General features: G+C 54.0%; 4 protein-coding genes across 4 annotated transcripts; 3 read left to right on the top strand and 1 right to left on the bottom strand.

Annotated features, from left to right (window-relative positions):
* Positions 1-13,362: 13,362 nt before the first annotated feature.
* On the top strand, positions 13,363-22,257 carry LOC129196897 (olfactory receptor 14A16-like). Its single transcript, XM_054804865.1, has 2 exons — positions 13,363-13,435; positions 21,296-22,257. Exons 1-2 carry the CDS (start codon positions 13,363-13,365, stop codon positions 22,255-22,257), a joined length of 1,035 nt encoding a protein of 344 aa, XP_054660840.1.
* A 26,335-nt stretch (positions 22,258-48,592) lies between these two features.
* On the top strand, positions 48,593-49,078 carry LOC129197021 (olfactory receptor 14A16-like; the record flags this gene model as incomplete). Its single annotated transcript, XM_054804989.1, has 1 exon — positions 48,593-49,078. A coding segment is annotated over one exon (486 nt), but the record flags the coding sequence as incomplete, so codon positions are not given.
* A 7,285-nt stretch (positions 49,079-56,363) lies between these two features.
* LOC129197017 (olfactory receptor 14J1-like) lies at positions 56,364-57,293 on the bottom strand. Its single transcript, XM_054804984.1, has one exon. The coding sequence runs from the start codon at positions 57,276-57,278 to the stop codon at positions 56,364-56,366; it is 915 nt and encodes a 304-aa protein (XP_054660959.1). The 5' UTR covers positions 57,279-57,293.
* Positions 57,294-68,299: 11,006 nt separating this feature from the next.
* On the top strand, positions 68,300-68,896 carry LOC129196896 (olfactory receptor 14A16-like; the record flags this gene model as incomplete). The annotated part of the gene is made up of 2 exons (XM_054804864.1): positions 68,300-68,761; positions 68,876-68,896. Coding segments are annotated over 2 exons (483 nt in total), but the record flags the coding sequence as incomplete, so codon positions are not given.
* Between the last annotated feature and the right edge of the window lie 646 nt (positions 68,897-69,542).

The raw sequence follows: 69,542 nt of genomic DNA, 5'->3' as shown, positions 1-69,542 counted from the left end.
GCTCATCCTAATGCAGCCCCGTATGCAAGTGGCCTTCTTCACCGTGAGCAGAAACCCCTGGCTCGGATGGTGTCCCTCGCGGTTGCCAGGCCCTTCTCCTCAGAGTCCCTCCTCAGCACAGCAGGTCCCAGCTGGCCCTGATGTACACGTTGGTTCTTCTCCCTGAGGCCAGACTGGCCAATTCTCCTTGTCAACGTCACAAGGTTTCTTTTGGCCAAATCCCCGAGTTTCTCCAGGTCCCTCTGGACTGAAGCTCCATTTGGTCAGCGGTTACTGTTTGTGTGCGGGTGGCTCACCCTGATGGTGGTGGAGTCTCACAAGAGAACAGCATGAGGAGTTGCAGATCTCTACAGACCCAGGTAGGAATTGCCATGAAGAGAGTCTGCAAAACACCAAAGGAGGGTACGAAGCAAGCCAAACCAGGGTCAGCGGAGAAAGGAGAAATGAGGGTTGGGATCTTTCTACGCAAGGTACAAACTGACTCAATTTAACATCTCTTTCAAGTATTTCTGCAACTCATCATGTAAAATGCCATACACTAGCCCACAACCTCCAATGTTTTCCCACAATGCGAGAGGACCCATCATTGAACAGGGCAGATGGCCTCTCATTTTCTGCTAGTTTATTACACTGTGGAGTCTCTTCAGCCCGTGTCACCTTCTCCTCTGGAGAAATTCCAAAATCTTATCCTTCTGGCCAGTCTGTGGTCACTTCCAGAATTCCTGGGTGATTGGGGTTTCCTATTCGAGCCCACTGTGGGATCAGTGCAACCCACTCACTCCACGTAGCTTCGGTTGTATGATGTGTAGGAGCCCTCTCTTTGAACATCCAGCCCAGCACTGGCAGTTGGTGTGCCAGGAGGATCTGTGCTTCAGTACCAACCACTTCTTCATCTTGAACCCTTCATAGGCTGCCAGTATCTCCTTTTCAGTTGGAGTGTAGCAGGCCTTTGATCCTCTGTATCCCCGACTCCAAAACCCCAGGAGTCGACCTCGAGTCTCCCCTGGAACTTTCTGCCAGAGACTCCAGGTAGGGCCATTCTCCCCGGCTGCGGTGTACAGCACATTTCTGACATCTGGTCCTGCCTGGACTGGCCCAATGGCTACTGCATGGACAATTTCCTGTTTGATTTGTTCAAAGGCTTGCCGTTGCTCAGGGCCCCATTTGAGATCGTTCTTCTTCCTGTTCACCTGACAGAGAGGGCTTACAATGAGAATCTAATTTGGAACGTGCGTTCACCAGAAACCCACAATGCCTAAGAAAACTTGTGTTTCCTTTTTGTTGGTCGGTGGAGACATGGCTGCTATTTTGTTGATCACATCCATTGGAATCTGATGATGCCCATCTCTCCATTTTATTCCTAAAACCTGGATCTCCTCTGTAGGTCCTTTGACCTCACTTCATTTTATGGCAAAACCAGTTTTCAGCAAGAGTTGGAATGTTTCCTTCCCTTTCTCGGAAACTTCTTCTGCTGAGTTGCCCCATACCATGATGTCATCAATGTCTTGCAGGTGCTCCAGGACTTAAGCATGTTCCAGTGCAGCCTGGATCAGTCCATGGCAAATGGTGGGGCTGTGTTTCTACCCCCATGGTGGTCTGTTCCAGGTGCCCTCCAAGTGAAAGCAAACTGTGCCCTGCACCCTGCCGCCAAAGGGATCAAGAAAAATGCATTAGCTGTATCAGTTGTGGTGAACCACTTGGCTGCCTTTGACTCCAGTTCATATTGAAGTTCCAGCATGTCTGGCACAGCAGCACTCATCAGCGGTGTGACTTCATTCAGGCCATGATAGTCTACTGTCAGCCTCCACTCTCCATTGGATTTCCGCACTGGCCATATGGGACTGTTAAAGGGTGAGCGGGTTCTGCTGATCACTCCCTGACTCTCCAGCTGACGAAACAGCTTATTGATGGGAATCGGGGAGTCTCGGTTGTTGTGGTATTGCCACCGGTGCACCATTGTGGTAGTGACTGGCACCTTTTGTTGTTCGACCCTGAGCAACCCCACAACAGAAGGGTGCTCCGAGAGACCGGGCAAAGTTGACAGCTGTTCAATTTCCTCTTTCTCCAAGGCAGCTATGCCAAAAGCCCATCTCTACCCTTTTGGGTCCTTGAAATTGCCTCTCCTGACATAGCCTATGCCAAGGATGCATGGAGCCTCTGGGCCGGTCACAATGCAGTGCTTTTCCCAGTCATTCCCAGTAAGACTCACTTCAGCCTCCAGTACAGTCAACTGTTTGGATCCCTGGGTTCTGCCCCTTCATGGCTCAATCACATCAGTGTACACTGTGCACTGGTGTCCACTAGAGCCTTCTACTCTTGTGGGTCTGACATGCCAGGCCATTGGATCCACACAGTCCAATAAACCCGGCTGTCCCTCTCTTCCACCTGGCTGGAGGCACGGCCCCTCTAATCCTGCTCATTGTATTTGCTACTCACTTCTTGCAAAAAAGGACTTAGAGGTCCCTTCAAGAGGATCGTACGAATGGGCAAGCCTTCCACTCAGTCTGGGAGACTGCCCGCTGGAAACTGGAGCAGCATTTTTCCTTTTATCCCCTTTTATGAGCCTTGCAGCTCATGTCCTTGTGCCTGTACGATCGAGCGAGGTTTTTCCATCCCACTTCCTCATGTCCCCTCTGTGGTCACACAGGTAAAAGCACAGGGTGCCTCATGGTGTGTTCCCTCTATATCCTCTCTCTGGAGCAGAGGAACGCTTACTCCTAGTAGCTGAGATACTGGTCTGTACAGGTGGGGAGTAGGACATATCCTCTCTGAATTGCTGGAACTCCCGGGACAGTTTCTCCACAGCCAAGACGAGGGAGGAAGAGAGACTTTCTTCGTATTGCCAGAGTTGGCCAGCCACTTCATCCACTGCTGGTGCCTCTTCACTTTTCCAGTCCATTACTGCCAATGAGTTGGCATACAATGATGGTGAACTCCGTACAAACTTCTGCCACATTTGTCATGTACTTTGGATTTCATCAGGATCTGTGGGTAACTGTGCAATGACTGGGTCCTAATAAACTATCTCCCGCACAGCTAATTCCCTCAAGTACTGGATACATCTCTCCATGGTGGTCCACTTGCCTGGGTGACATATAACATCTTCACCGAAGGGATACCTTTCCCTCATGCTTGAAAGAAGTCACCTCCAGAGGCTGAGGGCTTGTGTCTTTTTCCTAATCACCTTCTTGATGTCCCCTTCCCTAGACAGGGATGCCAGCTGCTTGGCCTCCCTGCCCTCTAATTCCAGGCTCCTGGCCCCATTATCCCAGCATCAGAGCAGCCAGGTAATGATGGGCTCACCTGGATGGCGGCTGAAATCTTTTCACATATCTCACAGCTCTCTCAGGGACAGGGATCGGGTGATTACCTCTGGTTCTGCCTCTTCCCCTGCTCTCGTGTGGGTCCTGGTTCATCGTTGTGGGATGCCAGACTTGTCCAGGCTTGGTGCCGAATACAGGGTCATTATGAGCCACCAGAAAGGGCTCAGGGGGGTCCGAATTTGGTGAAAGCATGGATTGAACAACTTGCTTATCTTGCACTGATAAGCGCTGGACCTGAACAGGGGCAGGAGATGAGCAATTTGTTCATCTTAACAGATGCGGCGCCTGATGGTCTACTCCTCAACCAATGGAGTGACCCCTGGGGTGAGGGGGAGCCTTCACAGCCTGATGTTACTTCAGTAAAGCTAAACAGACCACCGCTGCTCTGTACTGAACGCCTTTGTTCTCCGCTACTCCCCCCACAGCCCCGATCAACTGCGCAACAAGCCTTGTCAAGGGCCTGTCGGCACACAATACTTGATTTAGTCCCATCTCACCAAAAGTATAAATCTGGCATTTAGAATCCTCTTTTCTGAGGACGAGAACTCCAACTATTTGGACAGGTCGACGGGCCTGGACCTCTCTCCTCCCCAAGCAGGGACGCCTCTTTGGTAAGACTTGCGCCACTGATTATGTTGGATGTTACCCTGGGAAAGCTATCATTAACAAAAGCGCTGAACCATTAACTTGAGCTCAAAATTGTTGCAGTAAGTGCATTTATCAATGGCAATTCTGAACTTTTTACACCTGTCGCCTCAATAAATTACCTATTTTGCTTTTCAACTTTGCGAAACTGTTTCAGTGAAAGTCCTTGGTGGGGCTCTGACAGGCAAACGTTGACTCTGATAAATGGCTACACACATAATCCTTTAGACATAAACCATTGACCAAGTCTGAAACTAAGACTGGACCTAGCTGCACCTAGGCTCCTCTCTGAGAAGGAGTTTAGAAAGCAAGGGGGTCCTTTCTGAACCTCGTGACTCAACAGAAGGGCCTCCCCCAGCCCCACATCAGACTCATACCCTTTTATGTGTCAGTAACCCATGGGATGTCACATCTACTATGCTTTGCAGAGGAGATGCTCCTGGGCAGAGCTGTCTTTCTGCAGTGGTGTCTGACACAAGCCAGGATGTTCTTGGCCTTCTTGGCCACCTGGGCACACTGCTGGCTCATATTCAGCCAGATGTCAACCAACATCGCCAAGTCCTTTTCTGTTGAGCAGCTTTCCAGCCCCTCTTCCCCAAGCCTGTAGTGTTGCCGGGGGTTGTTGTGACCCAAGTGCAGGACCCAGCACTGAGCCTTGTTGAACCTCATACAGTTGGCCTCAGCCCATTGATCCAGATCCCTCTGTAGAGCCTTCCTGCCCTCAAGCAGATCAACACTACTGCACAGCTTGGTGTCATCTGCAGACGTACTGAAGGCACAATCAATCCCCTCGTCCAGATCATTCATAAAGATATTAGAGAGCTGGCCCCAGTACTGAGCCCTGGGGAACACCACTTGTGACAGGCCACAACCTAGAATTAACTCCATTCACCACAACTCTTTGGGCCTGGCCACCCAGCCGGTTTTTTACCCAGCGAAGCACATGTCCATCCAAGCCATGAGCAGCCAGTTTCTCCAGGACAATGCTCTGGGATATGGTGTCAAAGGCTTTACTAAAGTCAAGGGAGACAACATCCACAGTCTTGCCCTCATCCACTAAGTGGGTCACCTTGTCATACAAGGAGATGAGGTTACTCAAGAAGGACCTGCCTTTCATGAACACATGATGACTAAGCCTGATTGCTTATCTGGTCAATATACTGGTCTGGACATGCCCTGCGCCTGAACTCAACCTCTGATGTGTCTGATGAGTGTGTGGGGGGGGTGTGCACGTGCACATGTGCTGGTATTTGCGGGGCGGAGGGGATGGCGTGGCATGGAGCTGCAGCAGTCGTCACCTCTGTCAGGCTGCTGGATTTGGCTCCTAGAGGGATCCATGTTGTCTGTGTGTCTACACAGCTATACATTTTCCTCTAATATCACCATGTGTCAAACAGCCCCACCCTCATTTCTCCTTTCTCCGCTGACCCTGGTTTGGCTGGCTTTGTCCCAGTTCTCGGCTCCCTCTTTTGCTGGAGCTGGGAGGAGCTGGAGAGTGGCCAGAGGAGATGTGGCCAGGTGGAGTTTGGGGCCTTAAGCAGATGGGCTGTGTGGAGGGGCTGAGAGACCTGGGCTGCTTTGGCCCCTTTGCCCAGTGGTGGGGAGGCTCAGGGCAGTCTAGGAGTAGCCTGAGACTGCTTGAAAGGTGGTTTCAGAGATGGTGGAGCTTTTCTCAAAACTGGGAAACATCATGATGAGAAAGAAAAGATCTTGGGAGGTTGAGATGGGACACGAGGAGAAAGAAATGTCCCTGCAAGTGCAGTTCTGTGGTACAAGAGGCCACCCAGCAAGAGTCTGGATCAGCCAGAGCTTTGCCTTTCAATGAAGAGTCTGTGAGGATGGAGAGATATCAGTAAGGGTAGGAAGACGCTCCTGGAAAAGCAGGCTGGGTGTCCAGAGCCTGCAGGGAAAGAGGTGCAGGTGTGGGACACCGTAGGACATCCTGTGGTGGAGACATCTGGGGGCAGTGGCAAGGCTGAAAGCCCCCAACACAGCCAAGGTCTTGGTCTGCTGGGCTGTGGCTGGTCTCTCTGCAGGGGATGCCTGTGAGGAGACATCTTCTCATTAGAGCACCAGGACTTCATCGCCCCCTTGTCACAACCTGTGAGCCTGAGAAAGAGTGTGTGGTAGTCCTGCTCTAGGCATTGCACATCCCCACATCACAGTGGCCCAGGAAGAGCCCTGAGCCCTGTGTGTGAGGGACAGGATCTCCCCTCCCAGGGGCTGGGGGCCCTTGGGCTTGGCCCTTTGGCTTGATGAAACACACCCAGGATTACTCAGCATCAGAGCCACCTTGCCATTGCCTTTGCCTACCTGTCATCACTGCCTCCACTTGCCTGCTCTAACCAGCCCCAGAGTTGCTTTGTCAGGGATGGCCCTCAGGGGGACCCATTAATGCTCCAAGAAACTGTGGAGTTTGCATCGGACTGTGACTTCTGGAGAGGTTTCATCAGCTTCCTCTCAGGGCCTGAGCTTCATGGACTCATCCCCAAACCCACCAGAGGGGTCATTAACATGCCACCTTGGGCTGGTCCTCTGCTGCTGGTCTCCTGGGACAAAGGGAGCTCATGGCACTGCAGAGAGACATCTCTGGCCAGGAGCAGCTCCTCTGCAGAGCACAGCAGGGCTGAGGGCTCTGCCTGCAGGCACCGAGGGGAGAACAGCGAGGCAGAGAGAGCTTAAAGGCAGTTGGAAATGGGAGGCTTGCTGAGAGCTCAGGGAAGGAGAAATCTTCAGAGCCCTTGACACGGTAAGTCTCTGGCTGCAGGGCAATGCCGATGCGGTTCCTGGAGGCATCTCCTCAAGCTGGCAGAGCCCACAGCTGCTGGGATCTGCCAGGTGGACTCCCTGTGCAGAGGCAAGTTTGAGTGGCTGGGAATGCAGGTGTGCAGGCAGGGGTGCCCAGTTGTGTCCTTCAGAGCAGGGTCCCTGCAGCCCAGGGGCTGTGTGCCGGGGCAGGGACTCTGCCGCCTGCCAGGGTCACGTTTTTCAGGGCACCTGATAAAGTCACTTCACCCTTTCCTCTGCCTACAGAAAGTATCAACATCACCTTTGTGGTGTCTTCAGGGTTGATCTGCTCTTCTTCTTAAGACCTGCCAACAGAGAGGTGCCCCTGGGCAGTGCCCTGGTGCCAGGAGGGGTCTGCAGGGCAGAGCTGAGCACACAGCCGGTGGCATGGGCTCTGTGAGCAGGGACAGGGAGGAGAGGTGTGGGCAGAGCACCAGCTCCTGGCAGGGACAGCTCCAGGCAGCAGAGACATGGGCAGGGAGTGGGAGGAAACTGCAGCCAAGCCCTGGGCTAGGCTGCCTTCAGGCTGCTCTCTTGTGGTCCCTCACTCTAGATGTCTGCTGGGCGTTGTCTGCTGAGCAATGAGCTGACTCTGCCTTTAGGACATCCCATCTTCAGGACATCTGACTGTCTGCTTTGCCTGTGCTGCTGGGCTTGGGAGCTGCCCCAGAAGAGCACGGCTGTGCTGTAGGATCCCAGGGAGTGCTGAGCTTTCCCTTGGAGGTCAGTTCTCTCCTCTCAGAGGCCTTTGCTTCTCTCTGAGAGGGGCTGTGTCCTTCCCTCTCTATCACAACTCCTCCTCTGGGCTGGGAAATAGTTTTCAGATCTGCCCTTTGAAACATGACTCCCGTGCTCTCATTGGAGTCTTTTTTGGGGGATTATTTAAAAGTAATTTCTGTTTGTCGTCATCTTCAAGGCAGCACAAGCAAAAGTGCAGGGCAGGTGGGTAACAGTCTAATGGACACTGCAGCTCTCCTGACTCTGCACTAAGCTACAAAGAGCTGAGCCCTTTTGCCTGTCCTGTTTCTTCCCATTTTCCATTATGAAATGAGCATTTCTAACCCTCAGAAGAATACTCCCCAGATGTGATTGTGGAAAATAAAAACACAGAAAACACTTATATTAGCATGCTAAGCCTCTCTTCTGTACCCTGCTCTCTTCTGAGTCGTGAGATCAGAGATTGAATTTTTCCGTTAAATGTGGAATGCATCTGACATGGATTTAAAACATTGGAGCTGTCACAAAACAGCTCCATGTACTCACTGCAGCTGAGCACAGCTGACTCCTCAGCTCCTCACAACACACTCAGCCAGCACAAACCAGAGAAAGGAAATGCATTTCAATTGGGCGGTGTTTCTGTGAAAAATGGAATGGATTTGCTCAGAGGAGTCTGTCCTAACTTTTCCCTGTCCTTTTGTTATTAGAACTGGCCCCCATGCCAAGAAACAGCAAATGCCCAACAGCAGCTCCATCACTGAGTTCCTCCTCCTGGCATTCGCAGACACATGGGAGCTGCAGCTCTTGCACTTCTGGCTCTTCCTGGGCATCTACCTGGCTGCTCTCCTGGGCAATGGCCTCATCATCACTGCCATAGCCTGCGACCACCACCTCCACACCCCCATGTACTTCTTCCTCCTCAACCTCTCCCTCCTCGACCTGGGCTCCATCTCCACCACTGTGCCCAAAGCCATGGCCAATTCCCTCTGGGACACCAGGGCCATCTCCTACACAGGATGTGCTGCTCAGGTCTTTTTTTTTTACTTTCTGATTTCAGCAGAGTATTGTCTCCTCACAGTCATGGCCTACGACCGCTACGTTGCCATCTGCCAACCCCTGCACTACGGGACCCTCCTGGGCAGCAGAGCTTGTGTCCACATGGCAGCAGCTGCCTGGGGCAGTGGGTTTCTCAATGCTGTGCTGCACACGGCCAATACATTTTCTATACCACTCTGCCAAGGCAATGCCCTGGACCAGTTCTTCTGTGAAGTTCCTCAGATCCTCAAGCTCTCCTGCTCAGATGCCTACCTCAGGGAGTTTGGGCTTATTGTGGTTAGTTCTTTTTTAGTTTTTGGTTGTTTTATTTTCATTGTGCTGTCCTATGTGCAGCTCTTCAGGGCCGTGCTGAGGATCCCCTCTGAGCAGGGACGGCACAAAGCCTTTTCCATGTGCCTCCCTCACCTGGCTGTGGTCTCCCTCCTTGTCAGCACTGTCATATTTTCTCACCTAAAGCTCCCCTACATCTCTTACCCATCCCTGGACCTGGTGGTGGCAGTTCTGTACTCGGTGGTGCCTCCAGCAGTGAACCCCCTCATCTACAGCATGAGGAACCAGGAAATCATAGATGCCCTGGGGAAACTATTTGAATACAATCTACTTCAGAGTTATAAGGCACCCATTATCCAACTAGGGCTCCCTCTGTGTTTCATGAAGAGCCAGGACTAACTTGTCTTTATATGTGTCTGTATTTTTGCTTTGTGTCTGATTTTTTTGTGAGCTTTCGGGGGTTTTGGTGATATTCCTATCCTTGACCCACACACCTCACTGTACATATCCATCCGGGCTGCCTGTTTAGATAAACTCCATGGAGAAAGCAGTGGGAAGTTAATTCTCTCAGCTCCCATCTGTGCACATCTCCTCTGGAGCTGGGGGAGCAGCCCCAGCATGCAGGAGGGTTCAGGAGCCAAATGCCCCGCTGCCCCATGGAGTAGCAGCCTGGGTTGCCCTTGGGGCTGCCCCTCGCTGCCTCAGCGGGCACTCCCTCTCTGCTGCCTTCACGTCGGGGCTGCTGCTGCCCTGGAGCCATGGCCAAGGCCAGCAGCAGGACACGGCCTGGACAGGGTTGCTCTCTCCTCCCTTCCACACTGTCCTGCTGTGTCCTGGCATTGCTGTTACCCCCAAGGTCTCGTGTATCTTATCAGCTTATCTGCCTGGTGCTGTCCCACCTGCAGTGGGGCTGATGGCAGATGTCAGTCTGGTGAAGAATGCAGAGCTGCCAGGAGAAGTGAGGGGATCTCCAGGAATAGTGTGTAAGTCGGAGGTGGCAGAGAGTGGCACCTCATAAAATGAGTGACAATCCAAGGAGGAGTGTCCCAGAGGAGAAGGCAAACCTGAGGAGACCATGTGCTAACGAGGGCTCTGCAATGCCAGGAGAGGCTGTGAGGAGCCAGAAGGCAAAGGGACATAAGTCTAGACAGTGGTTCATCACACCATCATGGAAACCCTGTGGGCTGGACCTAGTGCAGCCCTCCCCTGCCCTTTGTGCCACTGGAGACACACCATGGTCCTGCCAAGCACTGTCCTTGTCTTCTGAGCCATCAGGGAAGATGGAAAGGGGCTCAGCAGCTGTGATCCCCTCTGGCTGGCTCTGCTTCCCACCCTGACCAGCATGGCCAGTGCAGGGTCACCCCATGGCCCCGGGGCACCACAGCCCCCTCGCTCTGCAGAGCAGCCCCACCAGCTTGGGGCCCTGCAGGGAGCATGGGGAGGGAACCAGGAACGGCCGGCCAGGCCAGCACAGACACGCTCACCTGCGGAAAGGCTCTCTGGAGAGCAGGGATGACTCTGGAGGAGATCAAAGGAGCATTTCTGTGCCTATAAGGAGGAATCAATGAGAAAGAGAAACCTCTTTCTGCAGGCACCCACTCGCAGCAGGCTGCTCTGTCCCCTGGCCGGGACTCTTGGTGGCATGGAGAGAGCGAGAAGGTGCCCCAGGGCATTCATCACCCCCCAGCCTCTCCCATCAGCCATTTCCAGCCCTGGTCACTCCCCCAGTTCTTGGTGGTTGGGCTCTGTGGCCATCTCCTTCCTGCTGTTGGTCTTGGTGCCTGTGTTGGGGAAACAGCCAGCCCTGCCCCAGCCTCCTGCCTTGCCCAGACCTTGGCAGAGCCCCGAGCAGGGCTGCCTGGGAACCTGTGCATGGGACATAGCTGGGGCTTGGCTGGGGCTGGGCACTGCTTGGCTGCAGAAGAAGGAGGGCTGCTGAGGATGGACACTGAGGTCTGGCATGGGCACTTGTGGTGGAGGACGTGTCCCCGCCCCAAACACACCCTGTCCTGTGCAGTGTCTGATGATGGGGGCCCTGGGGGCATGTGTGGGGCAGTGGGGCTGCACAGGGGCAGGGATGGGTCACGGATGGGAGCCACAACACAACGATGAGGAGGTGGAAGCTGGGACAGACCATGAAGGAGGAATTTAGAAAGATGACCTGAGCATGCGGGCATGTGTTTAGGAAAGCCAGAGCTGAGCTGGAGCTGATGGGGGCTGCAGGCACCATCAAGAGCAAAATGAAGAGCTTCAGCCACCATGTTTGCAGTAAAAGGCTGAACAAGGAAAGTGCTGCTGAATGGTGAGGGGGGTCGTAACAGCAGACACAGGCGGGGCTGAGTGACTCAACGCCTTCCTTGCCTTAGACTGTGCTCAAAAGTTCTGCCAGGCCTCTGCTCAGCGAAAGGGCTGAAGGAGGAGGAGAGCAGGTATTGAGAGGAACCTCATGAAACCCCCCAAGGACAAGTGCCAGGTTCTGCCCCTGCAGGGGACTCACGCTGGCAATGGCACAGGCTGGGGGCTGCCTGGCTGGGGAGCAGCTCTGTGGGAAAGGTCTTGGTGGGCAGGCAGCTGGACAGGAGGCAGCCGTGTGCCCTGGCAGCAAGGGAGGACAGCAGTGCCCTGCGCTGTGTGACCAGCAGCATGGCCAGGAGATGGAGGGTAGGGACTTCCCCTCTCTATGTGGAAAGTTTCTAGTCCACATCGAGAATGCCGTGTCCACTTTTGGGAACCCCAAGAATGGAAAGGTGTTGCCCAGCTGGAGTGGGTTTAGTGAAGGGCCTTGAGATGGTCAGGGGGCTGGATCAGTGTCTCTGTGAGGAAAGGCTGATGAAGCTGGGCTCCTTCAGCCTGGAGAAGGGATGGCTGAGAGACACCTCAAAGCAAGGGGGATCTCACCTTTTTCACCATGAGGCTAGCCAAGCATTGGAACAAGCATTGATCACCGTGAGAGATTGTAAAGTCCTTTGTCCTTGCAGGTTTTCATGACCCAGGTGGACCAAGGCCTGTGGAACCAGGTCTGACCATTTACCTGACCTGTCTTGGATTAGAGAGTTTTTCTATAGACTTCTCAGCATCTACTCTGAAGCTCAATGATCTTATCATCCTTAAATCTCTTGTCCAATATCTTATCAGCAGATGAGAGAACAGATGTTTATGGTGGTTTTTGTGACCAATAAAGTCGAGTACAATGAACATCTCCTCCAGCCTGGTAACTGCAAGGGTAGGCTGGGAGGCACTGCCTGGGATAGCTCTGCATTACACCTAACATTAATTGCATCCCCCTTTAACCACCTCAATGGCCATGGTCTGGACCCTGAAGGTCCTACATGGAGGTTTTGTGAATCAGGGAAGCTGAATGCCACCCATGACTATTAGATGCATTCCTGGTGTTTGTGAACAGCAAGGAGTTTCTCTTTCTGGTGCATTCCCAGGTGACATGGACTCCACCTGGGATTTGTCTCCCCTTCTTTTAGACAACCACTGTCTGGGTGTCTTTCCACCCTTGCTTGTGCAGGCTCCTCTTACAGCTGACAGCGGGTCTTGACCCTCCTGCAGCCTCCTTTATCCTCGCAGCACTTGTCAATCACTTGGCTCCTTCATTGTCTTGGCCTCCAGGAACCCGACCAGCCCCCACACAGCCTGGGCATCAGCTCACTCCTGGCATCTTCTTTCCAGGTGAACCCTGTCCACATTGAATTCCCAGGTCTGGTTCTGAGCCTGCTTTGGCCCGAGGCAACCTCCTGAAAGTCTGGGTAAAACCCAGCAAGGTTCAACTCCCTCTGCAGCACTCCAGTGCTGTCCCAGAAGGCTCTGCACAGTTCTACACACCCACCCACCCACCCACCCATCTTCAGACTGTACCTTAGTGCACACACTGCCAAGCCTTTTGCAGCATGCTATGAGAAACCTTCTGGCTGGTGATAATGTATCACACGCCACTTCTGGGAAGGTTGAGCTGCCCAAGCAAGCCTGCAGATGATCCCCATGGTGTCCAGGCCACAAGGGCAGCATGTGGGACTCACGGGAGGCCAAGGCAAGGAGCCACATGCTGCTTGGTGTCAGGTCTGCTCCGGAGGGGCTGGTGCTGAGCAGGGTGTCCCTGGCCCTGCCTGCGCTCCGGCCTGCTGCAGCCAGTCAAGTGGCTGTAACAGAGGTGCCCTCACAGTCAGCACCCAGACGTGTCCCGTTCACCGGCCTCACCCCTCCCTTTCTCTGGACACCAACAGCTGATGGCTGACCAGGGCCGCACTCTGGTCCTCACAGACAAGGCAGAACGGGATGAGGATGTCAAGGCTGAGGGCAGGCATTGCTGCCACGATCAAGCAAGAGCAGAAAGACACACAGCGCAGTGACAGCCTTGGAGGGAAGGAGAGCAGGTCTCAGCTTGTTCAAGACCTGCTTGGCAGGATCCTGGAGAGCCAAGATCCATGCAGCCCTCCATGAAGATGAAGAGGAAGTGTCTGGCTGACGAGTTCCAAGAGCAAGGAGGCAGTGCAGAGAGGGTGGCAGGGGAAACAGGCTGGCCATGAGGCAGATGGAGACATGACCTGTGTGTGCCAAGATGGAGCCAGAAAAGCCAACCTCAGCGGGGCTGGAACTAGTGCGGGATAAGGAGGGCAACGACAAGGGCTGTTGTACGTTCACTGGCAGCACAAGGAGTCAGCTGAGGAAAATGTGGTCTCAGGGCTCAGTGGAGCAGGGCATGTAGTGACAACGACATGGGAGAGGCTGTGGGGTTCATTGCTTCCTTCACCGTGCCTTTTTCCAGTGAAATCTCATCCCAGGTCCCCCTTGTCCCCCAGTGGATCCCTCAGGCCAGTTCCGACACACACAAGTCCATGGAAAAAGATGGGATACACCCACGGGTGCTGGGGAAGCTGGACAGGGTCCTTGCAAGATATTGCTTGTCTGTCCTCGACATTTCAAGGGCCATCCGGGAAGGTGGCTGATGACTGCAGAGAGGCAGACATTGCACCCATCCTCCAGAAGGGCCAGAAGGAGGATTTGAAGAACTACAGCCCAGTCAGCCTCACCTCATTCCCTGGGAAGGTGATGGAGTAAATCCTCCTGGAAGCCAGGTCCAAGCCTGTGATGGACAAGGTTGGAAGAGCCACCAAGGGCAAATGAAATCCCACCTGACCAGCCTGGTTGTGTTCTCCACTAAGAAGAACGGCTGTGTGCCCCAGGAGAATTTGTGGACCCTCACTCTAGCAGGGCTTTTAATGCAGTCCCCCATGTCTCCAGATGGCCAGACCACTGAGATCTGGAGTGGGTAAATGGATCCCAGGCAGGTGGAACCTTGATTGGACCATGCAGCCACTGAGCAGCCAGTTACTAGGGGCCTCCATCAGTGACCAACCCCTGGGGCAACACTCACTGATGTCTTTATGAATTCTTATTTTTAATGCTGCAGGCCTTATGATGAAGGAAATTTCAGAAGATTTTGACAAAAAAAAGAAAAAGGCACATTGAAGAAGTAAAGAAAAAGATCTAAAGTGAAGAAATATGTTAATACACTTTTCAGCTTCTGAAATTCTTTGTGTTCTTGTCCTCCTGGTTTTGGTTCCTTTTGATTTAATATTCCGATCTTTGGGGGGGATTTGGTGACCTTTTCATTTTTTAGAAGGAAAAGCCATTTCCAAAGCTGATCTGGGGTGCAGCTACAGGGACACAGATGTCTTCAGTTACAGGGACCCTCTGCCCAGGCTCTGTCAGCAGCTCCTGAGGGGCTCTGGTCTCCTGCAGCTCCTGTGTGACAGCGGCCAGTCCCAGGCAAACACTTCAGAGACACCGGGGCCTCTGCCAGGGGCACTCGATGTCCACGGTCAGACAACCGAGCTCAGCCTGGAAAGGGAAGGAACTGCTTGGAACTGTTAAAAAACACCTGAGTGCCTTTGCATTAACCGACTGAATACTTTTAATCAAATGGTGATGTTTTCCCCCCATGCAAAAATGGGAATTTCCAGGCGGTGTATCAATTGCAGGAGAAGAAATATTGCTCTTCCCCTGTACTTGCATTGCCAGCACCATGAAGATTATCCCGCGTGTTTCATCTCCCCAATCTTTCCAGCTGTCCTGATAAAATGTCCAGCTCTAAAGGCATATTTTCCACAGACTATCTGGCTCTCTGCCCTTCCCATTGCTCTCCACTTTTCCCCTCTCCTTACTCCTTGCTCAGCCAGATCCCTCCCCACCACCCAGGTGTTGCTTTGAGCTTCAGGGAGTTAGAAGCCTGTCCTGTCTTTCAGCAGTCTAATTATCTCTTCAGCCAACTCCTTCACTGGGGTTATAGCTATCCTGTCTGACCTCTCTCTCTCTCAAACATTTCTGGTGAGGCTGTTCCCTGTGGATGGTGAACCTCATTGGAGGCAGCTTGGACTTGGCATGAAGTTGAGGAGCATGGGTTACTGTTTATGAAACTTCACCCTGCTTTCCTTCTGTGTGTTTGCCATGCAGAGCAACGCAGGTGTGCCTGTGTGCAGCCAGGTCCCTAAGGAAAGCAGGTGGGAGTTGGTGCAAAGGAGCTGTAACCTCCAGCTGCAGACTTGGGTGAGAAGTGTGATGTGAGGAGAAGTGATGCAAGTCCCAGGTGGCCCATGAGAGAGATGGCAGGGCTGGGGAAGTGATGAGGAAGGTTGTCCATGCAGTGCCTGTCCTCAATGAGGAGCTCTTCCTACCCATCCTGACTTCATTAGGAGACCCCCTTGCCCAATATGGACTGGAGAATGCTACTATAACTTCTTCTGTAAATTAAAAACAAAACAAAACAAACAAAAACCAAAAAACCCCCAAAAATCAAAAAAATCCCCAAAAATGCAACAAAAAACCCTAACCAAACCCAAACTATTAAAAATCAAAAATACTCCTTTTTTTAGGGCTCACTGAAATCTCTGAAATCTTCGACTTCACATACACCCTGGAGACCTCTCCAATTAGTTGTGTAAGTCTTGAAGACTTGCAGAAAATGACAGGAGGAGACATGGCTTGGTGCATTTTAATGAGCTCCCTGGTGTATTTGATGCTGAGACCAGGAACTAAGACACTGAGAGAAGCCTGAAGAATCCACTGAAGAAGTCACTGTCAGAAGCAATGCCTACAGTTTCAGGGAGTGTTAATGGGTCCCACTGGGATCCATCACTGACAAAGCCACCCTGGGGGCTGGTTAGAGCAGAAGACTAGAGGCAGTGATGACAGGTAGGCAAAGGCAATGTTAAGGTGGCTCTGAGGCTGAGTAACCCTCGATGTGTCACATCTGCTGCGCTCTGCAGAGGAGCTGCTCCTGGCCAGAGATGTCCCTCTGCAGCGCTGCCCACTTGCCATGAGCTCCCTTTGTCCCAAGAGCCTGGAGCAGCTCAGCAGCAGAGGACCAACCCAAGGCGGCATTTTAATGACCCCTCTAGTGGGTTTGGGGATGAGTCCATGAACCTCAGGCATGGAGCAGCAGCTGAAGAGACCTGTCAAGAAGTCAAACTCAGACACAATCTCCAAAGTTTCTGAGAGTGTTAATGGGTGCACCTGAGAACCATTACCAACAAAGCCTCCCCAGGGGCTCGTTAGAGCAGAGAACTGGAAGCAGGAATGGCAGGAAGGCCAAGACAATGTAAAGGTGGCTCTGATGCTGAGGATATCTGGAATCTTTGCATCCAGCCAAACGGACAAGCCCTGACCCCCAGCCCCTGGCAAAGGGAGATCCTGTCCCTCACACATGTCACAGGGCTCTTCCTGGGGCAGTGGGATGTGGGGATGTGCAATGCCTGGAGCAAGGCTGTGGAATGACATCTGCCAGGCTCCTGGGTGGGGACGAGGAGGCCATGATGCCTGAGTGCCGTAAGGGTAAGGTGTTTCCTCACTGGCATCAGTGGCAGAGACAACAGCCATGGCCAAGGAGGCAAAGACCTCAGATCTGTTGGAGGGTTTCAGCTTTGCACGGCCCTAGATTGTCTCCACCACAGGCTGTCCTACAGTGTCCCACACCTGTCCCTAGTTCCTGGCATGCTGCAGACATCCACTCTGCTTCTCCACCCTGCTCTGACCTGAGCAACTCATTCCCCTGACTGCTCTCTCTCCATCCCTGCGAGGTATGCCTTGAAACACAAAGCCATGGACTGAGCCAGGCTCCCTTGGGGGGTCTGATTATACCACAGCGCTGCCCTCGGAGGGACATTTCTTTCTCCTTGTGTCCACTTTAAGCATCCCAACCCTCCATTTCTGGTGTGATTTCTTTCCCATGCTGTCTCCCACTATGAAGAAAAGCTCCTCCAGCTCTGGAACCACACTTCAACCACTCTGTGGCTACTCCTGTACTTCCCGGAGCCTCTCCACCACTGGGCCAAAGGGCTGAAGAAGCCCATGTCCCTCAGCTTCCACACGCAGGGCATGTGCCCTGAACCTCACCTTGGCAGACCTCTTCTGGGCACTCTCCAGTGCCTCCCCGCTCCTCCAAAATGGGGAGCCACACCCTGGGACACACCTGTGTGTGGGGGGGCCACTGCAGGACCCAGGATTTTCTCAGGATCACAGCTCAGCCAGTCAGGTCACAGCTAGCCCTGGTCTATAGGGCTGTTCTTCTTCCTGATGCAGGACTGCCCACTTCTCCTTCTCCTCCTCAAACCCAGGCCAAGCCCCAGAGTTTCACAAGGTCCCCCTGGACTGACACTCCTTTGAGGCAGCGCTTACTTTTTGTGTGCAAGTGGCTCACCCTGATGGTGGTGTCTCCCACAAGGTAACAGCAGGAGGAGTTCCAGGATGCTGTAGATAACAGAAAGAGGTTCTAGTTCAATGGAATTAATGAACCAGGAAGGAACCACCATCAGATGACAGCCATCTCCAAAATACCAAATGAGGGTAAAAAGGAAGCTAATGCAGGGCCAGTGAAGAAAGGGTGACTGAGGATTGGGCTGTTTGTGTGCTAGGATATGTTAGTGTGAAATGGGCACCTATACAGGCACATTGTATGTGTATGCTCACAGAGCCAGACCCTCACAGTGGTCTCATGTTGCCACTAGGGCCTGAAACATTCAAAGTTCAGTGTTTCATTGTGGATGACAGTTTCTTCAGACAGAACAGGCTCTCCTTACAGCCTGCAACAGCCGTGCCTTGCAACAGGGTGACAAATGAGAGTGACACATGCAGGAAGGGATGGCATGAGGGCGATGATATTCCAACATCCCCGAGGTCCCTTGCCAACCCAATAAAATCCAGTAGGATTGGAAGAACCCTAAACCTCTCAGGCATGCATTTGTAAGGTTGACCTTACCAGTATGAGAGGCTGAGAGAGGTGGGGTTGTCCAATGGTGAGAAGAGAGGGCTTTGGGAAGATCTAAAAATGACCCATATACCACTACCAAGAGGTCATCAGCAAGACAGATCCAGGCTTTTCCCTCTTGTGTGTGAGGAAAAACTGTTTAGCCATGAAGAGAGTGAAGCACTGGAGCAGACTGGCCAGTGATGTTGTGCTGTGTCAGTCCCTGGAAGAGTTCAAAGCCAACATGAAGAACCCCCTGAGCAACCTGGTGTGACCTGATAGCTGCCCTTGCTGTGTGATGCACATTGGCCTCGAGACCTCCTAGGGTCCCTTCCCAGCACAAATGACTGTCCATTTCCTTCCACCACAGGTCTTCCCTTCTCCATGGTAAGGAAAGCACTCAGGTTCCCCATGACCATGAGGAAAGTCAGACTAAGTTTGGTCAGGTCATCTGTGTCATTCCTGTCCCAAACCACTCACTGCTGCTCAGATGCAGAGCTGCATGGCAGGTACCCCCAAAACAGCCTTGATCTAGTGTTCTGCTTCACCGTCTATTTCCTTTCTCCCTCTTCTCTTCCCTTTGATCCTTCTTGTACCCTCTCACACTAACAGCCCACCTCTGTTCACGCTTTCCTCACTGGCCCGGGCTTTGCTGGCTTTGAAGCTGTTTCTGAGATGGTCACCATGGATAATCCTACATTGGAAGGAAATTGCATTAAAGTAGCACCACCTTCTACTATTTGTATTACCCTGCAACTCCCCGTGCTGTTACCTTGTGAGGGACACCACCATCACGGTGACCATCTGCACACAAATATTGAGCTTCAGTCTGGGGGACCTTGAGAAACTCTGGGATTTAGAGAACAGAAACCTCTTGAAATGTTACAAGGAGAAGTGGCCAGTCCTGCACTGGGGGGAAAAATAAGCCTGGACCCGTGTGTCCCTCTGTGGGGCTTCCTGTTGTAGTCAAGTGGGGAGGAATGGAGAGAGTCCCGAGGAGGATGGCCAATATAGGACGTGGGGCCTCAAGCACATGCCCTGTCTGGGGAGGCTGAAGGACCTGAGCTTCTTCAGGCTGCTGAAGCGGAGGCTCAGAGCACCACAGTCACAACCTGCAGCTACTTGAAGGATGCTGTCAAAGATGCTGGAGCTTTTCTTCATAGTGGGAAAAAAAGGAGGAAAAAGGAAGAGCACCACAAAGTGTGGCTTGGGAGGCTGAGACAAGAAATGAGGAGAAGGAAATGTGCCTCCAAGGGCAGTGCTGACATAGAATAGGGTGCCCAGAGGGAGTCTGGACCAGCCCATGGCTTTCTCTTTCAAGGAACAGCCAGGGAGGATGGAGCGATATCAGTAAGGCTAGTGAGATATTGGGGTGAAATGGAAAAAAGGATTGGGTGTCTTCAAAGAAAGAGGTGCAGGTGTGGGACACTGTAGGGCAGGCTGTATTGGACACTGCTGAGGGCTGTGGCAAGGCTGAAAGACCCCAACCACAGATGACCTCTGCATCACCATGGCTATGGCTATTGTCTCTGCAGTCAGGGCCTACCAGAAGGTGCCTTCAATTGATTCAGGAAGAACTCATGACCTCCTTGCTCCACCATAGTCCTGCTCCAGGCATTGCACATGCCCACATCCCACTGCCCCAGGAAGAGCCCTGAGCAACATGTGAGGGACAGGATCTCCCTTCCCAGGGGCTGGGGGTCAGGGCTTGTCCATCTGGCTTCATTTAACACTTCCAGATATCCTCAGCATCAGAGCCACCTTGACATTGGTTTTGTCTACTTGTCATTATTGCTTCCAGTTTCCTGCTCTAATGAGCCCCTGGGGAGGCTTTGTTGGTAATGTCCCTCAGGGGGACCCATTAACCCTCTGAGAAACTTTGGAGTTTACATCTGAGTTTGACTTCTTGGGAGGTTTCATCAGCTTCCTCTCAGGGTCTGAGCTTCATGGACTCATCCCCAAACCCACCAGAGGGGTCATTAACATGCCACCTTGGGCTGGTCCTCTGCTGCTGAGCTGCTCCAGGCTCCTGGGATGGAGGGAGCTCATGGCAAGTGGGCTGTGCTGCAGAGAGACATCTCTGGCCAGGAGCAGCTCCTCTGCAGAGCACAGCAGGGCTGAGGGCGCTGGGAGAGGAGTGAGGCAGAGAGTGGGAGGATGCTGAGAGCTCAGGGAAGGAGAAATCTTCAGAGCCCGCTACACAGTAAGTCTCTGGGTGCAGGCAAGTGCCACTGCGGTTCCTGAAGGGTACTCCTCAAGCTGTCACAGGTCACAGCCTATAGGACCTTTCTCCGGCGTAGAAGGTAAGGGCATCCTCCAGCGCAGGGTTCCCTGCAGCACGGTCAGAGGGACAGAGCATGACGGCTGCCTTGTCCCGGGGTTGGCTGCAGGGTGTGAGGGTGGGTGTGCAGCCAGGGGTGCCCAGTTGTGTCCTTCAGAGCAGGGTCCCTGCAGCCCAGGGGCTGTGTGCCGGGGCAGGGACTCTGCCGCCTGCCAGGGTCAGCACTCAGCCTGCCCGGGGAGCTCCCCAGGGCACTGCAGGGAGAAGCTGTGGGTGGAAGGAGCGACCCCCTGGAAGGGCAGGGCAGGGTCCTTCTGATGTTGAGAGGGTGCTGTGTGGGTCAGGGCTGCTCACAGCTCCAGATCACTCCCAGCACATGTCCCAGGGGACTTCTCAAGAAGCACATCAAGGCAGGGGCTACCTGGAAGGAAAGGTGATTTCTGAAGTCTGTGCTTTTCCCGTTTCTTGTGGTGGTGGTGGTGCAGAAATATGGTCATGGAGCTCTCAGGGTAGCACCACAGTGCGAGACACTGACAGCATTACAGCCATTGGTCAACACCTCTTCAAGGAACCTGATAAAGTCCCTTCACTCACCTCAGCCTCCTCCTCAGGTGGGAAAGGGGTAACGGGAGCAAAATCAACAAAAGAAACCCCCACAGTTCTGTTCTGCACTCAGGTGAATTGGGAGTGACAATGGTCAAATCTCTCTTATATCACGGGTAGATTTAACCTGTGATCACTCCTGTTTCCTCTCTGCCTGTTGCTGCACAGCAGGACTGACTCCTCTGGAGCCCATAGAAGAGGCCCCTGCTCTGCATTGCACCCTCAGCCAGCACAAACCAAGGATCATGCTGGGATCTGCGTGAAGACAGACAGAGGACACGTGTGGTGGCTTACTGTGACGAATGGAATAGGTTCTTCTCAGAGGTGTCCGTCCTAACTCTTCACTTCCTTTTCACGTTTGGACAGGCCCTCATGTGCAGAGGGAACAAATGTTTGACAACAGCTCCATGAATGAGTTCCTCCTCCTGGCATTTGCAGACACACGGGAGCTGCAGCTCTTGCACTTCTGGCTCTTCCTGGGCATCTACCTGGCTGCTCTCCTGGCCAATGGCCTCATCATCACTGCCATAGCCTGCGACCACCACCTCCACACTCCCATGTACTTCTTCCTCCTCAACCTCTCCCTCCTCGACCTGGGCACCATCTCCACCACTCTCCCTAAAGCCATGGCCAATTCCCTCTGGGACACCAGGGCCATCTCCTACACAGGATGTGCTGCTCAGGTCTTTCTCTTTGTCTTCCTGCTTGGAGCTGAGTACGCCCTTCTCACTGTCATGGCCTATGACCGCTATGTTGCCATCTGCCAACCCCTGCACTACGGGACCCTCCTGGGCAGCAGAGCTTGTGTCCACATGGCAGCAGCTGCCTGGGGCAGTGGGTTTCTCACTGCTGTGCTGCACACGGCCAATACATTTTCTATACCACTCTGCCAGGGCAATGCCCTGGACCAGTTCTTCTGTGAAATCCCTCAGATCCTCAAGCTCTCCTGCTCAGACTCAGACTGCCTCAGGGAGGCTGGGCTTATTGTACTTAGTGTCTGTTTATACATTGTCTATTTTATTTTCATTGTGCTGTCCTATGTGCAGATCTTCAGGGCCGTGCTGAGGATCCCCTCTGAGCAGGGACAGCACAAAGCCTTTTCCATGTGCCTCCCTCACCTCGCTGTGGTCTCACTGTTCATCAGCACCTCATTGTTTGCATACCTGAAGCCCAGCTCTATCTCCTCCCCATCCCTGGACCTGGTGGTGGCAGTTCTGTACTCGGTGGTGCCTCCAGCAGTGAACCCCCTCATCTACAGCATGAGGAACCAGGAGCTCAGGGATGCCCTGAGGCCACTAATCCAATGGACCTTGCCCCACCAACAGTAATTTGTCTCCCCTTCTCTGCAGAGTGCCCAGAGTATATTTTAGGCCAGTACTCTGTTTTTTTTATTTTTCTCTGATAATCATTGTTAGAGGTAATTGCTTGGGTTCATAGCACTTTTGAGGCTCAGTCCTGTTGTGTCTGATCCTTGAAGAACCATGTGTGACCTTTTGCCTTCCTAATAGCATCTCTGCAATAAAAGGGGATCTCCTGAGGGAGGTGTCTGCAGCCTGGGCTCTCCTTGATACAGTTGTGGTGAAGAACAAGCCAGAGGAATTGGATTTTCCAAGTCTCTTCTGCCTGGTTTTCTCCTTCTCTTTGGGGAAATAATCTCATGGTATCATTGTTAGACACCAAGCACTTAGTTGAAGGCTCTCGTCTTGGTGTCCAGGGGCATTGGAAATGGTGCACAAGCTCCCAGTCCCCTTCCTCAGGCTGTCACAGGTATGATGGGGCTGATGGCAGAGGTCAGTCCATGTGGAAAGGAATCTGGTGTGGTCAGGAGAGGATGGGGACACTGCAGGTACTCCGGGGTGGGAAGTGAATGGAGATTCAGAAGGTGAAAGACCCTGAGATGAAGTCCCCCCAGGGCAGAGCACTCACTCCAGGTACCCCCACAGAAAGAATCTGCAGTGCTGTGGGAGTCCGTGAAGATGCAGCAGGCACAGGGCAGGAGAGTGGAGAGATGCAGGAGGTGCCTGAGGAGCCGCAGGGCCAGGACTCTGCTGGTGTCCTGGGGAGCAGGGCTGGCGGGGAGGCAGAGTGGGGCAAAGGCGGTCAGGGCTGGGGATCCCCTGCAGCGTCAATGCAGGAGAGGCCGAGAGGGAGCGGCCTGCGCTGGCACTTGGGGCCAGCTGCAGGCCTGGGGCCGATGGGGAGGCTGAGACCCCCCTCTGCCTCCCAGCAGCTGCTGTGCCCTTCCGAGGGGCTGGGGCTGTGGGCTGAGTGCCCAGAGCTCTGCAGCAGCCCAGACTGCCAGCCCAGACTGGGCTGCTCTGCTGGGCTGCGCTGGGGAGAGGGCAGGGAAGGTGGGGGAGAGCCGGGGAGGGGATGGGCTGGACTGGAAAGTGCCCAGGACAGGAACAGCCTGACATTATCGGAGCTCTGTGACCCTCCAGGGGGAGGACCCGCTCCAGTGGGCCTGTGGAGCAGAGCCTGATCTCCTCGAGAAGGAAGCAAGTCATCACAGGTGCAGGAGAGAGGAGCTGCTCTGTGCCATGTTCCCTGGACACGCTGGGGAAGCTGCCCCAGGGCAATTGGGAGAAACCGCCCCACGCATCGTCCATTTCCCTCGCTGGCCATACACCCAGCCCTGGGGAGGGACCTTTGTTGTGGGGCCAGCTCTGTCCTCCTGCTGGGCTCAGTGCCTGTCCTGGGGCACGGCCAGCCCGGTGCCGTCTCTCTTCTGTCCCACACCCTGCAGATCCCACCGCACGGCTGACTGCTGACACCTGCATGGGACACGACCGAGGTTGTGTAGGGGCAGATACTGGTGGGGGGCTGCCAAATGGAGGGCTGCTGCGGGTGGAGGCATGGAGGGCTGCCACGGGGACTGTGCTGCTGGAGACGTTTCCCCACCCCAAGAACGCACCCTGCTCTATCTAGTGCCTGCACTGCAGGGCTGGGGGGCCATGTTGGGCAGCAGGGCTTGGCCAGCCCAGCTGAGGAGGTCTCCTCTTCTTGCCCCACGCTCTTCAGCCCGCTGTCAGCCTATAGGCATTGCCACAGTGCCTCTGTGCTGGCTGCTGGGTGTCTCCATGTGCCCTGCTCTGAGCCCATGCCGGGACCTGCTGTGGGTGTCTCTGCTGGAGCTGGTCACCATGGCCTGCCTGCACAGTCCCAGGAGATCCTGGACAGGCTGCCCTTGGCGATGGGCTGTGATGGTCCTCAGCCCACAGCACGTTCTGAGCAGCAGCCCAGGAATGCTTCCCTGGGGATGAGTGCCTCACGCTGTGCTGGCTGCACATGTGAGCCTCGGGGGATGTCCTCACACTATGGTTCTTCTGGGTACAAAAGGGGAACCATCGTCTCCCAAAGTGATTTCAGCTGGGTGGGAGCTGCCAGTGTTGCAGAAAGGCTGGCACAAAGAAAGACTATTTGAAAAAGGACAATCATTTCACTGGGCTCTAGTCCCAACCCCTCCTCAAACAGCTCCTGATAGATCAGGTGCTCAGGGCCTTGTCTCAACAAATTTGGAATATCTCCACTGGCTGAGATCCCACCATCTCCCCCGGGCCCTGGCTCCAGTGTTTGGCTCTGAGGGCTTTCTCAAAACAGGGCAGCTCTCTCAGCCTCTCCTTGGACATAACGTGCTCCAGGCCCCGACCACCCTTCTGGCCACTGCTGGAAAAATCTCCACTCAGTCAGGGTCGGTCTGGCTGCTGCTGTGGACCAGAGGCTGGATCATGAGCTGTCCTGGTTTCAGCTGAGACAGAGTTAATTGTCTTCCCAGTAGCCAGTCTGGGGCTGTGTTTGGGATTTGTGCTGGAAACAGTGTTGATAATATGCAGATGTTTTTGTTACACAGAGATGTTTTTGTTGTTGCTGAGCAGGGCTTACACAGTGTCAAGGCCTTTCCTGCTCCCCACACCACCCCTCCAGTGGGATGGCTGGGGGTGCACAAGACGTTGGGAGGGGACACAGCCAGGACAGCTGACCCCAACTGACCAAAGGGACATTCCATACCATATGACATCATGCTCAGCTTATAAAGGGCTTGGGGAAGAGGAAGGACAGGGGGGTGATGGCATTTGGAGTGATGGCGTTTGTCTTCCCAAGTCACCGTTACGCGTGATGGAGCCCTGCTTTCCTGGAGATGGCTGAACACCTGCCTGCCCATGGGAAGTGGGGAATGAATTCCTTGCTTTGCTTTCCTTGTGCACACAGCTTTTGCTTTACTTATTGAACTGTCTTTATCTCAGCTCACGGGTTTTCTCACTTTGACTCTGCCGACTCTCTCCCCCATCCCGCTGTGGGGGAGTGAGGAAGCGGCTGTGTGGTGCTCAGTTGCTGGTTGGGGTAAAACCATGACACAAGCTGACCTCATGAGTTGGAGAAATGCATTCACAGGGAACACTCCTACACTGCCCTGATGGCTGAAGGCAACTCCCTGAACTGGAATTGTGTAAACTTACCCGTTGTCTCTCAGCGCATGCCAGAGAAATGGCTTGCAGCTTTGTAAAGCTAAGAATAAGTGACAAAATCCAGAACAAATCCACCTCAGTTAACTTCTTGTATAAAATTAGGATCTGTCAGAACAGAAATATGTTGGAGCTGTGCACTGTGGTGGACAAATCGTAGCAAGACTTGGCAAAACATTAAACTGCAACAGACTTCTCATTTCAACAGAAGGCTGATGGATGAATAGGTAGCATGCCATGTGTGCTCCTTTCTCTCTTAACAGCCCTTCTTGGTATATGCCTGGCAGTCTGCTACACTTGAGAGAGAAATAAGATTTTCATTCATTTCTCTTAAATTCCAAAAGGGGGACAGATTCTTTTGGACATAATCACTCTTTCAGTAAAACTCTCCAAGTGCCATTTTCCTCACCTTTGAAGTTGGGAGATCCAATTTTCAGTAATACATGCAGGCAACTGAAAAATATCTAGTGTTGACTAAAAGAATTGGATATTAGCAATATCTGATAGATCCAACGGACATTGTCCTTGATGTCACTCATTATCGCCTCTGTCAGGAGAATGGGGCAGCGAAAGGCAGATGGTGGCCTTCTGTGCACTGGAAAGATCTCGAATGCTAGCAAGCTCTAAAAGCCATTCTTGTTTTGTGCAAACTTTCTCAAGCGCAGGTTGTACAATGCAATAGGGAAAAGATGTAGGAAGTTGCTGTTTTGATTTAGATGTAATGCAAAGCTATTAAACATAGGCTTTCCTTCTGTATTTGTTACGGAAATGATATCATAAGAAGGGAAATACTAATTATGAATATTTTTACTTGTGACGGGGAAGTTGACAATGCCTATGAACAAGGCAAGGCAAATTAGGTCAAGGCTAGTTACACTTGGAAGTAAACAGCCGTGCTGTGGAACGGCTAGGAGAGGCTATGTGACAATGTGGGTTCTTGGCATTGTCTTTAAGAAAGCAGAAAATGCAGGAAGCGTTAACATTGATTTCACGTACGCTATACGGTCATTCACAGACAGAGGTAAGCCTGTATTTTCCTCTAGGCTTGTAGGGTTTCATTTTTTTTATTCTCATGGAAGTAGCTTCGCACAGTGAGTTGTGCTTCCCTCTGGTATTAGCTCTCAGCTCTTTCTATAGAGAGCAACAGAGAGAAGATGAGCTTTAAAAACAGACTATTTTGACACTTTGTCAAAGGAAGTCCATCTGGAACCAAAAGTGTGTGTGTACTACAGTCATACACCATATACCCTATGTGAAGTAACAGTTCTGCAGCTCATAGTAAACACACTCACGAAGGAGCTGTGTTTCATGAAGTGGACAGTCCGATGTGAAGCCAGGAGATGTCCATGTACTGCCTGTAGATACGCTTGTCCAAAACGGTTGTCAGTTGCAGCACTTTGCAAGCGGGAATTAACTGGATCAGGCTCTAAATGAAGTTGGTGTTGCCTGTTGACAGTATTTTTCCAAAATTACAGTTTGTGTATGATGTCATCCCAGAACTTTGACCGTCTGGGAGTTGTCATGTTGTAATTACACGCAGCCTTGCATGTAAACCTTCATCTTCCGTTACTACTTTCGGTAGATGTAGAAATAAAGTAATATTGCAAGTGTTGTCAGACGATGCTAGAATAAAGGGGTGTGGGGGTGAGGAGGCGTTTGAAAGCCCCCATAGGTCTTTTCCATCACCTCTTCACTTCTTCCCAAGCTGGCTGCTCTTGTGCCTTTCAGACGGGCACGTGTGCTGTCAGGCTCATGCCCAGCTATCGCCGTGAAGAACTAAGGAAATCGGGTAACTCTTCTAAAGGGACAAGTGTGTTTGCAGAAAGAGTTCTGAACGGTGGACTCCTTTAAACGTTGGTTTGCACTGAGGAAGAGTTTATCCATGGTACCTGCCTGAGCTGTGCTCACAAAACATGAGTAAATGCAGGAAGACCCGACCTTTTTAGCTTGTGCTTTGGCATATGAGAAAAGCCCAGGAAAATGCATCACAACTCTTGCCCGACTTTCAGGCCAGGTGGGGTGACTTCCTCCGACTTGCACTGATATCTGTACTGATGCTTGTCCTGTACAGGACATCCCGTGGCGCTGTGATTCAAAATTATGACAAAAAAAAGAGCTACAACACTAAATTTCGTATTAGTTTACAGGCAGGCTAATAACCTAAGCATACTAAAGGAAGGCATGAAGATTGAGGCAGCTCATGTGAAAAGAAACCATCTGCACCATTTTTTGCCTGCAGAAACCTGACAGAAAAGAAAGAAGGTATAATAATAATGTGGCTCGTCTGGCAGTATTTTTTTTGCTTTTCTAATTACTTGAAGGCATCATTATTTTTTTTAGCTGTTGCATCAGCAAACCATGCCAGACGTTAGTCAAAATGCTAGTGGGCTTCAGTGCAAAAAGACTACTTCCAATGGAAGCTGTCTGAACAGTTCCAGAGACACGGACTCCAGAACTCCACCTATTTCTTCTTTGTTCCAAAAGATCCCCAAACTGGACACTCCTACAGCAGAGATAGAAAGCTTAGCACCATAACCTTGGAACTGTGAAGCAGCTGCTTCTAACTGACTCACAAGGTGAGTGAGGTCGAGGATCTCTTGTTGGAATCTCTGTGGATCAGAAGCATGTGGAGGGCTCTCATGGCTTCAGGAACAAAAGGAACCCTGGATGGGGTGCTGGCACATCTTGTCTAGACGGAGCTTTTGCCAAGAAAGGTTGCACCAGAGAATCCCTGAGGTCCCTTCCAACCTGGTATTCAATGATTCTGTGATTCTGTCAATCCCCATCTTTATTCCTCCTGCTCCCCCTTCCCCCGCACATCGCTCACGGGTTCACACAGCCCTATCGATTCCCAGGCCAGGGTCCCCCTGGGTCACACTCTTGCAGAGTCCAGGCTGACATTCCTGGAAGTGGTGCCTGTGCTTTCTCCATGGCCCACCAATTACTGTGAGCAGCGAGGCTGGGTTCTTCTCCTTGGCTCCATGTTTGCTCTGTCACGCCTGTGCCTTGGTAAATTTTGGGTTCTGCCTTCCCCTTTTTCTTTTTTTCTCCCAAAAAAAAGGAAACCCTTTTTTGGTTTCCCAGCTGACAGCTCCTGCCCCAACCCCACAGCCCAGGGACAGGCCACAGGATGATGCTGCCCATCAGCCCCGCTTGCAATCTGCTGCCCTGGAGACTCTCAGGTCCTCCCAGCCCCCTGGGAAATATTCCCCTGCAGTCGACCCTGCTGAAGACATGAAATCATAGAGAATCATTGAGGTTGGAAAAGACCCTTTCAGATCATCACATGCAGGGAAAAATGTGACAAAAAATGCAGGGTGAGGGAACAATTCCTAATGTAAAAGTTGGTAATTCAGTGCCTGCCTGGAGAGACAAAACCACAGCCGAGAGATAATGAACACAAAGTCCCACAAAGCTGGGCCACACATGGTGAGGCACGGGGAGAGGTCCATCCAGTGTCTGGAGCCCATGACCTGCCTTCCTGGTCTGTGATGGGGGGTGCCCCCCACAAGGGTGTGGGGCTGGGGGTCCAAGAAGGCACATGGGCCCAGCGTGGGGCTCTGAAATCTCCTGTGAAGCCAGGAGGGCTGAGTCCATGGGGCAGGGAACCACCACCCCTCCCAGAGCGGGGAGCTCCAGGCTGCCTCTCCGTGCTCCTCTCCTGCCCTGACACCCCGTTGTGTGATGTGGGGGATGGTGCTCACTGGAGCCCTGGTAAGAACCTGTTTCCCGCTGTGCCTCCAAAGCACCACGTGCCCCAAGGGCTGTCACCGTCTGCCCCTTGCCTCTCCCAGCCTCCTGGGGGGACACTCCTGTTTTCCCTAATCTGCCCTGATCGGGGGCCACGTGGTGGGTGGGAAGGGGATCTCCTTTACAGAGACACCCCAGGCATCCGGGCTCCCTCAGCCGCTCTGCTCATGGCAGTGGTGCAGCCAGAGAGGACCCGGGGCACTGGCAGCGGAGAGGGGACATGGACAGGGACACACACCCCCCCCAGAGCATAGCTTTGCTGAAGGGGTTTATTGATCATTAGAGGGAAATGGCCCAGGGCTCCCAGGGGGTAGGGGGGGGTCATCCAGGGATGATCATCTCCTCCTGCCTCTGGAGGGGGACAGGACAGGGCTGTCACCACCAGTTCCAGTCCTGAAAGGCAGAGCCCAGAATGTGCCTGTAACAGACTCCCACCGTGACACCTGCCTTGTTGGTCTCCCCCCCGATTCTTACCCAGACACACTCAACCCTATCACCACCATTGTCAAGCTCTACATAGTCAAAGCACTCCCTAACATACAGGGCTACCCCACTGTCTCCCCACAAATCAGTGGTTTAGACCCCAAAACCTCCCTAGATCACTGGTTTAGACCCCAAAAGCTCCCTTAGTGGCTGTTTTTCAGCCCAGAACTTTCTGAGGTGGATGTTTCTCACACTAAAAGCTCCCCAAGTGGGTGTGTCTGAGTGAAAAATCTCCCTAAATGGGTGTTTCAGAGCCCAAAATCACTCTAAATGGGTGTGTCCGAGACCAAAGGCTCCCTAAATGGTTATTTCTGATCACAACATAAACCTTGCTAAATTACTGATTTTGAGCCCAAAAGCTCCCTAAATTTATGCTTCTGAGCAACCAAGCGCCCTATGTTAGTGTTTCTGAGACCCAGAGCTCCCCATATAAGTGGTTTTGACTGCCAGATCTCCTTAAATGGATGTTTCTGAGCTGCAACACAACCCAAATCAAAGGTTTGGATCTTGAAAGCTACCAAAACACTGTTTCAGAGCCCCAAAGCTCCCTAAATAAGTGTTTTCGAGGCCCAAAAGCTCCCTAAGTGAGTGTTGCTCAGCCCAAGAGCTCCCTAAATCCCTGCTTCTGAGACCCAAAGCTGCCAAAATATCTGTTTTTAGAGTCCAAAGCTCCCTTAATTCCTGGCTTTCAGCCCCACAGATCCCTCAATTGCTGCTGTGACTCCCAAAAGTTCCTCATATTGGTTTTTCGGAGCCCAAGAGCTCCTCACTTTGTTTTTTTCTGAGCTCAAAATCGCCTTACCTGTGTCTTTCTGAGTGCAAAACCTCCCCAAATGGGTGTGTCTGAGCCCAAAAGCTCCCAAAATGGGTGTGTCTGAGCCCCCGAAAGTCCCTGAATTCTTGGATTTCAGCCCCAAAGCTCCCTAAGTGGGTATTCCTCAGCCCAAAGCTACCTAAACTGTGGGTTTGGATCCCAAAAGCTGCCAAACTGAGTGTTTCTGACCCCAAAGCTCCCTGAATGGGTTTTCTGAAGCCCAAAACCTCACGAAATTGCTGTTTCTGAGCCCAGGAGTTACCTAAATCAGTGCTTCAGACTGCAAAATGGCTTCAAGTGGCAGTTTCTCAGCCCCACAGCTCCCTAAGTGGCTGTTTCTCAGCCCAAAAGCTCCCTAAGTGGCTGTTTTTCAGCCCAAAAGTTCCCTAAGTGGCTGGCTGTTCCTGACCCAAAAAAAAGTCTCTACATGGGTGTTTCTGAGCGCTAAAGTTCAATGAATGGCTTCTTTGAACCCCAAAACCTCCCTAAATTGCTGTTTCTGAGCCAAAAAAAAAAACCCTAAATGGGTGTTTCTCAGAAAAAAAAGCTCCCTAAAGAAGTCGGTTTAGTCCTAATCTCGCCGAATTGCTGTTTCTGAGCCCACAGCTCCCTAAATTATGCTTTTGAAGCCCAAAAGCTCACTAAATTGCTCTTTCTGAGCCCCAAAGCTCTCTAAATCGGTGTTTTGGGTCCCGAAAGCTCCCAAACTGTATTTTCCAGACACAAAAAGCTTCCTAAATCAGTGGTTTAGAAACCAAAAGCTCCCAAAGTGGCTGTTTCTCAGCCCAAAAGCTCCATAAAGCAGTTGTTTAGACCCCAGAAGCTCCCTAAATCAGTGGTTTAGACCCCAAAAGCTCCCATTAGTGGCTATTTCTCAGCCCAGAAGTTCCCTAAGTGGCTGTTTCTCAGACTAAAATGGGGGGGTGTGAGCTCAAAAGCTCCCTAAATTTCCATTTCTGACCCAAAAAATCTCTACATGGGTGTTTCTGATCCCACGGCTCCATGAATGGGTCCTCTGAAGCCCAAAGGCTAACTAAATTCTCATTTCTGAGCCCATTTGCTACCTAAAACACTGTTTCTGACTGCAAAATCACTTGAAGTGGCAGATTCTTGGCCCCAAAGCTCCTTATGTGGCAGTTTCTCAGCCCCAAACTGCCTAAGTGGCTGTTTCTCAGCCCAAAAGCTCCACAAATCAGTTGTTCAGACCCCAAAAGCTCCCTCTATCAGTGGGTTAGACCCCACAAGCTCCCTAAGTGGCTGTTTTTCAGCCCAAAACGTTCCTACGTTTCTGTTTCTCAGCCTAACGGCTCCCTGCGTGGCGCTGTCTGGGCCCAAATCTCCCTAAATAGGTGTGTGTGAACCCAAAATCTCCCTACAAGGCTGTGTCTGATCCCACAGCTCCATGAATGTCTTCTTTGAATCCCTAAACCTCCCTAATTTGCTGTTTGTGAGCCCAAAAAATCCCTACATGGGTGTTTGTGAGCCACAAGGCTCCGGGGCAGCCCGGGCCTCTCCTCACGGAGCTGCCCTGCGCCTGCTGCCCCCCGTGCTGCCACAGACCCCGGGGCTGGGTCCCGCTGATGGAGGGGGGTGATTTTGGGCAGGAAGAGCTGCCTGTCATGATCCCGTAGCTTTCTGGGGGTTTAGTTCGGGCACCTTCAGAGCAAGAAAGTCCAATGCCAGAAGCTTCCGTCCAGGCCCTTTCCAGAGGAGTCAGGCTGCCCTGGGAAGGGCCCTGTCGGGGCACAGGCCTCGTCCTGCTGCGCTCACCCAACCCAGCCCGCCGGCCATGGCATCTCGCCCCCTGACCGCAGCTACGCCTCAGCCAGCAAGGACGCTGTGCCGGTGCAGACACGGCCTTCAGGAAGGGCCATTTCACCTGGAGCTGTTCTCTCAGCTCTGCCCTCCCTCGGTCCGCTCCTGGGGGCTGGGCCCGCTCAGGGAGGGAGGGGAGGCAGAGGACATGACAGGAGGGGAGGGGACAGGAGGGAGCTGCCCTGGATTTGCTCTGCCTTGGCAAGTCTTTCCCAAAATGCGGGTCTGCCTGCGCTCCAGCCACAGCCCTGGGCAGCACGAGCTGCGTGACGGGAGCCGCTGGCGTCGGCCGGGCCGGCACCTGGCAGGAGACAGGGCTCTGCCCCCGGTCACACCGCCCGTGCTGAGCCCAGCACCCAGGGCCTTCCTCAGGCCTCGCCTTCCCCCGGGGGGTGAGGAGGAGAGACTGTTTCCTCTCTGCTGTACTGTATTTCCAGCACACATCTGCTGACTTGAAGTCCGCCACGAGAAGAAGGGCTAGCGAGCGTGAGACTTCTCCCAGCAGCTTATAGAATATGTCAGCCAACTCTTCATCGTGCTTGGGTGGTCTATAACAGACTCCCACTGTGATACCTGCCTTGGTGGCCTCCCCCCAATTCTTACCCTAAATCATGGTTTTGAAGACCAAAAGCTTACTAAATCACTGTTTTAGATCCTGAAAGCTCCCAAACTGTGTTTTCCAGACCCCAAAAGCTTCCTTAATCAGAGGTTTAGAAACCAAAAGCTCCCTAAGTGGCTGTTTATCAGCCCAGAAGATTCCTAAGTGGATGTTTCTAAGCCCAAAATCACCCTAAATGGGTGTGTCTGAGACCAAAAGCTCCCTAAATGGTTAAGTCTCTTCACAAAAAATTGCTAAATTTCTGGGTTTGACCTCAAAAGCTCCCTAAATTTATGCTTCTGAGCAACAAGGCCCCTAAGTAAGTGTGTCTTACTTAGGTGATCTATATCAGACTCCCACCGTGACACCTACCTTGGTGGCCTCCCCCCCGATTCTTACCCAGACACACTCAACCCTATCACCACCATCGTCAAGCTCTACATAGTCAAAGCACTCCCTAACATACAGGGCTACCCCACTGTCTCCTCATACATCAGTGGTTTAGACCCCAAAACCTCCCTAGATCACTGGTTTAGACCCCAAAAGCTCCCTTAGGGGCTGTTTTTCAGCCCAGAAGTTTCTGAAGTGGATGTTTCTCACACTAAAAGCTCCCCAAGTGGGTGTGTCTGAGTGAAAAAGCTCCCTAAATGGGTGTTTCAGAGCCCAAAATCACCCTAAATGGGTGTGTCTGAGACCAAAGGCTCCCTAAATGGTTATTTCTGATTACAAAAAAATTGCTAGAAGCTCCTTAAATTTATGCTTCTGAGCAACAAAGTGCCTGATGTTGTGTTTCGGAGCCCCAGAGCTCCCTAAAAAGAAAATCGGGATGCCAGCACCTCCCAAACTGAGTGTTTCTGACCCCAAAGCTCTCTGAATGGGTTTCCTGAAGCCCAAAAGCTCACCAAATTGCTGTTTCTGAGCCCAGGAGCTGCCTAAATCAGTGCTTCAGAATGCAAAATGGCTTCAAGTGGCAGTTTCTCGGCCCCACAGCTCCCTAAGTGGCTCTTTCTCAGCCCAAAAGCTCCCTGGGCTCCAAAAATCTCCCAAAATAGCTGCATGTGAGCCCAAAATCTCCCTAAATGGTTATGTCTGATCACAAAAAACATGCTGAATTACTGGCTTTAAGCCCCAAAGCTCCCTAAGTGGGTATTGCTGAGCCCAAAGTTACCTAAACTGCGCTATTGAATCCCCCTGCTTCTACAGTACTTTTGGGGGAACATTTGTGCTCCCGTATCCACGATAAAGTCGAGTGACTCTGCTTTCAGGGCCTTAAGGGAGATTAAAAGGTTGCTATTCTTTAAGGAGAGCCGGTCTTGGTTTAGGGACCCTGCTGGCTCCTGTATGGTCCCTGCCACACCTTTCCCTGCTCCTGATGTTGTCCATCCATTTTTCTCAGTTCCTGTCTCAGGGGACTGTAAGGACACTGTTCCTGCGGCTTAAGCAGCCCCTCCTTTCCCGCTCTTTCCTTGCTTTTCTGCTGGACTATCGCTGCTAATTGAGCATAGGGTACCCCATCGATTTGGTGTTGGGGCACCCCCAATTTTAAGGCTTATTGAAACAGTTCTTTATGAGACACTTGCCCAGAGCCCCGACGTGTTTTCATTTGTTGGGTGCTTCCCTGCAAAAATCCTCCAACTTTGAGTAAGGTAACAGCACATGTTAACAGGTCTGCCCGTGAACTTACTCAAGGAGGACCTCAAAAAGGCAGCATTACAGTTTTTAGCGCTGAGGGAGTTTCTCGCAAAAGTTGATTTACACCCTTATCGCTCGGAGCTGTCAACCACAGCTCAGGGAATCTCCCTGTCTGGGGAAGACGCTGACAGCCCAGCAGCCAATTTTTCTGAACGGATGCTTGCCGTGCCTCCCCACCCCACTCTTCCCACACCTTGTTTTGTCTCCTTGTGGCCACCAGCTGGTTCCCAAGGCTGGGCCTGGCCAGAGGAGGGAGCAGAGGTGGGGTCTCTCACGGGGTGGAACTCTGCTCTCCTGGAAGCCAGGGCTGTGCTCTTGGCTTTTTGCCCTGCTCCCTCCCCTCCGCATCCTCAACTCTACCACCTCAGGGTCACTGCAGCCAAGGCTGCCGCTGCCTTTCAAATCCCCAGCCACTTCTTCCTTGTTCACCAGTGCCAGGCCCAGCAGAGCACCTCCCCTCCTTCTTTCCTCCACCACCCCTGCCAGGAAATGTGCACTAGAAATCTCCTGGATCGCTCCATCCCTGCTGGATTTGTCCTTCCAGCAGGCACCAGAGTGGTTCAGGTCCCCCACGAGGACCAGAGCTGTGAACAGGAGGCTTCTCTCACTGGTTCTTTCTGTGCTGGTTTCCCGGGGAGAGCGCAAGCACCACCTGCATCGTCCTGCCTGTGTGTTGGGATGTGCATGTGTTTGCGCTGTGGGGTGTGCATGGACTTTATTCCCTCCTGCCCCTGCGAGCAGTTCTGGGATCACACGTGGGGTGTGTGTGTGCAATCCCTTTAGATGGATCCATCACCAGGCACAGACCAGCCAGTCCAGATGGGAACAGCTCCAGACCTCTTTATTTTGTCTTTAGAGGTGGATCTTGGCAGCTGAGAAGCCTCCAAGCCCCTTCAATAACAGCCACCGCTCCCGGCACCTTCCCCTCTGCTGCGGTACCAGCATCTAGTGCTAGGGAGGAAAAAAGAAAAGCAAATGATTGTATGGACAGAGAGAAGGCAGAGAAATCCTGCAGGCGTAGCTCAGGCCACCCATGATGGCATCTGCTTGCGATGAAGCTTCAAGGTGTCACTTCAGTGGGAGAGGCCCCTGGTGCCCAAGCCCAGGAGAAGGTCCCAGGTGCAGCTGGTCAGCCTGGGGCTGAGTCAGGTGGAGCTGAGACCTTGGATGTCCCATACAGGTGTCCGCCCTCGGGGCAAGGTGTCTTGGGGCAGGACTCTGCAAGGGAAGGACGTGCTCTCTGTTTGGAAAGGGGAGAGCCAGCCATCAGAGGGATCCCTCTGTCTTCAGACAGGACTTTTACATCCCACATGGAAAGCCAGTTCTGGGTGCCCAGGCAGTGCCCCTTGGGTGTCAGGGAGGTCCAGCCCAAACCCACCCTCCAAAACCCGCTTCTGCCACACGAGGGCTGTCAGAGAAATGCCCTCTTTCCCCCCAGGGCTGCCCTCCGTGGAGAGATGGGCCCTGCAGCCGGAGGAAGCACCGTGCCTTTTTGGAGATAGTTACCAGGGGAGCTGCCTCTGCCGCTCTTGACGCCGCCTGTTGTTCTCAGCGACGTGCCTGAAAATGTTCCTCCGCGCTTGGTGCGGCTCCAGCCTGTTGAGGACCTGGACCGCTCGTGGGGAAAGGTGGCTGCAACAACAGGGAAACATCGTCCCTCAGCATCTGTCCTACGCAAGCCCTGGATGCAGGGACGAGGGACCTGGACATCTCTGCGGGGTCATGGCTGCTCAACTGCCCCAGGCTGTGTCCAGAGCCAGCGCACACTTACTCAGGCTGGAGTCTCTTCAGCTGGGCTGCTGCTGCCATCTCCTCTGCTGGGAGAGGGTTTTCCGCCTTCCTCCACCTCTCGTTGACCTCCTTTCTCCTGGGCTGGGCCGGAGGGTGGGGAATCCAAGGGCCTCCAGTGCCGAGTGCCTGCCAAGGAGGAGATGCTCTCAGCAAACCAGACGGCAGACAGAGGTGCCGTTCCCCAGAGGACCTCTGGAAAGGAGCCTGCAGCAGGACCTGGGAGCCGGCAGACTCAGCACCACGTGCCCGTCACCACGGCTGATGGCTGCTTTTGCCCCTCGGATCCTGCTGCCCATCTCTCCCCCACGGGGATGAGCAGGCAAACCCCTGCCCTGCAGCTGGGTGTCAGTCCTGCTCCAACCCCCTGGAGACCCCCGACACAGAGGGTCGCTGCTGCTCTCAGCGGTGTCAATCACTGCCCGTACCTGGGGTGGCTGGCGATCCTCCCCTGCAGCCCAGGCTTCCCACGCCGCCCATTCTGCCTTCGCTTGCTGTCGTCGCTCTTGCCACCGCGTCTTCACTTGCTCCCACTCTGCAGACAGCTGCCAGACCTCCTGGAGGGGATGGAAACGCAGCAGCAGGCAGGATTAGTCTCAGCTCCTGCAGCAGCTTCCTTCGGCTCTGACCCGTGGTGGTGCCCCTTGCCTCAGCCGGTCGGTTGGCAGCGCTTTGCCCCTACCAGGTCAGGGGCCGTGGAGTCACGCCAACGCATGGCGAGCACGGCTGAGTGACCAAAGACCTCCACTGCCAAGCGCCTAGGAAGGACTTGGACATTTTCCATAGCCCCTGGCCAGAATAAAGTGTTTCATGGCAACCTTAGTCTGGAGAAGAGGAGGCTGAGGGGAGACCTGATCGCTCTCTACAACTACCTCAAAGGAGGTTGTAGTGAGGTGGGTGTTGGTCTCCTCTCCCAAGTAACTAGCGATAGCACGAGAGGAAATGGCTTCAAGGTGTGTCAGGGCAGGTTTAGATTGGACATTAGGAAAAATTTCTTCACCCAAAGAGTGGTCAGGCATTGGAACAGGCTGCCCAGAGAGGTGGTGGAGTCCCCATCCCTGGACGTGTTCAAAAAACGTGTAGACGTGGCACTTTGGGACATGGTTTAGTGGGCATGGTGGTGTTGGGTTGACGGTTGGACTTGATGATCTTAGAGGTCTTTTCCAACCTTAATGATTCTATGAGTCTATGAACCACTGGGGCAATAACAGGCGAGAAGGGTGTGTAGCACCTTCCTTTTTGTGAAGAAGATCTGAAGGGGGTGACAGGCAGGTTACAACGAACACATGCCAAGGGATCCTTTCAGATCGGCTCTCTGCACAAAGAGGCTTTAGCTGAGTCTCAGTGGCACGGTAGTTACAGCAAGGCACAGCACGTACCTGCAGCGCTCTCTTGCAGCCTTCGGAGGACGGGATTGCAGCGGTGGGCCTGGCTGGAGGAAATGGCTCCTGCCTGCCTCCTTCGTCTTGGGGGAGCTGCCTGGACATGGCGGGAGCACGCTGCAAAGAGACACCAGGAGGAGTCGGCACGAGCACGGGGCAATTTGGTCTCCCACTTTCATCGGGTATCAAAGCTCCCCAGGCTGGCAGAAGAAGCGGGGGAGGTGGGGCCGTTTCCCATGGCAAGGGGGAGCCTTTCCTGAGCCCCATCAGACGGATGGGAGAGGACTGCACCTCAGGTCTGTTGTAAGGGCAAGCAAAGTGATGTGGGGAGCACTCAACGTCCACCACCTTCCCCACTACGGGGCCTGCGATGGGGCAAAGAAGCTCATACAAAGCATGGGGCCTGTGCCAGGGACCTTCCCGAGTCCCTACAGCCAGGGTCCAAACGGGATGTCTCTCCTACATGGGTGCAAGGACCCCTTTCATCTCTTCCCACAAGGGTCTCACCTGGCAGAAGTCTTCTTCTCCATGTCTGGCTGCCTGGTGCCTGGCCCCTGGCTTGGCAGTACGGGCAGGGAGAGCTTCACGCGCCTCTGCAGCAGCTTGTCAGGACACCCCTGGGAAGCTGGGAAAGAAGGAAGCTCTTCAGAGCAGCCCCGTGGGGAGTGCGTTTTAACGGGGCTGCGGTCACCCAGTGTGGGGCAGGGCCCACCTGGACAGCGGGACCTGTTCCCGTACCTCTGCTGATCCTGTGCTTTCCTGCAGCCTTCTTGTGCCAGGTGGAGAACGCCTTGGCCACCGATCTGCTGATCACAAGGAACTCAAACCTGGAAAGCAAATGGGGACACAGGCTTGAAGAAGGGTGACCCCTGCCCTCTGCAGCTCCCCAGCACTAATCCTCCTGACTGTCGTGCGAGGCACGGCATCCCTTTTCCTTGGTGGCCGTGCACAGGTTTTCTTGGCAATCTGCCCCCAACACCAGAAAATGTAGCTTAAGGTCCTCTCCGTGTGCAGCTGGTTCTCTCTGATGGGAAGGACGGCAGGCTGGGAGTGAGAAACACGATCACGATGCCCGGTCGGTCCAGGAGAACGCACGCGTAGCCCCAGATCAGCGTTATTTAACCAGAAACCAGTCGCTTCAGGACTTTGGTTGGTCGAGGGCTGCAGAGGAAAGGCACTCACCTCGGGAACGCTTGGGCAGGTGCAGCCTGCATCCCCCGAGCGGTGGTTGCTCCACCGGAGACCTCTGCACCCGGCATCCACAGCCTCTGCAAAGTGACATGGAGCTGTCAGAAGGTTTCCAAGGCAGTTCTCTTTTGGCTCCCAAAGGAAGCAGACCTGTCTCCCGCTCCAAAAGAAAGCCACTTCTCCAAACCAGTCTTCCAAATCCTCCTCCATGAGCGTTAGCCCTTGCTCTGCTCTGGAGAAGCTGCACGGCAAACGCTGAGACTGCGCAATAACAGTGCCGGGCTTTTTGCAGGGCAAGGACCCAGAAACTCAGAAGAAACTTTCTTTGCTAATGGAGAAGTCAGCGGGGGCGAGCGTGGGGAGAGGTGATTGACTGGCCTGCCACGTCCAGGCTGGCCGAGGGCGATTGGCTTGCTCGCCCTTCAATAAGCTCCCAAAGAACGGAAGCAGCCCTCAAAACCTGAGCAACTTACCGTGCAAAGCAGCGCAATCCGGCTGGCCTTCCTCTCCAGCCCTGTGACACAGTCGTAATAAAACCGCATGCACAGGACGTCGTCTTTGCAGGACAGAATGCCAATGTCCTTGAAGGCGAAGGCGAGGCGCCGCCCCTTCTGCAGTTGGAACGAGTACAAGCGTACGGTCTCTCGCACGCACTCCGCCACCACGTGCTGCGGGAAGCAGGTGGCTCGCGACAGCCACTTGTAGTTCAGCGGCTGGATCTTGACATTGCCTGCGAGGAGGAGGAACATCGTCACTGCCACAGCAGGCCAAATTTCCGTGTAAGATTCGTAACGACATGCCAGGGAAACGGTCGTTTATAAAACAGCTCTCGGGGAGTGGTTTGTTTTGGGGGAGCTCAAGCTGTTCCCCGACCTTTGGAGGCCATTCCCGACATCTCCCAGCCCTTGCCAAAGAGCAGAGAGCGCACATCCTCCCCCAGACGTGGAGGGGGAAAGTGGAGGGTGGCCACTGCCTTCTCACCAGGGATAACCACTGTAGGGAACACCAGCTCCTCCAGATGCAACGCATCGATGTCCGGCTGGAAGACTGGTCTTCGAACCTCATATGCCTCCTCTTTGCCCTGGAGTTGCTCTCGGAGCACAGCGAAGGTCCCAAGTCCTGTGAGCAGGACACCCTGCCCAGGAAAAAAGACCAAAGGCTGATGAGTGAGTACTGCAGAGATGAGTAAAGTGAAAACTTTGCAACAGGCCCATGTTCTCCATTTGTTTTCTTCCCCTCCTTAAAATACTTGCTCACATCCCTTGGCCAGAGAAAATCTCAGACATTTCCAGCCCAGGGAATACACCTGGGACTGATTCCCAGCCGTTACCCTTGGTATGGACCCAGCATAATCCCCCGTCTCTCTGCTTGGTCTCTCCACTCTGACCACAGGGAAGAGTGAAGCCCCATCGTGCACTGAATACTTCCTCAGACTAGGTCCAGACTTGATTTTTCTCCTGGTTGACCAAGCAGCAGCTGTGGGTACACGAGGCTGTCTCGGTGTGCGGCCACGATGCTCAGGGAGGGATCGCTCCCCAGCGCCCAGGCTGTCCAGGACAAAGAGAGACCAAGAGGCCAACCCACCTTGTCCAGCTTCATCTGTGTCAGGATGTACGCGGACACAGCGTCCCAGATAGCCACAACCTCTGGAAAGCAAGGGAAAGAGGGGTCAGGCTCCAGGCCAGCCAGCTCACAGTCTCTCGGCAAGGGGGCTGTGCCCCCATTTCACACTGCCCGCCTTACTCTGCTCCCGGGGCAGGGCTGGAGCAGAAATGGGGACGTGGGAAGGGCTCCGGATCAGGGCTGTGGCCACCTAACCCCCAGAAAGGGATGGCACCCCAGAGCCCAGGATGTGATCTGCCAGCCTGGCAGCACAAGAGGCTCCAGAGGGAAGGAACAGAGGTTCTCCCAGAGGAGACTAGTTCAAAGTCAAGGGCTGATTTACAGCAGAGGCATTTCCAGCTGCCTCACGAGAGCCCTGTGAGAGCTGAAGGACACCCCAGCCCCTGGGATGCAGGACCCCTTTTCATCCCAGAGCCAGAACCCCAAGAGGTACCAGCTCCCAGGAAAAGCTGGCCCTGGGTGGCCCCCCTCGCCAGGGGACCAAGCCATGCCCATGAGAGCCTGGGGGCTGCGGGCAGCCGGGAGTTCTGGTTGCTACATTGTCCCCCGAGCCCTGTGGGACCCTCGGGCAGGGTTCTTGTGGCAGCCCCCAGCCCTGTCCAGCCACCCCCCGCAGCTTTTGACAGCGGACAGCCCCAGCGCAACCCTTGGGGAAGGAGCTCCCAAACCCCTTACCCTTGGTGGAGAGCCGCAGGAGCGTGGGGAACGAGCTGCTCAGCTCCAAGCTGATGGCCACGGTGCAGCAGCCCTCCATCGCGCTGGCTGCTTGCCCTCAGCTCAGGGAAAGGGATGCTCTTCGCAGCTCCTCTCCCAAAACTCCTCTCTGACGTGCCTCCGCTCTGCCTGTCAGCGAGGGTCCCCCAGCACAGCCCCGCTGCCTCCTGACCCTGCTCCTGGCTGTGGAGCAGCTCCGAAGGGCAGCAGTGGAGAGCCCCTGAGCAGTGCCCAGCAGCTCCCAGGCCTCGCCGGGAAATGCCAGCACCCACGTGGCGCTGGGGAGACCTCCCTGTGATGTGGGGCATCCCCCTGTGACATCAGCCCGCATCATTTGAAGGTGCATTATGACATCAGGCAGGAGACAGCACAGCTGGGGAGAGAGGAGAGAGATTTCGCCTCTTGTCCTGGGAAACATTCAACCCTTTCTCCCCAGTCCTGTTCCAAAATCCCCATCTGCCCCCTGCACCAACATGTCTCTGCTGCTGGGAGCCCATCCGGGCAGGTGGGGGTTGGGGGCTGGCTGCAGTCGGGCAGTGACAAGAGATGGGATCAAAGGCCTGTGGGATGCAACAGCCCCTCCAGTGTGCCCAAACTCTCCTCTCTGCTGCGTGCCACTGGCGTGCCAGGAGGAGGATGGGCTTTATTGCACGGGTTGTGGCAGGGATGGAGTTAATTTTCTCCATAGCAGCCCATACGGTGCCGTGTGTTGGATCTGTGACCAAAACAGTCCTGATAACACACCGATGTTTTAGCTGTCACTAAGCAGTGCTTACACAGCGTCAAGGCCTTCTCTGTTTCTCACCCTGCCCTGCCAGCGAGTAGGCTGGGGGTGGGCAAGGAGTTGGGAGGGGACACAGCTGGGACATCTGACCCCATCTGACCAAAGCGATATTCCAGACCACATGACGTCATGCTCAGCAAAAAAGCTGTGGGGAAGAAGGAGGAAAGGGGGGATGTTTGGAAGATGGCTTCTGTCTTCCCAAGCAACTGTTACTCCTGATGAAGCCCTGTTTTCCTGCCCAGGGCTAAACCCCTGCCTGCTGCTAGGAAGTGGTGAAGGAATTCCTGATTTGGCTTTGCATGTGTGCACAGCTTTTGCTTTACCTGTGAAACTGCCTTCATCTCACCCCACGAGTTCACTCACTTTTACCCTTTGGATTCTTCTTCCCCATCCTGCTGGGAGGGAGGGAGGGAGGGAGCAGCTGTGTGGGGCTGAGCTGCCTACTGGGTTACACCACACCACCAGGACATGTTCTTGGGACAACCTCCCCCACCCATCTGCCAGCTCTCACCCCACAAGTCACTCCCAGACAAAGCTCCTCACCTGGGGCTGAGCTGGATGACTGGGGTCCAGCTGTGACCAGAGAGAGGACAAGGCTTCTCCTGGGTCCTCTGCAGCCTTTGTGATCCCCACAGATCAAGGTAGCACGCAGAGGATGGGGAGCCCCGTTGGGGAGCCCCCTCCCCAGGAAGTGATGGAGGAGAGGCTGGTGGCTGCGGTGATAGTGGTGGTCGATGCCCTTGGGAGCCAGCGTGGTGCTGTCCAACGGAGCTCCTGGCGATGGGGGCTGTCAGTGGAGCCCCCGGCAAGTGTAGGGAGGTTTTGGGCTCAGAGTTTGGGAGCTTTGGGGATCCAACACACTGATTTAGGGAGCCTTTGGGGCTCAGACACAGCATGGTGCTGTCCAACGGAGCTCCCGGCCATGGGGGCTGTCAGTGGAGCCCCCGGCGAGGCGGCTGTGGCCGTGGTGGGTGTGTGTGGAGCCCCCAGGCAGGTGTCCCTGAAGGTGGGGGGCACTGGTGGAGTCCCCCGGCAACGGGGCCGGGCAGGCGGTGGTGCAGACAGGGAGCCACACGCCTGCGGGTGCACACACACACACACACACACACAAACACACGTGTGGCCCATTTTCCCGCCCCTTTTCTCCTCACTGAGCCCCTCCCCCTCACAGCTTCCCCCTCCCTCCTCCCCTCACAGACCCCTCCCCCCACTCCTCTGCCTCACACACACCCTCCCCCTCCCGCTGACACCCCCGCTCCCCTCCCCCTCCCGGGAACACCCCCGATCCCCCCGACCCCCCCAACACCCCCCCACACCCCCCCACCCCCTCCCCATACCGGACGGAGCTGCCCACCGGGTCTGGGCTGCAGCGACGCCTTCCCCGCCGGTCCGACCACGCATGCGCGACAGCGGGTGGGGCTCCCGCGCTCTGCGGGGGGCGGAGTCACGGCAGGGGAGGGGGAGAGGGGGCGGGGCTGGGGTGGCACTGGGAGCACTGGGGGAGCCAAGGAGCCATACTGGGAGCACTGGGGTGTCACTGGGAGCACTGGGGGAGCCAGGGAGCCATACTGGGAGCACTGGGGTGGCACTGGGAGCACTGGGGGAGCCAGGGAGCCATACTGGGAGCACTGGGGTGGCACTGGGAGCACTGGGGGAGCCAGGGAGTCATACTGGGAGCACTGGGGTGGCACTGGAGGGAGCTATGGGGGAGCCAGAGAGCCATACTGGGAGCACTGGGGTGGCACTGGGAGCACTGGGGGAGCCAGGGAGCCATACTGGGAGCACTGGGGTGGCACTGGAGGGAGCTATGGGGAAGCACTTGGAGCACTGGGGCAGCACTGGGAGCATCAAGGGGCACTGCTGAAGCACCGGGGGGCACTGGGAGCACTGCGCACCACATCACATCTCCCAGTTGCCCCCCCCAGCTCCCCTTCTGGGGGAGCCATGGGGACCTTCATTCATCCGCCGCTCCTTGACAGAGTGAAGGCTCTGCTCCCATTCCTGCAAGAACCCAGGGTCGTTAGGAGCCACCCCTCGTTGCCCAAGCAGCCCGAGGGGATTCATGGGGTCTTAGTGCAAAGAAAAGCAACGAGGGCTCTGGAGAAGTGGGGGGCATGGTGAGAACTTGCCACCAAAGGGACAAGAACAGAACTGCCCAGGGAGAAACCTACAGGTGATTTTCTCCAAGGGAAGAAACCCATCTGGTTTCCAAGGGGGATCTGAATCGGCATGTAAAAAGCACCCAGGAAGCCAGCTGTCTGCAGGAGCAGAGCAGGAGACCACAGCAGGACGAGGTCCCAGCTCAAAAAAGAGGGGACCGATCTCTTTTCTTCCACGTGGGAACACCCTGAGCTCAGCGGATGTGTCTGGAAATGGACGCGACCACCAGCAAAGCGGTGCTTTGGGTACGTGATACCTGTGAGCAGCAGCTGGGCACACGCGTACCTGGAAGAAGGGCTGAGCCAGGGCTTTGAAGGAGGTTTCCCAATCTTCTCGGTCCTTTTCCTCCTGCAGGATGCTCAAGACTACGCTCTTGTCTGTAGAAGACACAAAGGAATACGTGAGCTTTTCTCTGTAGACCCTGAGGTCTGCCCAGAGCTCTGCTGGGTTCCTTGACAGCGAGGAGTACGATGACATAGAAAGAAGAGGAACCAAGAGCAGAAAGGATGACACAGATGCCTACTTGGAGCAAACTATCTCCCAATCTGCTCATGGCCTCAAGCTGGTCTGGCCTGAGCGCTTTGGATGAGCTCACCGCCCTCATGGTCCTCCTTGTCTTCTCATTGGTTTCCTGGCATGGAGACTGTCCCGGGAAGGAGGAACCAATGACACCGGTCCCGGTTAAAACCTAACAACCGCAGACCTGTTGGTGACTTCCCAGAGCTTCCCAGCATCACTCTACCTGCAGGGTTGTTCCATCTCAGGTGCTGTAGAAACAGAGGAACAGGCAACATGGCATCTTGTGTGTTCCTGCTGAGTGCTTCTGCCAGGCACACCACGTCTTTCCGAAGGTGGCCCCAGAAGAACTCTTCCATATCCTCCTATTCCTCTTTCATCAGGTCTAGAATTGCCTGGAACACAGGGCAGGTTCTTCCCTTAGGCTCTCAAGAAGATCTCCTCCCAAACTAGGCTGAATGCCCCTTACAGCATGGTAGACCTCTTTGTCAGTGTAGATCCCCAGCAGGAGGGATGAATGGAGAAAGTCTCTCACAAGACCAACGCAGGCAGGCAATGGGCACCTCTCCAGCTCATTTCTCCATGAGAGAGGGCTCTCCAGGATGGACCCTTTCTCTCTTTTATCCTCGGTGTCACATTCAGAAAGAGCAATTACCCACCACGTCTTTTCCTATGTCCCACGATGGGGCCACAGGACACATAGACCTTTGCCTTGGCCAGCCATGGTATTTTCCCCATGCCCGTGGCTCTGCGGGAGGGTTGAGTGGACGGGTGAAGCCCTCTGGGGTTGTGGAGCCAGGAGGATTGACTTTCATTTCTTTCTGCATGAGGCCTGTCTCAGGTTTGTGGTCAGTTCCCTCAACGGCAGCACCACACTTGCATGTCTTCACTTCCATGGGAAGTCCATGCTGCATTTGGACACAAGAGGGTGGAGTGAGAGAGAAGACTGGAAGCCCAGCTGGGTGCTGATGGCATCTAGCAAAAGCTGGGGGCACCCAGCAGGTTTCCATGGCCTCCACCTGGCTTTCTACATGGGGTCATTTCAACAGCTAACAACAGGCAGGAGGAGATGTGTGCCTATGAGCAAACATCTCCAGGACAACCAGGTTCTTCCTACAGTCAACGGGACATGCCTAGGCATTGATTTGGGGATGAGAGTGACCAAGACCTGGAAGCACCCGCTTCACGGCACTGCTCCCAAGGGGAGACACAAATCCCAGCTCCATTTAACCTAGTGCCTTGCTGGGAGAAGAGCCCAGCTGGCTTGGAGAAGAGCCCAGCTGGCTTCTGAGCTTTGCAGCTGCTCTTGCAGGTAAAGGACCGCTTGACACGGAGGTGACATTGGAGTCCACATTAGGAGGGAAGCAGGGCAGTAGAAGGAGCATCTACAGTGACCACCCAGTAGAAACCGCCAGGCCAAGAGGCCAAGATGTGTTTCAAGGTGGTGCAAAGGGGATGAGCACCTCTGGGAGCCAGAAGAAGACCTGAGAAGCTCATCCCAAGCCTGACTTTTTCCTATGGAGGTGACAGGGTTGCAATGAGAAGCACAAGAAGACAGAGCTGCAGAGACCACCAGCCCAAAGGCTGGTTTGCATCTGACTGTGACTTCTGGAGAGGTTTCATCAGCTTCCTCTCAGGGTCGGAGCTTCATGGACTCATCCCCAAACCCACCAGAGGGGTCATTAACATGCCGCCTTGGGCTGGTCCTCTGCTGCTGCTCTCCTGGGATGGAGGGAGCTCATGGCAAGTGGGCTGTGCTGCAGCGAGACATCTCTGGCCAGGAGCAGCTCCTCTGCCAATCGCAGCAGGGCTGAGGGCTCTGCCTGCAGGCACCGAGGGGAGAACAGCGAGGCAGAGAGAGCTTAAAGGCAGTTGGAAATGGGAGGCTTGCTGAGAGCTCAGGGAAGGAGAAATCTTCAGAGCCCTTGACACGGTAAGTCTCTGGGTGCAGGGCAATGCTGATGCGGTTCCTGGAGGCATCTCCTCAAGCTGGCAGAGCCCACAGCTGCTGGGATCTGCCAGGTGGACTCCCTGTGCAGAGGCAAGTTTGAGTGGCTGGGAATGCAGGTGTGCAGGCAGGGGTGCCCAGTTGTGTCCTTCTTCAGAGCAGGGTCCCTGCAGCCCAGGGGCTGTGTGCCGGGGCAGGGACTCTGCCGCCTGCCAGGGTCAGCCCTCAGCCTGCCCGGGGAGCTGCCCAGGGCACTGCAGGGAGAAGCTGTGGGTGGAAGGAGCGACCCCCTGGAAGGGCAGGGCAGGGTCCTTCTGCTCTTGAGAGGGTGCGTTGTTTGCGAGGGCTGATTACAGCTTGAGATTGCCCCTGGGACATTTGCCATGGCACTTCTCAAGGAGCATGGAGATCCCCTTGGGCAGTGCCCTGCTGCCAGGAGGTGTCTGCAGGGCAGAGCTGAGCACACAGAGGGTGGGATGGGCTCTGTGAGCAGGGACAGGGAGGAGAGGTGTGGGCAGAGCACCAGCTCCTGGCAGGGACAGCTCCAGGCAGCAGAGACATGGGCAGGGAGTGGGAGGAAACTGCAGCCAAGCCCTGGGCTAGGCTGCCTTCAGGCTGCTCTCTTGTGGTCCCTCACTCTAGATGTCTGCTGGGCGTTGTCTGCTGAGCAATGAGCTGACTCTGCCTTTAGGACATCCCATCTTCAGGACATCTGACTGTCTGCTTTGCCTGTGCTGCTGGGCTTGGGAGCTGCCCCAGAAGAGCACGGCTGTGCTGTAGGATCCCAGGGAGTGCTGAGCTTTCCCTTGGAGGTCAGTTCTCTCCTCTCAGAGGCCTTTGCTTCCCTCTGAGAGGGGCTGTGTCCTTCTCTCTCAATCACAACTCCTCCTCTGGGCTGGGAAAAAAGAACCATTTGCAGATCTGCTCTTTGAACCAGGACTCCCCATCTCTCATCACAGTCTAGTTTTGGGGGATTATTTAAAAGCAATTTCTGTTTGTCGTCATCTTCAAGGCATCAGAAGCAACAGTGCAGGGCAGCTGGGTAACAGTCTAATGGACACTGCATCTCTCCTGACTCTGCACTAAGCTACAAAGAGCTGAGCCTTTTTGCCTGTCCTGTCACATTCCCATTGCTGTCCTCTTCCCATTTTTCCATCCTAAAATGAGTATTTCTACCCCTCACAGGAGCTCTCCCCAGATGTAATGGTGGAAAATAAAAACCACAGACAAAATTCTTCTAAGGACATGCTAAGCCTGTCTTCGGCAGCCTGCACTCTTCTGAGTCATGAGTGCAGAGATTTAATTTCTCCATTAAAGGTGGATTACATCTGACATGGGTTGTCAACATTGGAGGTGTCACAAACCAGCTCCATGTACCCACTGCAGCTGAGCACAGCTGACTCCTCAGCTCCTCACAACACACTCAGCCAGCAGAAACCAGAGAAGGGAAATGCATTTCAATTGGGGGGTGTTTATATGAGAAATGGAGTGGCTTTGCTCAGAGGAAGATGTCCTAATTTTCCCTGTCCTTTCATTTTGTTCAACCAGACCTCTTGCCAAGAGCCAGCAAATGACCAATGGCAGCTCCATCACTGAGTTCCTCCTCCTGGCATTCGCAGACACACGGGAGCTGCAGCTCTTGCACTTCTGGCTCTTCCTGGGCATCTACCTGGCTGCTCTCCTGGCCAATGGCCTCATCATCACTGCCATAGCCTGCGACCACCACCTCCACACCCCCATATACTTCTTCCTCCTCAACCTCTCCCTCCTCGACCTGGGCACCATATCCACCACAGTGCCCAAAGCCATGGCCAATTCCCTATTGGATGTCAGGTCCATCTCCTATGCAGGATGTGCTGCTCAAGTCTTTCTGATTGTCTTCCTGCCTGGAGCTGAGTACGCCCTTCTCACTGTCATGGCCTACGACCGCTACGTTGTCATCTGCCAACCCCTGCACTACGGGACCCTCCTGGGTAGCAGAGCTTGTGTCCACATGGCAGCAGCTGCCTGGGGCAGTGGGTTTCTCAATGCTGTGCTGCACACGGCCAATACATTTTCTATACCTCTCTGCCAGGGCAATGCCCTGGACCAGTTCTTCTGTGAAGTTCCCCAGATCCTCAAGCTCTCCTGCTCAGACACCTACCTCAGGGAAGTTGGGCTTCTTATATTAAGCTGTTTTTTAGCACTTGGGTGTTTTGTTTTCATTGTGCTGTCCTATGTGCAGATCTTCAGGGCCGTGCTGAGGATCCCCTCTGAGCAGGGATGGCACAAAGCCTTTTCCATGTGCCTCCCTCACCTGGCTGTCATCTCCCTGTTTGTCAGCACTGGCATATTTGCTCACCTGAAACCCCCCTCCATCTCCTCCCCATCCCTGGACCTGGTGGTGGCAGTTCTGTACTCGGTGGTGCCTCCAGCAGTGAACCCCCTCATCTACAGCATGAGGAACCAGGAGCTCAAGGATACCCTCAGGAAACTAATTCAATGGACCTTACACCACCAACTGTAATTTGTCTCCCCTTCTCTGCAGAGTGCCCAGGGTATATTTTAAGCCAGTACTCTGGGGGTTTTTTTCTCTGATAATCATCATTAGAGGTAATTGCCTGGGTTCATAGGACTTCTCTTGAGGCTCTGTCCTGTTGTGTCTGATCCTTGAAGAACCATGTGTCACCTTTTGCCTTCCTAATAGCCTCTCTGCAATAAAAGGGGATCTCCTGAGGGAGGTGCCTGCAGCCTGGGCTCTCCTTGATACAGTTGTGGCTAAGAACAAGCCAGAGGAATTGGACTTTCCAAGTCTCTTCCACCTTGTTTTCTCCTTCTCTTTGGGGAAATAATCTCATGGTATCATTGTTAGACACCAAGCACTTAGCTGAAGGCTCTCGTCTTGGTGTCCAGGGGCATTGGAAATGGTGCACGAGCTCCCAGTCACCTTCCTCAGGCTGTCACAGGTATGACGGGGCTGATGGCAGAGGTCAGTCCATGTGGAAAGGAATCTGGCGTGGTCAGGAGAGGATGGGGACACTACAGGTACTCCGGGGTGGGAAGTGAATGGAGACTCAGAAGGTGAAAGACCCTGAGATGAAGTCCCCCCAGGGCAGAGCACTCACTCCAGGTACCCGCAAAGAAAGACTCTGCAGTGCTGTGGGAGTCCGTGAAGATGCAGCAGGCACAGGGCAGGAGAGTGGAGAGATGCAGGAGGTGCCTGAGGAGCCGCAGGGCCAGGACTCTGCTGGTGTCCTGGGGAGCAGGGCTGGCGGGGAGGCAGAGTGGGGCAAAGGCGGTCAGGGCTGGGGATCCCCTGCAGCGTCAATGCAGGAGAGTCCGAGAGGGAGCGGCCTGCGCTGGCACTTGGGGCCAGCTGCAGGCCTGGGGCCGATGGGGAGGCTGAGCCCCCCCTCTGCCTCCCAGCAGCTGCTGTGCCCTTCCGAGGGGCTGGGGCTGTGGGCTGAGTGCCCAGAGCTCTGCAGCAGCCCAGACTGCCAGCCCAGACTGGGCTGCTCTGCTGGGCTGCGCTGGGGAGAGGGCAGGGAAGGTGGGGGAGAGCCGGGGAGGGGATGGGCTGGACTGGAAAGTGCCCAGGACAGGAACAGCCTGACGTTATCAGAGCTCTGTGACCCTCCAGGGGGAGGACCCGCTCCAGTGGGCCTGTGGAGCAGAGCCTGATCTCCTCGAGAAGGAAGCAAGTCATCACAGGTGCAGGAGAGAGGAGCTGCTCTGTGCCATGTTCCCTGGACACGCTGGGGAAGCTGCCCCAGGGCAAGTGGGAGAAACCGCCCCACGCATCGTCCATTTCCCTCTCTGGCCATACACCCAGCCCTGGGGAGGGACCTTGGTTGTGGGGCCAGCTCCGTCCTCCTGCTGGGCTCAGTGCCTGTCCTGGGGCACAGCCAGCCCGGTGCCAGCTCTCTTCTGTCCCACACCCTGCAGATCCCACCACACGGCTGACTGCTGACACCTGCATGGACACGACCGAGGTTGTGCAGGGGCAAGTACTGGTGGGAGGCTGCCAAATGGAGGGCTGCTGCGGGTGGAGGCATGGAGGGCTGCCACAGGGACTGTGCTGCTGGTGATGTTTCCCCATTCCATGAAGGTCTCGCTGCGACAGACCTCCAGAGGAAGGGTGCTGCCATTTAGGCCTCAGCTCCAGGGAGTGCCTCTGCCCGGGAGTGGGGGGGACAGTGGCCTCTGGTCTGGGAACTGAGAACCAGGTGAAGGGGGGTGTGAGGAGAGGAGCAGTCAGTGCACCATGGCGAATGAGAAAGAGAAGAGAGACAGGGTCTTTGCAGAGACCGCGCAGTGGAGAGACCTCGATCCCTGTGGAGCAGGGAAGGGGGGAGAGCTGGAGATCACCCGAGAGGAGCACTGAATGGAGAGTCCTGCCCAGGGGGAGGCTGGGGACTCGTGGTGCTGGAGGAAGGCTCCTTCTGAGCTGCAGGGCTGCAGCTACAGAGCAGGGACAGTGCTCTGGCAAGAGGTGAAGGAGCAAGCAGGGCTGGGGCAGGCTGGAGGAAGGCAGACAGGTCTGCAAAAATCTAAGGGAGAAAATGATTGCTGAAGCCCGGGGTTGAACCAGGGACCTTTAGATCTTCAGTCTAACGCTCTCCCAGCTGAGCTACTTCAGCCCTGCCCCAGCAGCCCTGGTCCCCGTGCCACCCGTGCCAGGCCACAGGCTGGCACCCAGGAGGAGTGCTCCTCAGGGAGGTTCCCAGGGGAAAGCTGTGCCCAGCCCCGAGCAGAGGGGACCTGGCTCCTCCCTGACCCCAAGGCCAGGTGGGCTCCAGCTTTGGTGGAGGCCAGCTTACACTGGGCGTGCCAAGATGTCTGTGGGCCTTGTACAAACGGGACAGTGGTGAAGGTAAATGGGCAGACCAGGCATGTGCAACTGCAAAGGCTGCGGGTGGAAGAAGCGTGGGGCTGGTGGAAGACCTTATCTCCTTCCCCAGGGAAGGCCTCCTCCCACCCTTTTATCCCTGGCTCCACTTCACTCGCTCCTTCATTCCCAACTCCTCTATCTCCTCCCCGCTGAGCAGCGCAGGGGGATGGGAATGGGGGTTGTGGTGAGTCCATAACAGTTGTTCTCTGCTGCTCCTTCCCTCTAAGACTTTTCCCATGGGGTCCCTCCTATGGGCTACAGTCCTTCAAGACAAACCCACTCCAGCATGGGCTGTCCTCCATCCAGCATTCTTTCAGGAATTGTCCAACATCTTCAGTGTTGGGTCCTCGACGGACTGCAGGGCTTACTTTCCCCACTATGGTCTTCTCCATGGGCCGCAGGGAAATACCTGCTATACTCTGATATTCTCCATGGGCTGCAGGAAACTATCTGCTCTTGTGCCTGGAGCACCTCTTCCCCCTCCCTCTTCACCAACCTCCGTGCTTGCAGGGCTGTTTCTCGCATTTTGTCTCCCTTACTCCTCTCCCATTCTGGCAGTTGTGTCCTTTCTTAAATATGCTTTTGTAAAGGTCCCACCAGCTTCACTGATGGGCTCGTTTTTGTGCAGTGGTGGTCTGCTTGGAGCCTGCTGGAACCAGCTCTGTCTGGCATGGGGAGGCAGCCCCTGGTGTCTTCTCACAGAGGACACCCCCGCATCCCCCCTGCTGCCAAACCCTGGACACCACCACCAATACACAGTGTAAATCTTTGCCTTGTTGAATGACATCCCCTTCCTCTTCCCTCATCCACAAATACAATTTACTCGCTGGGGAGGAAGAGAGAGAACAGAGAAGGCCTTGATGCTGTGCAAACATGGTTCAGCAATAGCTACACCATCGGTGTGTTGGCAACTCTGTTTTGGTGACAAATCCCAAACACAGCACCACGGGGGCTGCCGTGAAGAAAATTAACTCCATCCCAGCCCAAACCAGTACAGTGTGCCTGGAAGAATGTTTCCAGGATTAGCTGCTCTATCTCCTTCCCAGGGAGAGAGGTGAGGCTGACTGGCCGGTAGTTCCCTGGGTCCTTCTTCTTGCCCTTCTCAAAGACAGGAGGGACATGTGGTTTCTTCCACTCTTTGGAGGACTGTATTGAGTGCGCACACGTGAACTGAGGCAAGAGGACTCCCACCACCTGTGGGTTTGTGGCAGGTATGGGAGGAAGCTGAGTCCCTGTGATGGATCCACTCGGCTCCCTGACCAAACCAGCAGTAGTTTGGTTCAGGGTCCAAAGGAGGTAAAGGCCCAGGTGTAACCTGGCCAACAACTTCTCTAGTTCCAGTCTGGTCTCTGAAAACAGGAGCAGAGGGACATGGTGAGCATTGATGTATATGGGCTTGGAAACTGGAACACCCATCACATGATTAAGACATGAGTAACAGGTGGTTCCTCCAAGACTCATTTGTCAAGGAACAAAGAAAGTTGTGGGTACAAGGAGTCTCATGCATACCTTTCCCATCACATGGAATTTGCCTACGAGCCAACCACTCTATTCCATAAATGTGGCAGCCTAAGGGTATCTTCTTTGAGCTCTCCCTGCTAAGCAGCTGGCTGCCCAGTGGTGATCTCTCCTTGAGCTGGGACACATCTCAAGGTTACTCCTTGAGGCTGAGACCTCTTACCCACTGCAGATCTTTGCTAAGTGACTGATATCGTGCTTAATCTTGTGTAAGAGTGCACTAAGATTTTGTATTGGTGACTTTGATTCTGTTTTGGTAGCTGTGAATCATTGTTATATCCTCTGTGCAGTAAGGAATAGAGTGATCCTTGCCATCCAAATTTGTTAAGTTGCAATAAAACCGCTTTTGCTGATACTTCTGGCAGTGGTTCTTTAATTGGTCTAAATCGCCCGTCTGTGACAAACTGGTGTAGTCAGCAGGATTCTGGATCAGGATTTGCGACAGGAGACCTTATTGCAGGCATACAGTGTATAGGGCAGGCTTACGGGAAGAGGGAGACTTTTTACCAGGGCCCGTAGTGATAGGACAAGAGGCTTTTAAACTGGAAGAGGGTAGGTTTAGATTGAACATAAGGATGAAATTTTATCTGGTGAGGGTGGTGAGACACGGGCACAGGTTGCCCAGAGAAGTTGTGGATGCCCTGTCTGTGGAAGTGTTCAATGCCAGGCTGGATGGGGCTTTGAGCAACCTGGTCTAGTGGAAGGTGGGTCCCCCATGGGGTCAGAAGTCCTTGAGGAGCCTGCTCCAACATGGGCTTCCCACAGGGTCACAGCCTCCTTTGGGGGCAACCACCTGCTCTGGAATGGGGTCCTCCAAGGGCTGCAGGTGACTGTCTGTTCCAACATTAACCTCCATGGGCTGGTGGGGGTCAGCCTGCCTCACCATGGTCTTCTCCATGATTTGCAAGGGAATCTCTGCTCTGGTGTCTGCAGCACCTCCTCCCTCTCCTTCTTCCCTGACCTTGCTGTCTGCAGGATTTTTTCCTCACTGTTTTTTTTTCCTACCTTACTCCTGTCTCACTCTGGCATTTGTGCCCTTTCTGAAATATGCTTTCACAGAGGCACCACCAGCTTTGCTGATGAGCTCAGCTTGTGCCAGCAGTAGGGCTATTGCAGTGCTGGCTGGACTTGGCTGTGTAGGGCATGGGGCAACCCACTGTCTCTTCTGACAGGGGCTCCTGTCGCCCTTCCACTACTAAAAAAGTGGATGTAGAAACCCATACAGAGCAAAATGCTTGGCCCTGCTCTTCCACTGTCAAGAACTCCAAAGTACTCATTGGAGGGGAAGAGAAACAGAGAAGGCCTTGACACTGTGCACGCACTGCTCAGCAATAGCTAAAATATGGGTGTGTTATCACCACTGTTTGGGCCACCAATGCAAAGCACCATATGAGCTGCTATGAGGAAAATTAACCCCATCCCACCTAGTCCCAGTACAATCCGCACCCTTATTCCACAGCATTTCCGTCATGCTCAGGTCCCACATTGACTGATACACCTGAGTGTACACATTCAGGATGTACACAATCGCCCAATTCCTGTGTTGTTGCATTTCTACACCCTACTCGAGCCTTTCCATTCTCTCTCTTTCTCGTTCCCACAATCCCCTCTTACCAACACTTACAACTTGTACTCCGTACTTAAACCATCTTTACTTCCGACAGTCAGGTTTACACATCCTCATTAACCACTACCCCCTGTTCCTTGACACACGCTGATATTGTTCACTCATTCCAGGCCCACTCCCTCCACCCCCACACGTGTCAATGACTTGGGTCCCATCTGCCAAGGTGATTACTCAGGACAGGTGAAGTACTCGCCCCATTCCTCGTGAGGATTGCCCGCTGTTGGTTCAAGTGGTTCCTGCTGCCTTGCTTCCTGGCACATGCAACTCACATCATGGAGGATTTTCCCCCAAGGTTAGATCTCCTTGAGGTACACACCAGATCTCCCATCCTTCCACATTACCCGCCAAGTACAGCCAGGTCCTTGAGCCAAGACAATCTCACAGATGGGCTTGCTTGTTCCCAGGGGAGGAGCAGCCCACACTGCCTTCCCCAGCCAGCTCCCTGTGTGCGCTATGGGGACCTTACCTCCTCCCACAGTATGTGCAGGCTTTGTTTGGGCAGGACCAGGAAGGTTAGCAGATCCTCTGGTGTGTACCAGCTGAATGGCTTCTGCTAAACTGATCACCTGTCCAATATGACATGGAGCAGTGTCCCCGTGACTTTGGCCTGCTCCCTCAGCGTCCTTGGGTGAAGTCCCTCCCATCTCATGGACTGGCAAGGGTTGAGTTTGATCAAGTGACCCTAGATTTCATCCCCACCCACTGACGGTTGTTCTCCATGGGTTCTGCTTCAAGGTGCAAGGGCCTGGGAGACCTTGCTGATGAAGACTGAGCCAAAGGCAACATAGAACATCTCAGACCTATTTACACCTGCTCTTGCTAAGTTCTGCAGCAGCCCTGCACTGTCTTTGTTTCTTCTTTAACTTCAGTAGTAACAGCTCATCTTGGTGCCATTGAGCTCCTTTGAGAGAGTCAACTGAATATCCTTATGGGCTGTTGCAGGAGGCCGTCCTTAGAGACCAGTGGTACTGAGCTCTGCTCAGCGCTCAGTACTTGTGCTCTGCCCTTCAGTGCTCCTGCCCATAAAATCCTGCAGTTCTTACTACCCTGTTGTCCATCCCGTAGTGAGGTCGATACTTCCCAGCTGCTCCAGCAAACAGATGACAAGTTTCTCCTGATGACGTGGTTTAGGCCCAGCCGGCAGCTAAGCACCACGCGCTGCTCGCTCACCCCTCCCCCGGCAGGATGTGGAGAGAACAGAAAAACAAGGGCAAAGCCTGGAGGATTGGGATAAGGGCAGTTTACTGGGACAGCAAGGGAGAGGGAAAACAATCAACAACAGTACTGATAACAGATATTCACAATGGGTGATAACAGAGAACAATTTACCGATCCAACCACCGACCCACTAGAAGCTCAGCCCATTCCAGAACCACGCCGAAAACCGCGCCGCCCCCCCACTGCCCGACTAGCCCCCCTTTTATGGTGAGCATGATGTCACATGGTATGGAATAGCCCCCGGCCAGCTTGGGTCACCTGTCCTGGCTCCTTGTGAAATTAACTCTGTCCTTGCCAGAACCAGGACATTCGTAAAGGATCAGACACAACAGGACAGAGCCTCAAGAGAAGTGCTATGAACCCAAGCAATTACCTCTAACTATGATTATCAGAGAAATAAAAACCCAGAGTACTGGCCTAAAATATACTCCTGGAACTTTGCGAAGAAGGGGAGACAAATTACTATTGGTGGTGCAAGGTCCATTAGATTAGTGTCCTCAAGGCATCCTTGAGCTCCTGGTTCCTCATGCTGTAGATGAGGGGGTTCAATGCTGGAGGCACCACTGAGTACAGAACTGCCACCACCAGGTCCAGGGATGGGGAGGAGATGGAGGGGGGCTTCAGGTGAGCAAATATGGCAGTGCTGATAAACAGGGAGACCACAGCCAGGTGAGGGAGGCACATGGAAAAGGCTTTGTGCCGTCCCTGCTCAGAGGGGATCCTCAGCACAGCCCTGAAGATCTGCACATAGGACAGCACAATGAAAATAAAACAACCAAAAACTAAAAAACAGCTTAATATAAGAAGCCCAACTTCCCTGAGGTAGTCTGAGCCTGAGCAGGAGAGCTTGAGGATCTGGGGGAGTTCACAGAAGAATTGGTCCAGGGCATTGCCCTGGCAGAGTGGTATAGAAAATGTATTGGCCGTGTGCAGCACAGCATTGAGAAACCCAGTGCCCCAGGCAGCTGCTGCCATGTGGACACAAGCTCTGCTGCCCAGGAGGGTCCCGTAGTGCAGGGGTTGGCAGATGGCAACGTAGCGGTCGTAGGACATGACAGTGAGAAGGGAATATTCTGCTGACATCAGAAAGTAAAAGAAAAAGACCTGTACAGCACATCCCCCATAGGAGATGGTCCTGGTGTCCCAGATTAAGTTGGCCATGGCTTTGGGCACAGTGGTGGAGATGGTGCCCAGGTCGAGGAGGGAGAGGTTGAGGAGGAAGAAGTACATGGGGGTGTGGAGGTGGTGGTCGCAGGCTATGGCAGTGATGATGAGGCCATTGCCCAGGAGAGCAGCCAGGTAGATGCCCAGGAAGAGCCAGAAGTGCAAGAGCTGCAGCTCCCGTGTGTCTGTGAATGCCAGGAGGAGGAACTCAGTGATGGAGCTGCTGTTGGACATTTGCTGGTTCTTGGCATGGGGGCTGGTTCAAAAAAGCAAAGGACGGGGAAAAGTTAGGACAGACTCCTCTGAGCAAATCCATTCCATTTTTCATAGAAACACCCCCCAATTCAAATGCATTTCCTTTCTCTGCTTTGTGCTGGCTGAGTGTGTTGTGAGGAGCTGAGGAGTCAGCTGTGCTCAGCTGCAGTGGGGACATGGAGCTGGTTTGTGACACCTCCAGTGAAGACAAGCGATGTCAACTGTAATCCGCCTTCAATGGAGAAATTAAATCTCTGCACTCATGATTTGGAAGAGTGCGGGCTTCACAAGAGAAGCTTAGCATGTCCTTATAGGAATGTTGTCTGTGTTTTTCATTTTCGAATATTACATCAGGGGATTTTTCCTCTGAGGGTTAGAAATACACATTTTATCATGGAAAATGGGAAGAGTCTTGAGACAGTTCAGGCAAAAGGACTCAGCTCTTTGTAGCTTAGTGCAGAGTCAGGAGAGCTGAGGTGTCCACTAGACTGCTAATGAAATTGATTCTGTTGCCTTGACGTTGTCGACAAACATAAATAACTCTCTAAAAAATAGCCCAAAAAAAGACTCTAAGGAGAGCAGAGGAGTCCTGTTTCAAAGGGCAGATCTTCAAACTGTTCACTTTCCCTGCTCAGAGGTGGAGTTGTGATTAAGAAGGACACAGCCCCTCTCAGAGAGAAGCAAAGGCCTCTGAGAGGAGAGAACTGACCTCCAAGGGAAAGCTCAGCACTCCCTGGGATCCTACAGCACAGCCGTGCTCTTCTGGGGCAGCTCCCAAGCCCAGCAGCACAGGCAAAGCAGACAGTCCGATGTCCTGAAGATGGGATGTCCTAAAGGCAGAGTCAGCTCATGGCTCAGCACACAACACCCAGCAGACATCTAGAGTGAGGGACCACAAGAGAGCAGCCTGAAGGCAGCCTAGCCCAGGGCTTGGCTGCAGTTTCCTCCCACTCCCTGCCCATGTCTCTGCTGCCTGGAGCTGTCCCTGCCAGGAGCTGGTGCTCTGCCCACACCTCTCCTCCCTGTCCCTGCTCACAGAGCCCATCCCACCCTCTGTGTGCTCAGCTCTGCCCTGCAGACACCTCCTGGCAGCAGGGCACTGCCCAAGGGGAAATCCATGCTCCTTGAGAAGTGCCATGGCAAATGTCCCAGGGGTGATCTGGAGCTGTGAGTAGCCTGGAAACACAAAGCACCCTCTCAAGAGCAGAAGGACCCTGCCCTGCCCTTCCAGGGGGTCGCTCCTTCCACCCACAGCTTCTCCCTGCAGTGCCCTGGGCAGCTCCCCGGGCAGGCTGAGGGCTGACCCTGGCAGGCGGCAGAGTCCCTGCCCCGGCACACAGCCCCTGGGCTGCAGGGACCCTGCTCTGAAGGACACAACTGGGCACCCCTGCCTGCACACCTGCATTCCCAGCCACTCAAACTTGCCTCTGCACAGGGAGTCCACCTGGCAGATCCCAGCAGCTGTGGGCTCTGCCAGCTTGAGGAGATGCCTCCAAGAACCGCATTGGCATTGCCCTGCACCCAGAGACTTACCGTGTCAAGGGCTCTGAAGATTTCTCCTTCCCTGAGCTCTCAGCAAGCCTCCCATTTCCAACTGCCTTGAAGCTCTCTCTGCCTCGCTGTTCTCCCCTCGGTGCCTGCAGGCAGAGCCCTCAGCCCTGCTGCGCTTGGCAGAGGAGCTGCTCCTGGCCAGAGATGTCTCGCTGCAGCACAGCCCACTTGCCATGAGCTCCCTTTGTCCCAGGAGACCAGCAGCAGAGGACCAGCCCAAGGCGGCATGTTAATGACCCCTCTGGTGGGTTTGGGGACGAGTCCATGAAGCTCAGGCCCTGAGAGGAAGCTGATGAAACCTCTGCAGAAGTCACAGTCCGATGATGCAAACTCCACAGTTTCTTGGAGCATTAATGGGTCCCCCTGAGGGCCATCCCTGACAAAGCAACTCTGGGGCTGGTTAGAGCAGGCAAGTGGAGGCAGTGATGACAGGTAGGCAAAGGCAATGGCAAGGTGGCTCTGGTGCTGAGTAATCCTGGGTGTGTTTGATCAAACCAAAGGGCCAAGCTGTGACCCCCAGCCCCTGGGAAGGGGGTTCCTGTCCCACACACAGAGCTCAGGGCTCTTCCTGGGGCAGGGTGTTGTGGGGACGTACAATGCCAAGTGCAGGACAATGGTACGACACCTCCCAGGCCTTTGAGTGGAGACAAGGAGGCCATGAGGCCCTCATGCTGTCATGATTAGGTGTCTCCTGGTAGGCCTTGGTGAGACAGCCAACAGCCACCACCAATGGGAGAAAGACCTCAACTTCAACCTTCAACTTTGTCATCTCCCTTGACCATCTCCACCACAGCTTGTCCTATGGTGTCCTATGCCTGCACCTGTTTCCTGGAAGGCTCTGGACATCCACTGTGCTTACCAACCTTGCTCTCACTTGAGCATCTTCCTACCCTTACTGATATCTCTCCATCCTCATGGGCTGTGTGTTGAAATATAAAGCTTTGGCTAATCCAGACTCTTGCTGGGTGGCCTGTCGTACCACAGCATTGCACTTGGAGTGATGTTTCGTGTAACTCAACGTGACATGACATCCTCATGCCTAGTCTCAACTTCCAAAGCTTCCCTTTGTGGCATTATTTCTTTCTTGTGCTGCTTTCCAATGTTGAGAAAAACTCCACCATCTCTGAAACCACACTTCAACCAGTCTCAAGATGGTCTGGGTGGCCATGGTCATCCTAATGCAGGCCTGTATGCAGGTGGCCTTGTTCATAATGAACATGCACCACTGGCTTGTATGGTGTCCCGCGTAGCGCCCAGACCCTTCTCCTCAGGGTCACTGCTCAGCCGGTCAGGTACAAGCCTGCCCTGATGACCGAGGTTACTCTTCCTTCTAATGCAGGACTGGCCACTTCTCCTTGTAACCCTCAAGAGGTTTGTGTTGACTAGCATCTCAAAGTATCTCAGGGTTCTCTGGACTGAAGCTCCATTTGGTCAGCGGTTAATGTTTGTGTGCGGGTGGCTCACCCTGATGGTGGTGGAGTCTCACAAGAGAACAGCATGAGGAGTTGCAGGGCTCTACAGACCCAGGTAGGAATTGCCATGAACACCACCTCCAAAACACCAAATGAGATTACAAAACCAGCAAAACGAGGGCCAGCAGATGTGTTTGGTTTGTGTGGCAAGGTTTTGGTAGCAGGAGGAGGAGAGGCTACAGGGATGTCTTCTGTGAGAAGATGCCAGTGACAGTAATTAGTGAATGATCTCGCCTTGCCCTTATCTTGACACCCCCGAGCCTTTCGTTATATTTTCTCTCCCCTGTCCAGCTGAAGAGGGCAGTGATAGAGCAGCTTTGGTGGGCACCTGACATCCAGCCAGGGTCAACCCACCACAACTGGGAGCACTGGTGTGGCACTGGGAGCACTGGAGGGAGCCTGTGAGCAGCTCTAGTAGAAATGCAGCCTAGAAATGTAGACTAGAAATGGAGTAGAAATGGAGACTAGAAGCACCGCAGGGAGCCTGGGAGCGGCTCTGGGAGCACTGGGGGGAGCCAGGGAGCCATAGTGGGAGAACTGGGGTGGCATTGGGATGAGTGGGGGAGACAGGGAGCCACCCTGGGTGCACTGAGGTGGCAGTGGCAGAACTGGGAGGGGAGGCAAGGACCCCCACTGGGAGAACTGAAGAAGCACTGGGAGAACCAAGGAGTGGCACTGCCTGCACTGGAGTTGCACTGGGAGCACTGGGCTGAGCCAGGGAGCCAAACTGGGAGCACTAGGGCAGAACTGGGGGGACTAGGGGGACCAAAGGAATTGCTCTGGAAGTACTGGGGCAGTACTGGGAGCACTGGGGGAATCCAGTGAATGGCACGGGGAGACCTGGAGCACAACTAGGAGCACTGCAGGGAGCCTGGGAGCTGGACTGGGAGCACTGAGGTGGCTCTGGGAGAACTCGAGGGAGGGGGGGAGGGGGGCAAAGAGCCCCACCAGGTTCACTGTGAGGAGCCAGGAATCCACACTGGCAGCACTGGGGCAGAACTGGGAGCACCGGAATGAGCCAGGAAACCACACTGGGAGCACTGGGGAAACACTGGGAGCACTATGGCTGTACCGGGAGCTCTGGGGTGGCACTGGGAGCTGTACTGAGAGTACTGCGGAGATACTGGGAGAACTTGGGGGAGCCACTAATCGGCACTGGGAGCACTGGTGTGGAACCAGGAGCACTGTAGGGAGCCAGGGAGCTGCTCTGGGAGTACTGGCGCAGCGCTGGGAGAACCAGGGCAGCACTCTGATCCTCACTGGCAGCACTGGAGTGTCACTGGGAGGACTTCTCACCTCCGTGCCTGGCAAGATCATGGAGCGGATCCTCCTGCGAACTGTGCTCAGGCACAGGGAAAACCAGGAGGTGATTGGTGACAGCCACCATGGCTTCACTAAGGGCAAATCCTGCCTGACAAAGTTGGTGGCCTTCTACGAATGGGGTTACAGCATTGGTGGATAAGGGACGAGTGACTGACATCACCTACCTGGACTTGTGCAAGGCATTTGACACTGTCCCGTATGACATCCTTGTCTCTAAATTGGAGAGACATGGATTCGATGGAGGGACCACTCGGTGGATAAGGAATTGGCTGGATGGTCACACTCAGAGACTTGTGGTCAACGGCTCAATGTCCAAGTGCAGACCAGTGACGAGTGGTGTTCCTCAGGGGTTGGTATTTGGACTGGAACTGTTTAACATCTTTGTTGGAGACATGGACAGCTGGATCGAGTGCACCCTCAGCAAGTTTGCCGATGACACCAAGCTGTGTGGTGTGGTTGACACGCTGGAGGGAAGGGATGCCATCCAGAGGGACCTTGACAGGCTGGAGAGGTGGGCCCGTGCGAACCTCATGAAGCTCAACAAGGCCAAGTGCAAGGTCCTGCACATGGGTCGGGGCAATCCCAAGCACAGCTACAGGCTGGGTGCAGAATGGATTGAGAGCAGCCCTGAGGAGAAAGACTTGGGGGTGTTGATTGATGAAAATCTCAACATGAGCCAGCAATGAGCGCCTGCAGCCCAGAAAGCCAACCATGTCCCAGTCTGCATCAAAAGCAGCGTGACCAGCAGGTTGAGGGAGGGGACTCTGTCACTCTGCTCTGCTCTCATGAGACCCCACCTGCAGTACTGCGTCCAGCTCTGGGGTCCCCAGTACAAGAAAGACATGGAGCTGTTGGAGTGAGTCCAGAGGAGGCCAGGAAGATGATCAGAGGGCTGGAGCATGTCTCCTGTGAAGACATACTGAGAGAGTTGGGTTGTTTAGCATGGAGAAGAGAAGGTTCTGGGGAGATCTAATTCTTTCTAGGTCTTCCAGTACCTGAATGGGGCCTACAGGAAAGCTGGAGAGGGACTGTTTATCCGGGAGTGTCGTGATAGGACAAAGGGGAATTGGGTTTAAACTAAAAGAGGGTAGATTGACACTAGATGTTTGGAAGAAATTCTTCATTGTGAGGGTGGTGAGGCACTGGAACAGGTTGCCCAGAGAAGCTGTGGATGCCCCATCCCTGGATGATTTGAAGGCCAGGTTGGAAGGAGCTTTGGGCAGCCTGGTCTAGTGGAGGGTGTCCCTGGCCATGGCAGAGGGGCTGGAACTAGATGACCTTTGGGGTCCCTTCCAACCCCAAGCCATTCTGTGATGATTCTAACAGAAGGAGATATTCAGAAAGCTGGTTAAAATCTCCTTTTATGAAGAAGAAAAAAAAAAAAAAAACAACACCAGTTTAGACTTAAATGACAGATGAGCAGAGCTTTAAGTGATGTGGAGGGAAGTGATGCCATCTGTCCCAGGTAAGTTTTTGTACTCCAGTGATAGATCAGAGTGGGGTAAATTCAGTGTTATAATCACAGTTAGCTCCTTGGCAGGTAGAACTGGTGGAGAATTTTTATTGTCATTCATGTTCTGTCTAGTGAGAGGGTGCATACAGGGTGCATAGAACAGAAAGAATCTCAGAAGATCATGAAAAAGCAAAAGATTTGAAACAGGGAGGAAACATCTGAATAGAATAGAATAGAATAGAATAGAATAGAATAGAATAGAATAGAATAGAATAGAATAGAATAGTTCAAGCTGGAAGGGACCATCTACTCCAACTGCAGAACAGGGCTGATATCACTCAAGGCATTAAAGATCAAAGGGGCTTTGGATTATTGGGTGTGCGGTCACTGGTGTGTACATGTTCTGGCAGGGGCTTTTCCAAAGGCAACCATCACCTCAGCCGATGTACCCCCAGTGTGAACTTATCCACAGGTCACTGTCCATTTGACTCCAGTTCACACGGGAGTTTTAGCAAGTTCCCTTGCTGCCCCCAAAGCTACTCGCTGGTGGGAGCAGAGTGGAGAAAAGAGATGAGATGCCCTGCAGGACTTCATGCTTACAAAGAAGGAAGAGCTGGTCAGAGATGTAACATTCAGGGGCGAGAAAGCAGAGTGTAGGATCCTGAGAGAAGGGAAGAAGGCCAAGAGCAGGACTTGAGGAGAGCAGAAGCTGACCTCCTGGCCGCCATGCTTGGAAGAATCCCATGGGATATGGGCCAGCAGAGAAGAGAGTTGCAGAAACCTGTTTGATGCGCCTAATGCAGAAAGAAAAGGTGGCTGGAGGAAGGCATGGATGAGAAAGGAGCTGCTGACGAAAAACCAAGCATGCAGAGGAAGCACAGAGAAGGTGGAAGGTGGCTGCCTTCCAGCCTCAATGGTGCTGTGCTGCTGGGCTGGAGAGAGTCATTTGTACGTGAGTGTCTGTCTGTGAGTGGGGGAACTGGGGAGCTGAGGTGATCCTGGGGCCAGCGCCTGGATAGACAGAAGGTCTAAGACCATCTCCTGGAGGGATCCATGCTGTCTGTGTGTCTACACAGCTATACATTTTCCTCTAATATCACCATGTGTCAAACAGCCCCACCCTCATTTCTCCTTTCTCCGCTGACCCTGGTTTGGCTTGCTTTGTACCCTCCTTTGGTGTTTTGCAGACTCTCTTCATGGCAATTCCTACCTGGGTCTGTAGAGATCTGCAACTCCTCATGCTGTTCTCTTGTGAGACTCCACCACCATCAGGGTGAGCCACCCGCACACAAACAGTAACCGCTGACCAAATGGAGCTTCAGTCCAGAGGGACCTGGAGAAACTCGGGGATTTGGCCAAAAGAAACCTCGTGACGTTGACAAGGAGAATTGGCCAGTCTGGCCTCAGGGAGAAGAACCAACGTGTACATCAGGGCCAGCTGGGACCTGCTGTGCTGAGGAGGGACTCTGAGGAGAAGGGCCTGGCAACTGTGAGGGACACCATCCGAGCCAGGGGTTTCTGCTCACTGTGGAGAAGGCCAGTTGCATACGGGGCTGCATTAGGATGAGCATGGTCACCCAGAGCAGGGCAGTTCTTCTGGCCCTTGACACCGCACTGGTAGGGACCCCCACACATGGCTTTGTCCCAGTTCTCGGCTCCCTCTTTTGCTGGAGCTGGGAGGAGCTGGAGAGTGGCCAGAGGAGATGTGGCCAGGTGGAGTTTGGGGCCTTAAGCAGATGGGCTGTGTGGAGGGGCTGAGAGACCTGGGCTTCTTTGGCCCCTTTGCCCAGTGGTGGAGAGGCTCGGGGCAGTCTAGGAGTAGCCTGAGACTGCTTGAAAGGTGGTTTCAGAGATGGTGGAGCTTTTCTCAAAACTGGGAAACATCATGAGATGCCACCAAGTGCATGTTGGGAGGTTGAGATTGGACACGAGGAGAAAGAAATGTCCCTACAAGCGCAGTTCAGTGGTACAAGAGGCCACCCAGCAAGAGTTTGGATTAGCCAGAGCTTTGCCTTTCAATGAAGAGTCTGTGAGGATGGAGAGATATCAGTAAGGGTAGGAAGACGCTCAGGTGAGACCCAAGTTGGTGAGCAGGCTGGGTGTCAAGAGCCTGCAGGGAAAGAGGTGCAGGTGTGGGACACCGTAGGACATCCTGTGGTGGAGACATCTGGGGGCAGTGGCAAGGCTGAAAGCCCCCAACACAGCCAAGGTCTTGGTCTGGTGGGCTGTGGCTGTTCTCCCTGCAGGTGATGCCTGTGAGGAGACATCTTCTCATTAGAGCACCAGGACTTCATCGCCCCCTTGTCACAACCTGTGAGCCTGAGAAAGAGTGTGTGGTAGTCCTGCTCTAGGCATTGCACATCCCCACATCACACTGGCCCAGGAAGAGCCCTGAGACACATGTGAGGGACAGGGTCTCCCCTCCCAGGGGCTGGGGGTCACAGCTTGGCCCTTTGGCTTGATCAAACACACCCAGGATTACTCAGCACCAGAGCCACCTTGCCATTGCCTTTGCCTACCTGTCATCACTGCCTCCACTTGCCTGCTCTAACCAGCCCCAGAGTTGCTTTGTCAGGGATGGCCCTCAGGGGGACCCATTAATGCTCCAAGAAACTGTGGAGTTTGCATCGGACTGTGACTTCTGGAGAGGTTTCATCAGCTTCCTCTCAGGGTCTGAGCTTCATGGACTCATCCCCAAACCCACCAGAGGGGTCATTAACATGCCATCTTGGGCTGGTCCTCTGCTGCTGGTCTCCTGGGACAAAGGGAGCTCATGGCAAGTGGGCTGTGCTGCAGAGAGACATCTCTGGCCAGGATCAGCTCCTCTGCAGAGCACAGCAGGGCTGAGGGCTCTGCCTGCAGGCACCGAGGGGAGAACAGCGAGGCAGAGAGAGCTTAAAGGCAGTTGGAAATGGGAGGCTTGCTGAGAGCTCAGGGAAGGAGAAATCTTCAGAGCCCTTGACATGGTAAGTCTCTGGGTGCAGGGCAATGCTGATGCGGTTCCTGGAGGCATCTCCTCAAGCTGGCAGAGCCCACAGCTGCTGGGATCTGCCAGGTGGACTCCCTGTGCAGAGGCAAGTTTGAGTGGCTGGGAATGCAGGTGTGCAGGCAGGGGTGCCCAGTTGTGTCCTTCTTCAGAGCAGGGTCCCTGCAGCCCAGGGGCTGTGTGCCGGGGCAGGGACTCTGCCGCCTGCCAGGGTCAGCCCTCAGCCTGCCCGGGGAGCTGCCCAGGGCACTGCAGGGAGAAGCTGTGGGTGGAAGGAGCGACCCCCTGGAAGGGCAGGGCAGGGTCCTTCTGCTCTTGAGAGGGTGCTGCGTGTTTCCAGGCTACTCACAGCTCCAGATCACCCCTGGGACATTTCCCAGGGCACTTTTTCATAAGCAAATAAAGGCAGGGGCTACATGGAAAGAAAGGTGCTTCCCAGGGTTGGTGCTTTCAATTCCCTGCTGTGATGGTCAGAGGAAACAGTGATGGAGCTGTCAGCTTTGCACAGGAGACCGAGACTCCTACAGCATTACAGTGAGTGATGAACAGGGTTTTCAAGGCACCTGATAAAGTCACTTCACCCTTTCCTCTGCCTACACAAAGCATTCACATCACCTTTGTCGTGTCTTCAGGGTTGATCTGCTCTTCTCCTTAAGACCTGCCAACACAGAGGTTCCCATTGGGCAGTGCCCTGCTGCCAGGAGGTGTCTGCAGGGCAGAGCTGAGCACACAGAGGGTGGGATGGGCTCTGTGAGCAGGGACAGGGAGGAGAGGTGTGGGCAGAGCACCAGCTCCTGGCAGGGACAGCTCCAGGCAGCAGAGACATGGGCAGGGAGTGGGAGGAAACTGCAGCCAAGCCCTGGGCTAGGCTGCCTTCAGGCTGCTCTCTTGTGGTCCCTCACTCTAGATGTCTGCTGGGTGTTGTGTGCTGAGCAATGAGCTGACTCTGCCTTTAGGACATCCCATCTTCAGGACATCGGACTGTCTGCTTTGCCTGTGCTGCTGGGCTTGGGAGCTGCCCCAGAAGAGCATGGCTGTGCTGTAGGATCCCAGGGAGTGCTGAGCTTTCCCTTGGAGGTCAGTTCTCTCCTCTCAGAGGCCTTTGCTTCTCTCTGACAGGGGCTGTGTCCTTCTCTTTCAATCACAACTCCACCTCTGGGATGGGAAAAAGGAACCATTTGCAGATCTGCTCTTTGAACCAGGACTCCCCATCTCTCATCACAGTCTAGTTTTGGGGGATTATTTAAAAGCAATTTCTGTTTGTCGTCATCTTCAAGGCAGCAGAAGCAAATTGCAGGGCAGCTGGGTGACAGTCTAATGGACACTGCAGCTCTCCTGACTCTGCACTAAGCTACAAAGAGCTGAGCCTTTTCGCCTGTCCTGTCACATTCCCATTGCTGTCCTGTTCCCATTATTCCATCCTAAAATGACTATTTCTACCCCTCAAAAGAGTGCTCCCCAGATGTGATGGTGGAAAATAAAAACCACAGACAAAATTCTTCTAAGGAAATGCTAAGCCTGTCTTTGGCAGCCTGCACTCTTCTGAGTCATGAGTGCAGAGATTTAATTTTTCCATTGAAGGTGGATTACATCTGACATCGGTTGTCAACATTGGAGCTGTCACAAACCAGCTCCATGTACCCACTGCAGCTGAGCACAGCTGACTCCTCAGCTCCTCACAACACACTCAGCCAGCACAAACCAGAGAAGGGAAAGGCATTTCAATTGGGGGGTGTTTCTATGAAAAATGGAGTGGCTTTGCTCAGAGGAAGATGTCCTAATTTTCCCTGTCCTTTCATTTTTTTCAACCAGACCTCTTGCCAAGGAACCACAAATGTCCAATGGCAGCTCCATCACCGAGTTCCTCCTCCTGGCATTCGCAGACACACGGGAGCTGCAGCTCTTGCACTTCTGGCTCTTCCTGGGCATCTACCTGGCTGCTCTCCTGGCCAATGGCCTCATCATCACTGCCATAGCCTGCGACCACCACCTCCACACCCCCATGTACTTCTTCCTCCTCAACCTCTCCATCCTCGACCTGGGCTCCATCTCCACCACTGTGCCCAAAGCCATGGCCAATTCCCTATTGGACGTAAGGACCATCTCCTACACAGGATGTGCTGCTCAAGTCTTTCTGATTGTCTTCCTGCTTGGAGCTGAGTGCGCCCTTCTCACTGTCATGGCCTATGACCGCTACGTTGCCATCTGCCAACCCCTGCACTATGGGACCCTCCTGGGCAGCAGAGCTTGTGTCCACATGGCAGCTGCTGCCTGGGGCACTGGGTTTCTCTATGCTGTGCTGCACACGGCCAATACATTTTCTATACCACTCTGCCAGGGCAATGCCCTGGACCAGTTCTTCTGTGAAATCCCCCAGATCCTCAAGCTCTCCTGCTCAGACACCTACCTCAGGGAAGTTGGGCTTCTTATATTAAGTTGGTTTTTAATATTTGGTTGTTTTGTTTTAATTGTGCTGTCCTATGTGGAGATCTTCAGGGCCGTGCTGAGGATCCCCTCTGAGCAGGGACGGCACAAAGCCTTTTCCATGTGCCTCCCTCACCTTGCTGTCATCTCCCTGTTTGTCAGCACTGGCATATTTGCTCACCTAAAGCCCCCCTCCATCTCCTCCCCATCCCTGGACCTGGTGGTGGCAGTTCTGTACTCAGTGGTGCCTCCAGCAGTGAACCCCCTCATCTACAGCATCAGGAACCAGGAGCTCAAGGATACCCTCAGGAAACTAAGTCAATGGACCTTGCACCACCAACAGTAATTTGTCTCCCCTTCTCTGCAGAGTATCCAGAACATATTTTAGGCCAGTACTCTGTTTGTTTTTTTTTTTTTTTTTTCTCTGATAATCATTATTAGAGGTAATTGCCTGGGTTCATAGGACTTTTCTTGAGGCTCTGTCCTGTTGTGTCTGATCCTTGAAGAACCATGTGTCACCTTTTGCCTTCCTTATAGCCTCTCTGCAATAAAAGGGGATCTCCTGAGGGAGGTGCCTGCAGCCTGGGCTCCCCTTGATACAGCTGTGGCTAAGAACAAGCCAGAGGAATTGGACTTTCCAGGTCTCTTCTGCCTGGTTTTCTCCTTCTCTTTGGGGAAATAATCTCATGGTATCACTGTTAGACACCAAGCACTTAGCTGAAGGCTCTCGTCTTGGTGTCCAGGGGCATTGGAAATGGTGCACGAGCTCCCAGTCCCCTTCCTCAGGCTGTCACAGGTATGACGGGGCTGATGGCAGATGTCCGTCCATGTGGAAAGGAATCTGGCGTGGTCAGGAGAGGATGGGGACACTGCAGGTACTCTGGGGTGGGAAGTGAATGGAGACTCAGAAGGTGAAAGACCCTGAGATGAAGTCCCCCCAGGGCAGAGCACTCGCTCCAGGTACCCGCAAAGAAAGACTCTGCAGTGCTGTGGGAGTCCGTGAAGATGCAGCAGGCACAGGGCAGGAGAGTGGA

Source organism: Grus americana, chromosome 27 (genome assembly GCF_028858705.1).
Source record: "Grus americana isolate bGruAme1 chromosome 27, bGruAme1.mat, whole genome shotgun sequence".
Classification (NCBI taxonomy): Eukaryota; Metazoa; Chordata; class Aves; order Gruiformes; family Gruidae; genus Grus; species Grus americana.
The sequence above is the reverse complement of the archived record's forward strand: the minus strand, read 5'-3'. Positions and strand labels throughout refer to the sequence as shown.

Excerpts from the sequence above, each read along its gene's own strand:
- LOC129197017 (XM_054804984.1), bottom strand. The coding sequence starts at position 57,278 with ATGTCCAACAGCAGCTCCATCACTGAGTTCCTCCTCCTGGCATTCACA.
- LOC129196897 (XM_054804865.1), top strand. The coding sequence starts at position 13,363 with ATGGAGCCAGAAAAGCCAACCTCAGCGGGGCTGGAACTAGTGCGGGAT. Across the intron at positions 13,436-21,295 it reads GGGCAACGACAAGGGCTGTT|GCCCTCATGTGCAGAGGGAA; the intron begins GTACGTTCACTG and ends ACGTTTGGACAG.